Raw genomic sequence first — 72089 nt, 5'->3', positions numbered from 1 at the left:
TCTGGCAGTTCCTAGAGTTAATTCAGGCTCTATGTCCGTGACTCTTTGACTTTCTGTGACCTACAGTACACGGAGGGGAGAAGTGGCTAAGTCAAAGCCTCTTACACAACTGAGAGTAAAAGTCGATGAAACAGCTTTAAACCAAAAAGCTGTAAAGTTTCAGAGAATTTTTTTTTTTGGCAAACAAAGCAAAAGAACCCCGTCCAATTTCATTGCACGCCGATTTCAAAAGATGAGGAAAATTATGCACAGGCAGGTAGGAGGGACTCTGTTTTACTGTAGTGTCAATGCTTTCCTCTGACGTATGCAAAGAACAATCAGAGTTTAGCATAACTACTAAGAAAACATTCAGTGAGCCAGACCTTATGCTGCTGCTGATGTTTAAGTGATATCAGATATCAAACAGATAATTGTATACACTGAATCTGGTGGCTGAGTTTGATTGGATGAATAAAACAGGCCCAACTGAAAAGTCTGGGAAAGTTATAGCGATTCATCTCGAGGGGAGCATCGATATCTGCGCTAAACACCATGGCGATTCATCTAATATTTGTTCAGACGTTTCACATTAAGCCACAAATGTCAAAATCACTGTAGTGCGAGAGAACAAATCAGAGGATTTTCAACAATGAACAATGAACTGATCAATGAACTGACAGACCAGTGTCGGCACCCCTTGAAATATGCACCTATTGAATTGCCATTATCAACTGTAATTGCTCCCACAGATAATCCTTGATTGCACTCTGTTGCAGACACAGACACGGACAGGTGGAAACACCAAGGCCGAGCAGTCATTCCTGATATACTTCTTTGAAGTTTGCTGTCTTCAAAGGACCCTTGCACTCACCATACAATAACGTCACTGACCCAGGTGGACTCAAGGCTGCAGATGCCCTGCTCTAACTAGTCATAAAAAGTGCATTAGCATCCATTCTAAACAGATATTCACTAGCTGGGCCCATGTCCTTATTTTAGGTTTGACAGTGTTTTATTGGTAAAGGTGATGGCTTGGCAATGAATTGAGCTGCGGTTTGGGAAAGGCCAAACCGCAGCTTGGGAAAGGCCTCAAAGAGGACTGGTGGCGGCTCCTGGGCCTGCCAGATCCCCACGTACTAAATAAGTCAATAAAGTTTAAGAATTGAAAAGGGGAGGGAGGGGAACGTAAACGAGCATGAACAGCTTGTAGAACTGGGGGAACCTATATAGATGAGAACCGGAAAGAGCTTGTTTTGAGGTGTGGTCCCGATCCTGAAATTCCAATGTTTAATCTCCAATAACTGAAGCAAAGCAGATTGCGTAGGGTGAAGTTAAGAATAACTGTATGTGTGACTAAGTCAATCAAGAGGCGGAAGGTTAGGAGACCGGCAAAACCATCTTGCAAAAAAAGCACCAGGAAAATACTACCTTAAGCCTACCCTGAGAATCTATGTTTTACTGCAACTAATAAGAGAGACATGTTTTCAAAGTAAGCAAAATATTTGAATGAAATAACTGCGTAAATCAGTTGGTAAGGGGTTTGCAACTGCTGGGAAGAGAAGCAAAACAAAAACTACAAATACCAACAGGTGAATTATTGATAGTATGATAGTAAAACCGGTAGCCCCTGAAGTACATTTAAATATGGAGTGCCCACTCATCTCACCTCACCTTATTTCACCTCAGGTGCAACACTGTTATCCTTCCAACAAACAGAGTGCAGCAATCTAAACTCGTTTCTCAGTGAGTTTAAACACATAACACAAAAAATGTGTGGAGACCATACCAACGATGTTCAAGCTCCCAACAGTACGGCACTCCGTCTCACTGAATAAAAGAGATAAACAGAACAAAAGAATTACAAATAAAAAAGCCAGTTGGTTAAACTATAAGGCGAAATAATGAGAAGATGAGCAAACAAGCCGGAAGGCCAAACAAAACAATAAAGAGCAAAGCAGCAGCGGCAAACACACTTGCAGGTGAATCTACAAAAGAGAAAACAGGCATTAACTGGACCCACCATACTGCATACTAAAATTGTACATTTTGATATTGGAAAGCTACACACTGCCTCTGGTGTTGGGCACTAATGCACACAATCACTGAAACTGGGCAGGACAACAGTGGAGTTCCACAAACAATATGCTGAGCCAGAACAGCAGATCAATGCCAAAATGTAAGGCAGTCAACCACGGTACGCAATAAAAACAACACAAACTTGTGCATGTTAAACCATCTCTTTCAACTACATACCCTGAACATCAGACAATACCCGCGACACAAAGGTAAAGACCAGAAGGCACAAAGTATTAAGATAACACTGGCCACAGGTTGCTTGTATAATTCAGTCTTGATTAGGTAAATAGATGAGATTTCCTTTTAAAATGTTTAGTGCAAGCCACACCGTGTCACATGGAATTGATAAACTTGTATGTAGCCTGTACAGTGATAATACCTGCTGATTTGTATGATACAATCCCTCTGCGGTTTCTTTTCATGCTGCATCCTCAGTGCTGCTGGAGGACACATCATACAAACAAGGCTTCTGCAGCCGCAACTCAATTGGACTTTCTTCTTTGTCAGAATACCAAAGATTTTGTTTTCCATATTTACCTCCATCCATGTTGTTGTGTTGTCTCACTGCTGGATGGTTATGTTCAGTTTACAACACTCTTTTATCCCTGCCTGTCTTTGGTTGCAAGATCATTACAATAGCCAAATCTGAACCTTTTTTACCGTACAACACAGAGCCATTGTTGTGAAGTCATGGCCGAACGTGTTCTCACAGTTCTTTCCACATGGGTCATTGTTCAACTTGGACAGTCCAAAAATTGCAGTTTGTGCCTGGCATGGTACAAGTCATGTTTGTGTATTTTACCTGCTCCAGGGGAGTTCCTACATGTTGGAAAGGATTTTTAAAATATAAACAAAGTTACCAAGCAGCACAGAGAAACAGAAGTAAAGAGAGAGTCCATATTAAACTCAATTCCAAATGACAGTTCTCTAGCATAACCACCCATTCTACATACAGTGGGGCAAAAAAGTATTTAGTCAGCCACCAATTGTGCAAGTTCCCCCACTTAAAATGATGACAGAGGTCAGTAATTTGCACCAGAGGTACACTTCAACTGTGAGAGACAGAATGTGAAAAAAAAATCCATGAATTCACATGGTAGGATTTGTAAAGAATTTATTCGTAAATCAGGGTGGAAAATAAGTATTTGGTCACCTCAAACAAGGAAAATCTCTGGCTCTCACAGACCTGTAACGTCTTCTGTAAGAAGCTTTTCTGTCCCCCACTCGTTACCTGTATGAATGGCACCTGTTTGAACTCATCATCTGTATAAAAGACACCTGTCCACAGCCTCAAACAGTCAGACTCCAAACTCCGCCATGGCCAAGACCAAAGAGCTTTCGAAGGACACCAGGAAAAGTATTGTAGACCTGCACCAGACTGGGAAGAGTGAATCTACAATAGGCAAGCAGCTTGGTGTGAAAAAATCAACTGTGGGAGCAATCATCAGAAAATGGAAGACATACAAGACCACTGATAATCTCCCTCGATCTGGGGCTCCACGCAAGATCTCATCCCGTGGGATCAAAATGATCATGAGAACGGTGAGCAAAGATCCCAGAACCACACGGGGGGACCTGGTGAATGACCTGCAGAGAGCTGGGACCAAAGTAACAAAGGTCACCATCAGTAACACACTACAACGGCAGGGAATCAAATCCCGCAGTGCCAGACGTGTTCCGCTGCTGAAGCCAGTGCATGTCCAGGCCCGTCTGAAGTTTGCCAGAGAGCACATGGATGATACAGCAGAGGATTGGGAGAATGTCATGTGGTCAGATGAAACCAAAGTAGAACTTTTTGGTATGAACTCAACTCGTCGTGTTTGGAGGAAGAAGAATACTGAGTTGCATCCCAAGAACACCATACCTACTGTGAAGCATGGGGGTGGAAACATCATGCTATGGGGCTGTTTTTCTGCCAAGGGGACAGGACGACTGATCCGTGTTAAGGACAGAATGAATGGGGCCATGTATCGTGAGATTTTGAGCCAAAACCTCCTTCCATCAGTGAGAACTTTGAAGATGAAACGAGGCTGGGTCTTCCAACATGACAATGATCCAAAACACACCGCCCGGGCAACAAAGGAGTGGCTCTGTAAGAAGCATTTGAAAGTCCTGGAGTGGCCTAGCCAGTCTCCAGACCTCAACCCCATAGAAAATCTGTGGCGGGAGTTGAAAGTCCGTGTTGCTCGGCGACAGCCCCAAAACATCACTGCTCTCGAGAAGATCTGCATGGAGGAATGGGCCAAAATACCAGCTACTGTGTGTGCAAACCTGGTAAAGACCTATAGTAAACGTTTGACCTCTGTTATTGCCAACAAAGGTTATGTTACAAAGTATTGAGTTGTATTTTTGTTATTGACCAAATACTTATTTTCCACCCTGATTTACGAATAAATTCTTTACAAATCCTACCATGTGGATTCATGGATTTTTTTTTTCACATTCTGTCTCTCACAGTTGAAGTGTACCTCTGGTGCAAATTACTGACCTCTGTCATCATTTTAAGTGGGGGAACTTGCACAATCGGTGGCTGACTAAATACTTTTTTGCCACACTGTACTTAAGTGAACTCATTATTAAATAGGTTATTTTTTTAGTGCAAGTCACAAGAACACATCAAATTAATCAAATTAATATTCAGCAAGGCATGCTGCTTGTGCAAAAAGACCAACCCCTCATTTTTTCCAGGCTTTCTAAAGGTAAAGATTGTTCTGGCTGCTTTTTCACTCATTTTTCAGTCCAGTCCTTATATCTGAATATATTCAGAGGAATGGTTTTTGTTTGTGTGTTGAGCTACTTAAAACTGTCATATGAATTATTGAAGCTTAGAAAAAGGACCTAATCTAACAAAATGCCTGCATCTTCAGGTGTTTTGTTGGTAGCAGCCTGTCACAATAAGATAATTTGTTCCCTTTCATTTAATTGAATCTTTGGAAAATGCCAAAGATAATACAGTTTGACAGATGCAAAGCAATATTTTTTGCTGCAACAAGGTGATCCCCAAACAGCTATTAGAAAAAAAAGGCATGCAATATCTCAGTGCGGTGTGCAGTATGTCCTTAAAAAAAACCTGAGGAAGCTGGACAAGTGGGGGACAAAATAAAAAGTGGCAGTCACTGCAGAAAGAGGGATTCCTGAGGGAAACAGGAAGCAAAGGCTGATATATACCAAATTACACAGGACCAGTCAGTGGAAACAGGTCTTGTGGAGTGATGATCCAACCTTGAAATTTTTTGGCTCAAATCAGTTTGTTTTGAGGCATCTTTTTTCTATTTTTCATTTTTGTCGATTTCGCAGATACAAAAACAACCAGAAAGCATCTGATTGGCTCTGACTGGTTTATTTTAAGCATGAAAATGATCCCAAACACACTGCCAATGCAATAAAAACATACCCGTATAACACAGGAACACTATCAGTCATGGGTTGGCCTTCCCAGAGCAACCCATGACCCAATTTCCTTCGGGGTCAACCTTCAGGATCAATAAAGTTTTATTGAACTGAATTGAATTGAATTGAACATTGTCGAATCGGTGTTGGATCATCTTGACAGCCAACATTCAAAGAAGAGCTTTGAAAGTCCTTCAAGAAGCCTGGAGAAGTATTCCTGAAGACTACTTAAAGAAATTACATGGAAACTGCCTAAGAGAGTTCAGCTTGTATTGAAGAATAAAGGTGGTTATGCCAAATATTTGCCTGCAAGGTCATTCAAATTGTACAAACGCTGTTTTTGCCTTATATACTGTTTTTCTTTTAATGTATGTTTGCACACACTTCAGTAAATCGCTGCATCTATTGGGCATTTTCCTAGCAATATTTAACACTTAATCCCCCGCGGAGTAGTGGGGAATAAGATATTGTGGGGAATAAGATAAGTAGTGGGGAATAAGATAAGAATAAGATATAAGGCAGGGCTGCCCAATCCCAGTCCTCGAGAGCTACTATCCTGCAGCTTTTAGATGCATCCCTACTCCAACACAGCTGAATCAAATGGTTTGATTGCCAAACATGATGGCATGCTGAAGAGGTAAAGGCCTGATAACAAGCCATTCATTTGATTCGGGTGTGTGGGAACAAGGATGCACCTAAAAGCTGCAGGACGGTAGCTCTCGAGGACCGGGATTGGGCACCCCTGATATAAGGGGTGGACCAAGACTTTTGCACAGTACCATGTGAAAGGGGTTTTGAGCCGACACAGTCGGAGACAAAAGTTAATTTACTAGTGCTAGTTATTATAAAGCGCTGACATTCTCTGCTACTTCAAACCCATTTAAGTTGGGTGAAAGGATCGCCAAATGTTCTGCCTCTTCAGCTTCCTCCATTTAGCTCCTCATCCTCCCCCTCCTCCCTCATTATTTTCTCCCATAAGAACTGCAGCTGAGACAGCCCTGTAATTATGCGTTTTAATGGCCCTTAGACCTGCTGCCTTTCACACAGGTCTCTATATGCAGTGCTGCCAGCTCCTTCTGATGCCTTCACGCTGCCTTTGTGACAGCTTCATACAGAGTGATGGGAAAGGAAGAAGAGACAGACATGGGCCAAAGAAACAGACAAACAAGAAACCGCATGTCGTTATAAGAAAGAAAGTGAAACTGTTTCATGTGAATAAGAGTGTGGCCTATCTGTGTTTCTAAAATTGTTTTAGTTTTTTTTTTTTTTTTTTTTTTTTGCACTGGGATAAAAAATCGAGGGAGGTGAGGAGGTGCAAACACAGACTTGATGACTTGTGTGTTTTTAGGCATGGTCAATAAGAGAAAGGTTTGCAGTTTTATTGGCATTGATTAGAGCGTTATACCATACATTGTTGCAAGATAATTACATTAACTGGTCTCGCTTAATCGCATTAGGAATGCGAGAGAAGGGAATGGAGTATGTCATATCCTCGCAGATACACACGTCATAGCCTCGGCCGTTCTGCTTAGTTGGTTTATCTGGCAGGAGGCCAAGCACCTATAAGAGCTGTAGGAAATTTGCTGACTTCACTGACAACTGTGCTTTTTATTTTTTGAAAGGGTAAGGCAACATTTTTAGGGTGATGATTTATGTTGTTTCTCTGTCCTCAATGACTGTGGAGACAACGCCAACCCAGAGATTCTAGTTTCAGCCTATTGTTTGGATCGCTTGGCAGTGACATGCCTTTGTTCCCCAAAAGCCAAAATTGTACCACCTCTTAACTTCGTTCAGAAGTTGTCACAACACCTGACCTCTGGGAAAGAATAATCCCTGAGAGAAAGTGACATACCGCGCCAAAGTAAGGAGCAGTTTTAGTTGAAATGCCTCCTACGCCTCATTGCCCTGTGACCCATTTTATGCAAGCACCTTCGCAGTTTGTGTCCTGTCAGTATCTATAAAAGCCAGTGTTCCTTAGAGGCCAGCTCAGGCTGCTCTTGAGGTTAATTGACCCCAGGCAGTCTACCTCCCTTCACCCAAGTCATGGGGGGACCACTCGGTGTGTGTACAGAAACTAACAAAGCTGCCCTCTGTGAGAGCTTGTGCCTTTTCCATTCTCCTCTTAACCAGAGGCTTTTAACTCTAAATATACTCCCATCCCTGTACCTCTCTCAGTTTATCACTGTATACCCCTCAATGCATAATGAGACATTTCACACCTCAGAGAGACACATTGAGGTCTGCTGCCAAGACCACACCTGTTCACCAGGGGCTCCTGCACCTCCTAGCTGCCCTCATTAGTGCCTGAGTGAACGCTGCTGGTCTGCTTCCATGTTTAGCACACCAGGCAGCAATTAAGGTTGCGTACAGTTAATGAAAATCTGACTCAGTCTGTTACTAGATAAATGATGGGCAGACCGTGCAACGAGCTTGAACGTATTCAAGAAACGCAACAGCTGGAATCAGCAAATTCACATTTTAGCTTCCTGTGCAGAAGGAAAAGCTCCATGAAAGATATTTAAAAAAACAAAACACTCAAAGCACAAAGCTTCTAAAACACTCTAAAGGCTTGGTAAGCAACACAATCGACCATTACAAAACCCATTGCTTTCCCAAACTGATAAATATACGCTCTCAAACACACCGACGACTCGTGGTTTTCTCTTCAGCAGTTAGAGAATTTCAAAAAGACTCATTCTCGCTGTGATAATTACCCAAGCTGCTCTCTGATGGCACATTTGCATAATCATCATCAGCCATTCACAGAGGACACACAAAGGATTATAATGAGGCAACAGAGAAACAAGAAGCATTTCAGGGGGCCATTGAAGACTCACACTGAGAGGGCAGTCGTCGCCTGGTTTTTGCACACAGAACGCCACAAAACAGGAAGAGGATCATCTGTTTAGAGCAGAAATGCTTTGGCCAACGTGCCCCTGACTATTCACGTTGCATAAATGAGAATTTAAGCTGAGGTGAGCCAGAGAGTGGAAAATGGAGAAGAAAAAGCTCCTATCCTTAACAAACTTGCTTTTGCAACAACCACAGTAGGAAGACACAGGAGGAGCTGTCAGTTATTCCTGTCTTTAAATCCACAGTTATTTCTTTACACTTTGTTCTACCTTGCTACAGCTTGAGCGCATTTGCAAAGCAGCAGATGTCACATAAACTTTATTTTATCCTACAATGTAGATTAGCATAAGGTCTGCAGAAGATATTGCTTACACAAACACACACACCTTACCTCAGATACACTGAGACTTTTTGACCTGAATGCTGGGTTTTATAACAAAAGTTCTGAAGCAGCAAAAACAAAAGTATATGATATTGTGGTAGACCTAAATGCCAGAAATAAACCATATTAGCAGCAAAAACACTACGATTAGAACAGACGCTGATGCTGATGCATCTTTATAAGGATGGTGCTTTGTCTACATCAACAGCTGTGTGCAGTGGCTCAGGTGTGTTTTGATCTCTCCCGAGGCTCTCAGATCTTATATAGCCTTTTAATGAAAGGGTTGTAAACAAAAAAAGGGCTGAAAAAATTCCTCTTGCAACTAAATAAAAGAAATGGCAGCAATACTGGCTAGTTTATTAGTATTTTGGTATTTAGGCAGCAATTTGAGAACCCATAGGCTAGTCTGCTGACTTTGCCCCTGGGAGCAGTGGCTTGTTCTTAGGGCTTTGTTGTGTATGAATCCAAATACATTTTTTAAAAGGTTAATAAAAAGCTAAACTGCCATAACACAATTGCCAGTGGTTTAGAGATTGGTTTCGACACCTACATTTTACTTTTTTGCACGCAATCAAAAATCGCTCAAACATAGTTAATATCACTTATTACAAAAGGACAACAAACAGTAACCAGAAAGTTTCTAGCTTAAGAATCTTGTTCCTTGGCTACAGAATTTACATATTTATGTGCTGATATCCACATTAGATGCTGTATTAGTAAAATATGCCATAAATTCACTTCTACCCATTTAAATATTTCTAGGTTAACTTGTGTTTTTTCTGTATTTATTAATTAGTTGACAAAGAAATTTAGAGGCCATTTGTAACAAGAGAGCTTAATGTCAAAGGTTCAGACATAGCAACAATAATCAGGTAGGCTGCGGTCTTTAAACTCAGTTACTCACTTGGTACTACAAATCCCAAAGTCTGTCAAAAAAACCCCAAAACAACTCCTCACCAGTCTGAGGAAAAGGCAGGGTGGATCAATGCTTTCATATTGTTTAGACATGATACATTTGTACCATTCAAATGGCCCATCAGAAATTGAGACGCATAAAACCAAGCAATGCTTTTCCAATTTTCTGTTGTCCAATTCTGAGCTCTGTGCAAACTGTAGCTTCAGTTTCCTGTTTTAAATTGACAGGATTGATTTTCTGCTTCTTCTTTGTCGTCGTCTGCTCTGTGTTTCCAGAGATGCTCTTCTGCATACTTGGTTATAACAATTGGTTATTTGAGTTACCTTTACCTCCCTCTCAGCTCAAAACAGTCCAGATATTCAAGGCATTTAAAAAGGCATCTTTGCCCAGACAACTGCCCCTCACTGGACAGTTTCTCTTTTTCTGGTCATTTTCTGTAAACCCTACAAAGGTTGTGTGGGAAAATCCCAGTAGATCAGCAGTGTTTGAAATAATCTGGTTTTTGGTGTCAGGCCATGTTCAAAGTCACTTTAATCAACTTTCTTCCCCATTCTGATGCTCTGTTTGAACTTCAGCAGATTATATTCTGTATTAATCCTACAATATGAATGCGGTATTTGATGACCTTAGAGCACATTTTTAGCCATTTTCCATCTAACATTGTATAACCTGATCAGACCAGCAATACTGGATGATTAGATTATTAATTAATCTTCTCAAGATCAATTTTTCTCTATTACTTCCCCCCCCTCTTTCTGTTAAATCCATGCGTAGTAATTAAAATAGTGCTAAAGTTTAAGTTAATAGATAAAGTTTAAAAGTTTCCAGTAAAATACTCGGGAAGGCATACCTTACTTTTTAAATATTGATGTTTAATTAAGACCCTCCAAGGGTTAACTGAGAACAGACCATTATGAATCAATAATTCAGGTAAAGTCAAGAAACAGTGTATGCCTACTGCGTTTGAAGTACCAAAACATTAGCCTTACAGACTATAGCACACAAACTCACTGAAGAACAAACCACGAGTTGTGAAGCAAATGCACACGTCTCAGCAGAAGCCGCCCTTGTCTCTCTTTGACTTGATAAACCCGTGTAGCATGAAGCTGCATGCCCTTCAACTGACGGGTGAGATTTCGTTTATGTAAACAACAAGCAAATTATGCATTCTGCTATCGAGCTGGATGTGAGCAACATCTGCCCACTGCGCTGTGCAGTCAGCAAGCTTATTCGGGACGCGCTCACAGAACAGCAAACCTGTGAGGAGAAGTGAATGAGTTCCATCCCTGAGCTGTTTCTCCTCAAAAAACATCCTGCATGCCTGCTGGTGTCCCTTTCCCCTCCTTCCCGTCTCTCTCTTTCTCTCTCCCCCTCTTTTCCCCCTCTCTGCAGCTCTCTCACTTCACAAAACTCCCCAGTGAAGGGACTTGTCATCTATACACCTCCTCCGTGTCATGTTTTTCCTACCCCTCCTCTTCTCCTCCTCTTCTCATCTCTGTAACTTTCACTTGCTCTTCCTTGGAGCCTGTCCATAGTGACAGTGCTGCCTCTTCCCCTGGATGCTGCCAGGCTGACAGGGAGAGGAGGTGCCCAGAAATGTTCTTGCAAAGATGGGCAGGAAAGAGGCGGGAAAAAGAACAGAAAAGGACACATGAATAGGGAAAGTAGGAAGTGGAGGGAAGTTAAAAGAATTAGAGGTGGGGAGAGAAGGGGACTGCAGAAGGAGACGAGAGAGGTAATTCTTTGAGAGGCAAAGTGGGAGGGAAAGGGGAGAGATACAGGAAGATAAAGCGAAAAGATGACTGATTAAGAAAACAAGATGAAGAAGGTTGCAAGGAGCAGAGATTGTGCAGTCAGGGCTGTGGGGATATGAAACATCCTCGGGCAGTTTTCCTCTGCCTCAGCTCTCTCACGGTGAAAAGACAAAAACTTAGCTTTTATGCCGTAAACTTTGCTGCGTTGTAGACAGGGCTTAGGAGTAAGTGCAGCAGGGTAGGGATGATGAGGAATACAAATGTTAGCTTTTCTGTTACTGCAAAACATGCTCATTATGGTGGGGCATTAAGCTGTTACTTCTGGTTCATGATCTTTCTGATGAGGGAAAACTAGACAACCACTGAGGGTTGTCAGAGAGGCTGAGAGGAATCAGCTTGTGGCTGAGTTGAACCGTTGACATGGACACTATCATTATATCTGCTGCTGTACAGCTAGCCAGCCTGCTCAAGAACTGTCTGCCACGTTAGATGTGATACAACCTGTTGACAGGACCTTTGACAATGTCACAATGCCTTTATTGTGGTTGTGGGCCTGTGTAACTGGGCCTGTGTAACTGGGCCTTTATCAAATGATTACACGGTGTTACTTGTCCAAAATAGCAACCAAGTTAACATTATGTGGTTAGCAGTCATTTGACTGCAAAACTTGAATTGATTTTTATGTTCCACTCCCCCAAAACAGCTACTGTCCTTATCAAAGCTTATCAATTCTAAGTAGCCAGTCTACTTGTTAGGTATGACATAATTAACCACTTCTACTAAAATTCCTAAAAGCAAAAAAATGCTGACGCCTTCCTGAGTGTTTAAAATGAGTCAGATTTATTCGGCTAAAAAAAAAAAAAGAAGAAATCTGCGTGGCTGTTCTCACAGGTGTTAAACATCCTGGTATCTACAGAATAAAGGATTGATGAAGTCTAGCCTAATTATAATACTGCAGTACGTTAGCTAGCCAGCTGACATCTAAAGGTTCTGGCTCAAGTATTTCTTAAGAAAAGATCTGACATAGCTGTGGATATAAATTCACACAGAAATGTTTTTTGGAAGGTTAGTTAAGTTGGGCTATTTATATATAATAATTGTTAACTTGTGACTAGCTAGAAAGTTATATTTAGGTTAACATAATGTAGAATCAGGGTCAGAATGTTCTCAGTAAAAGTACACGTTGAGGGTTACCAAATATGCAGTCAAATTACATCACAGGGAATGAAGAAGACACAAAAAAGAAACAAACTAATGAACAAATAAATAAATAAATAAAAATAATACAATACTTATATAAAATTACTTGCAAGCCCTTGGCTATAGTGTAAACTGTTCTAGTTAAAACCTGTATAAGTGAAAAAGAAGACTAGGCATATATAATTGTTATAATGGCAAGAGCATCAGGTATTTAAGTACTTTAGAAGCTTGGACTACAAAACTGGATCATTACATCATCACATCATTCACTTAATAAGTGAATATAGACAGAGTGTAATTAAGTTCTGCCCACTATGTAGGGGAAAACAAGTTATGGCTCTCTATCTACTTTATATAACATAAAGATATCTATCTGTCAACTCCACCTGTCAAAAAAAACCCCAAAAACAGTGAGGTGGGTTTGCACTTTTTCAAGCTGCCAATCTGAAACAAACAAAACAAAACAAAAACAAACAAAAACTGAAGACTGACAAGTGAGCAAATGGACAGACTATTCAGTTTGACTAAACCCCAGTCACAGAGACCTAAACATTAGCTAGCAACACTCCGAATCCACCAGCATTTAGGTGTATGTTCTGTGGTTGCTTGAGATTGCTTGTTGCTGCTAGGTAAACTTGATCAAAAGACTTATTTGGTACCTTTCGATTGCTTTGGTCGATAGTAGATTACTGCAAACAGCCACTGTTTATGCAGAAGATGCTGACTTGTCTGCAAACATTCATTAACTACTTACTAAGTGGTAGTGAAACTGAAGAGTGTGATACAAAACAGAACAATTTTGGCTATAGCGGTAAGACAGTGGTTCCCAAACTTTTTTGCTAGGCCCCCCTTTGTTTTACAAGAAAACCAGGGGGACACACTGTGGCAGGATCAGCCTGATATTATTTGTATCCCACCGCAACTTAATTGTATAAAGAGCTAACATCGCCAAAATTTCATTATAAGTAGTGTTTGTGGACTAAAAATCAAGAATATGGGATACTGTTTTTGATTTGGACAGCCCAGCGTCTGCTCCTGACACAGGGGAAACAAATTCTGTCGGGGATACCTACCTTGGCACCGCCATTGTGCAGGTGAAGCCAAAGGCAAGATATGCTTCATCATTTTTTCTATTCTTTGGCTTGGAAGGAAGTTGGTTTGGAAGCATATTTGGTGATGGTTCATCTTCTGCTTTGCGTTTGTGTGGGAGCCCCGTCAAAAACCTGTCCATTATGCTAGCAGTGTCCAAGCGTTCTTTTTTTTTTTTTTTTTTACTCATAGTAATTAGATTACATTAGAAATTCTGTTTGGCTAATGCTATAAGCTGTGCGTGTTGCATTATTTTATTTAAAGAAGCTATCCCAGTCAAGTATAGAGATAACTTTCCAAACAAAGTCATATTACATGGTAACACAACAAAACCTATTATCAGTTTTCAACTGCAACTAAAGGTCTCCTTTGTAGATGCACCTTTAATTCTCTCAGTAGCATCACACTGGCAAAAAAGCTTTTACCACCACTCATACTAAAAAAGAGCCATTGTAACATAGTAACTAAAGTTTTCTGAGCATTAATCAGCATGATCAGAACTTGATTTAATCTACTGAAACATGAAATAAGAGACGTATATTTACTTTTATTTAAACCCACTCAAACCCTGATGCTAATCGGACTATCTATGGACCCACATTTGCAGAAGCCTGCAGAACATCCTGAATGAAATTTGAACCACTGAACAACGAGAATGAAAATCGCAACTGACAGAGCAATGGCAGGCGGGGCTTAGCAAACAGTCAATTAGCAGACAAACAGGCCCTCACAAAAAGAGTTTTTGAAGCCATTTCACTTCAATTTCAAAATCTCCTGCATATTGATTGTCTCTTGAAGTACACTCTAGGCTTTTTTTTCTGACCATGTTGGGTAATGGTGCTTTAGGGCTGTGAAGTGTGTTTGTTTCTGTGCGCTTCTGTAGGAGGTTCAGAGAGATGTGTGGGTGCAACTGAAGCATTTTGACTGCTTCAGAAGAACAAGGTCTGTACAGCTAAAATGGCACATCTCTCACTGTCTCACTCATTCTTTTGCTCCTTGTCACTCTTTCTTCTTCTGTCATCATTATAATATAAATTGGCCTGCTGCACAACGATCAGATAGTCTTTTAATGTGAAGTAGGTCATCACATACTGAGGTGTGAGTCATTCAAAATGCTGCATACTGATTCCAGGTCGGTTTTATCAATAGATAGGCCTACTTGCATTTACTATGACCATAAAGCAAACTGATCAGCACTGTCCAAAAGCTTGTTTACTATAATCCATTACATACACAGGTATATCTGATTGATCCTAAATTAGGTCTGCAGCATGAGAGTGACCCCAAACAACCTTCCTGCCAAGTACTTTTAAAAGGCATATTACTCTTAGTTTTTAAGTAGTATTGTATGAAATTATTTTTTTCTGGCTTTTAACCAAAGCACAGCATGCCTGCACTGTCACAGGCAGATGCATTGAGCACAAACCTGCACTGGGGTCTTTACTCTTATTTAAAGAAACACTCATGGGGGCTATTGTTTGATGTCACCATTGTTGTAGTTGGTGTCTAACTATACCTGGAATCAGAGCTAAAGGTGGCTTGAAGAGAATATGATTAGGGCGTCCCTAACAGGCACTTTATCACTGGAGAATACAGATACATTTAAAAAGTTACAATTCTATGTTGCTATATTTGACATCAGATTTCAATTTTCCTAGTTTTCACGGCCGATTGTAATAACACTGTAGAGAGAAATAACTCAGTCTATACCAATCTTTTATACTTACTCTCATAAACAATACGTGTCTGATAAAGTCCCCTTTTAATCTAAATTAAATTGTAGCACAGTGTTTTAAATCTAGGGAGGTTTAAAGGTGCTTCTGTGGGTTGTTGAGTTGTCCCCAAATTGGGTTTACACTAGACCATGTTTCAGCTAAAAACCACAACTTCAGACTTGATGGTGCAAATTTTCATTTCTGCCACTTAATGCTCGGTTGCAAACCCCTCCAGTGCAATCTGGAGGTCATTGCTTCATGAAGATAAGTCACACATCACCTTAATCCTCAGGCCATCAAACACAGACACAGACGACAAACACCCTTTGCCACTTGGCTACACTGAGAAATTTTGTCCACAAAAGTTTATTAAGTGAATCAGTAACTCAGTCCTGTCAGAGTTCAATTTACACCTGGAACAAGTTTGTGGTTTATGTTTATTGTTGTGTGGGGAACAAATAACCCATATCAGCAAACCAGATACCCTATACTCCTGTAACACCCCTCTACAGGACACCTCAAGGAATGCAGCTAAATGCCTTCTCCAAGTCTGCAAAACATGCAAATTGGTTAGGCAAATGCCCAGGCACCCTCAAATATCCTTAAGAGGATAAAGAGCTGGCCAATTATTTGACAGCCAGTATGGACTGGTGCTCCTGAATCTGAAATTCAACAAACATATAGACTTTTCTTTTCAGTACAAGAGTCAAGAGTCAAAACCTGTTTCCTGATCCCAAGGCTCAGAGAAACAAGCCACTCATCCACTGGGGACCATCTCAACATCCAGGCATTCAACCAAAGGGATGCGACTATTCGAACCCCTGTTGTAGCTTGAGGCTGTAGCTCAAGTATTAGAGCAGGTTGTCTACCAGTCAGAAATTAAGTGGACTGACCCCCAGCTCCTCCTGCTATTAAGGTATCCTTCGACACATAGATAGGATTGGGTGAAAGGAACTTGAAAGAAAAGTGATTTATGAGTACCAGTGCATTTAATTTTGCCACCTGCCACTGACTGGGGCAACTCCGAAGTGAAACGGAGTCCAGTGCCTCTTTAGGAGACTGATCCTAGACTCTTTGTGCAATAAAGTGATCCCAACTATATTTAGTTGGTATCTCATAACCTCATGCACTAGTTCAGAGTGAGATGGCTTTCCATGTCCCTGTAGCTTGTTTTAAAAACCACAAATTGGACCATTTTCTGAATTGCTCTTAGTTTGGCCCATGACTAATTTGACTTAGGGCAAATTTCCCCTGACAACATAGCTCCTTGAATCACTCAGGCACATAGATCCATCCACCATGATTAGGCATGATTGGCCTCATGCAGGGGGACATAAAACATTATTTTATAACTATAATTGCTCAGTCTGAATTGACTTTCATTAGATACAATATGAAAGTCACTGAAAGACAATGTCACTTCAGGCTCTGAAGTTGTTTAATGTGCTCTCCAAGTCTGTAGAAAAGTAACATTTTAAAACTTCATTCCAGGGAAAATTGCGAATTAACTGTATTTTTCAACCCGTAGCAGACTAAGGAAAGACATTAGTGCCTTGGGGTGGTTTTGTCAGGGATATGAGTTTTTGCAGCAAAGACAAGGATGTCTTTATGAGTGGCTTTTCTCCAGAGACCATTATTTTTCTGGATGTCTCCCCATAGAGTGTCTTAAGTTGTGAATGGAATCAAAGGTTTTTGCAAAACGTATCAAACAATGATAGTGAGCTCAACTGTACGCTATACAGTTATGCAAATATATGTTGTTCAAACTGTGCCTAAGGAGATTTAACATTGTGCTTGGAGACAGATCACAAATAACTGCTTGGGTTTTCCGTGCAAGAACTTTTTCAGGTGCTTTCACTACTTCATCTTCATCTTCGGTTCCATGCGCAATATTTACTTGAATCAAAAGTAAAGTCTATTTGATAAAACTTCGTCCAGTACAAGTGACGGCTGCCATTACTGTTGGCAGTACACAGAACAAGTTTACAGATCTCTACCACCTCAGCAGAGAACAGATCATTTTCTTTATGTCACTTGTAAACGACCCATTTATAACTGTGAAATTCAGTCAATAAATTCTACTGCCCTCTGCAGCCTTTTCTCCCTCCGTGGAACACATCACAAAATGTCACCGCAAAACGCCTTTGGAATGTTCCCCAAACTCTGCAATAAACAAGAATGAGCCAGAGCATTACTCACATTGTAAACACCTCGGGCTTTATTTTTTCCAGGAGGCAGCTCCCCTTCTCAAAATAATATTTTATAATATTAAATTTGATTCACATTTTACACAGGGGCGTGATATTCTGTGTCTTGCCTATGAAAATTCTTGCTTCCTCCTTGACACTGCCAAACTCTTTTGGATGGGGGTTTATGATGTGCTGAGTGCACTCTTGACTGGTTTCATGAGGTGTGAAGTCACCTCAGTCAGCTTCTAGAGGAAAGGTCCAACATAAAGGATTAATAGAAGCCTAAAATGCAGAATCAGCTCGAGGTGTAGTACCTTCAGTGCCCCTTTTTTTTTTTTTTTTTTTATTATGGACATCCAAGAAAGTATAGCTTAATTTAGAGGGTATCTTCACGCTGTTTAAAAACATGTTTTTTCAAATTTTCAATTAATGGAAGTTTTATTACTGCAGCTACATATTGTCACAGACAATAAATGTCACTTCCACAATTACATTAACCAAGGTTTTTGATATTTTAAAGGTTTCATAATTTATCCCTTTTATTTATTTTTCAGGAAGCAGCCTGTGAGTGATAGAGAAGAGCAACAAGTGCAAACAGCACATTTAGTTCATAGCACAGTGGTCAATACAGACCAAAGTGAGACATTCTGTTGCCTTTTTCTGTCAGCGATTAATTTGCACCTAAACACAACATTTATGAGAAAAAATCCTAAAACTGTGAAATGTAAAGAAAGAAAAAAAAATGAACACAACAGAAATAAATGAATAAACTATCATACTCAAAAATTAGAGCTGGAAGATATATTCCACCTCTGTGCTTTGACGGCATCTGAGCAGAGAAAATTACTACTGTCTGTACAGCTCCTCATTCATTCTCTTGCTTCTGTCAGCAGTGAAATTATTAATAAATGCCAGTGTGCCAGTTCCAGTAACAGTCTTACATATTCAAGCCATAACAAAAGCACTACTGTGTTTGGCAGAAGAGAAGGAGCTTTGGGTGAAGAGCTGTTCCTTTTCTTTTTCTTCTTTCCATTATTTTGAAAGGACTTGATTTTTATCTCCTCAGTTCACAGAACTTTGTGCAGGTTTTGCTTATAAAAGCTTCACTTGATTGTTGACAATAAAACATCCCTACATGTCTACATCCTGGATTGCATTTGTGACTGTGCAGACATAAAGGGCTGGATCCCTTCATTCATGCCATTTCTCTAACACTCCTGACAGTGGAGGTTTTTGATACGGGCAACACGGGCGGTTGCCCGGGGCGGCATCGTGGTTGGCATCATGGGCATCGGCAAAAAAAAAAAAGAAAAAAAGAAAGAAATGCTCGTACTCATGCAGCCCAGACGTCGTGCCAGTGCATATTGGGAATGGCATAGGCACCGATCGGTTTTCTGCCGCACATTTGCTAGGACTAAGGGCGCCCTCCGTTTGCGAGGTGCTCCTGCTTGCTGCACAGGGAAGAGGGCAGGGTGGCGGGGGATTCTCTGGCTGGCTGGAGCAGCATCTAATAACCAACTCGTGAAATAAAACAAAATAAAAACAAACCAACAAACACGAAAACACCAGACATAATGATACAGTCTTAAAATTTGCACCGATGTTTTTTCGAAATTCTGTATGGGAAAAGTGAGCGCGAGAGCCCTCGGTGCGCCTGCTTGCTGCTGTGCTGAAGTCAAAGTAAACTTTATTGTCATCTCCGCTATATACAGTACAATATATAGAGACGAGATGACAATGCTCCAGTTACAGCAGTGCAAGTAAACAAACATCTACCCATCGGTACATCTACCCATCGGTATGAGAAGAGTAAGAAAATAAATATACACTTTAGGTCTAGGGGTAAAGGGACCAATAACAATTTAAAATTTATAATTTACAGTTTGATGATTTAAAGTCTCATACACATAACCCGTCGAAAGGGGAGGGGGCCAGCTGCTTCCAAATAGAGCGCATTTCATGTATAATGTTGTAAATCCAAGTCCATTATGTATTCATGATTTGAATCCTGGGTTGTGTGAAATCCCAGAAATAAACTCTAGACAAAGTGAATCTGTGAATTAAGGTGTAGGTCTATTACGTTATGTTGTGGTGATCCTCGAGTTGGGGGATTTGTGTTCATACTGGAGTGCAAAATCAAAACCAATGAAAGATGGACAAGAAAGGTTCAAAGTCATCAGGTGCTCAGTTTAGAAAAAAGAGAAAAGTAGAGGAGGAGAAACGAGCAAAAGATACAGGTAAGAAGATGTGTCATTGGAAAATGGCAGGTCATCCTGAAACAATCAGAATACTTTATTAATCCCTAAGGAAATCATGTGGGTTACAGTTGCTCCAAGGAGACATGGTAAAACTAGTAACAGTAACAGACTAAACTCCGAACAACACATTATGTTACAGCTTTTAATATTGTGGTGGCGCGAATGAGGGATAACCGGGGACGATAAATAAGATGTTGACAACGCCACCGGGGGGAGGGAGTTACACTCCAGGAAAGATTTCTCTAGCTAATGTAAGTGTTACACTGGCTACCAAAGCCCACAGACTCGTTATTAACAGCAGAGGTGAGACAGATAAATTTTACAAATCAAAATTGATTAAGAAGAACTACTAAAAGCATAGAATTGTAAAATCAGAAAGGTACCTAAGGTAGCAGGGTTGAGACGGCAAGATAGTTAATTAAAACACTTTATTAACAACCAATGATTAAAATGACCAGACTCCCTACCACGATGGTACCCTAAAATGATGAATTTTTATGAATTATTATGTCAATTTTTTTATGTTTAAGGACAACAGATGGAAATTTGCCTTTGGCTATAATCTGGCATGTTTACATTCATGTAATTTTTTTTTTTTTTTACATTTATGTTCATTAACATGCACTGTCCTAAATAAATAAATAAATAAAACAATCACAGCTTGATTAAAAGAAAAAAACTAACTAAACAAAATAGTGGAGACCGGCCACTTGAGGAGGCAACCTACAGGGAGGAGTGCCCAAGGGTGCCACCAATTACTCACCCGTGTAATTCCACTGCAGACCTCACTGTCACTCACACTGAACTCTAAATGGTGCAACCTACCTATGGCCGGTGTGTACACTCGCTTGCATCGGGGAGGGGATTCCACCTCACGTGCCTAGCCCCTCAACAGGCGGCCGCACCTCCACTAAAGCAATAAAACAAAGCATAAAACGTTAAATTCAGTGTGGTTCCGACAACAGTTTTATGTTAATGTACAATCCTTAATATGTTTTTGTGTGTGTGTGTGTGTGTGTGGGGGGGGGGGCAGACAAGGGCCAGAGGGAGTGTTCGCCCAGGGTGCCAAATAGGCTAGGACCGCCACTGACTCCTGAACAAGGCTTGTCATTTTCCCCTTTTCAGTTTCTTTTAGAATAAAGTCAACATTTGATACCAGCTCCCACTGATAGATCTGTTTAATTCTTCATTAGATTAATATAAGGAATAAAGAGTCAGACGTGTAATTGATGAAGATAACGACCACCAACTTCAACTAATTGGAACCTCCAGGTCTATGCTTAGTTTTTTTTGTGTTTTTTTTTTTATATTCGCAAATGATCTGAGAACACATTGATCTTCACACCAAATATATAAAAAGAATAACTTAGTAATACATTTATTTATTCACTTTTCAAATTAAAGTTTCAAAGTGCTTTAGAGGACAACGTAGGAAGTAAACAACAAATAAAACATTCAAGAAGACAAAAGTGAAAACATATAAAGGATAAGGTGTACTGGAAGCAGAAGGAGACAAAAAGGGAGGGGGCAATTACAAATGAAAAACAGACAAAATTAAAATCAAATAATAAAAAGAAGGAAATAAATTAAAAATAATTTCTAGTGGAAGATGATAAAACAGTAATGAAGGGCAACACTGAAATAATTCAAAGTGGAGAAGAAGAAAAAGCCTGCTTATAAAAACATGTCTTTAAGAGACATTTAAAAGATGATAATGAGCTAGTCTGTCTTGTCTACTCGATTCCAAAGACTATGTGGCCTGAAAGAAAAAGTCAGATTGCCATTGATTCTCAGCTGAGATTTTGGGATGGCCAAAAGAGCCTTGGCTTAGGACCTCAAGTTATGACCATAAGCATACATTAACAGATAATCTAAAATACACTTTGGAGCCCCGTCTTAAAATCAAATATAATATGAATAGATAACAAAGGAAGGGAGGCTAAAGAGGGAGCGATATGCTCCTTTGTGAGGAAAAAAACCATGTATAACAATCTCCAGATTTTTTTTCTATTTTTAATATAATTGAGCTGAGTTTACTGAATCTCCGTAGCTACATAAAACAAGACTGAACAGCTGAACTCACATGCTTATTTAAACTGAGGTGGTTGTTAAAAGTGACACAGAGGCTTTTACAATATTGGCCCAACTTTATAGATGAGGAGCTCAGGTGTGTTGCACTGAGTGTGCTAGATGCATCAAAACTAATAACAATCACTTCTGTTCAGTTTTGTGCTGTCCAGCATATAAAATTTTATTAGCTGTGCAATTTTTTGAGCAAAACTCAGTTGTGAAAATATACTTGTCAGCTTAAATAACCTAAAATGGAAACACAATATATAAGGCAAAGAACAAGCTTGTGGGATGACCACCTTTATTCTAACTCAACACAGTCTGAATTGTCTTTCTTGTAATTCCTTTAAGTAGTCATCAGGAATACTTCTCCAGGTTTCTTGAAGGACATTCAAGGCTCTTCTTTGGATGTTGGCTGCCTTTTGTTTTGTTTTCTGTCATAATCCCACATTGCTTCAATAACATTGAGGTCCGGGCTCTGGGGAGGCCAATCCAATAATGTTACATTATGTGCTTTTCTATCCAGGTATACTTTTACTAGACTGACAATATGTTTGGCATCACTACCATGCTGTAAAATGAAGCCTTTGGTAATGAGATGATTGCATGGTGGATCAAAATCTGATGGTAATTTTCAGTGTTCATCATTTTTGAAAAGATCCCCAACCCACTGGGTGAATTGCAGCCCTAAACCATGACAGAGCCTCCACCATTTATTACAGATTGCTGTAGACACTCACTGTTGTATCTCTCTCCTGACCACAATGCCAAATGTCAAATCTGGATTCATCACTACAATGCTACAACTTGTCACTGATTTTCATTCCAGTTCTTGTGTACTTTGATATATCTCAGCCTTTTCTCCGAGTTTCCTTTACTGAAGAATGGCTTCTTGACAGCCTTCCTCCACTGAAACTATTTCTGATGAGACTTCAACGAACAGTGGATGGATCAACTGAAGGGCCAGATGCATGTGTCAGGTCTTAACTGGATTTCCTATTTCCTAGCGACATTTCAGACTTTCAGATGCTATTCATTGGGTGTAGATAGCTTTGTGGGTCTCCCACTTCCTCTTTTGTGCTCCACTTGTCCAGTTTTCATCAAATTTTTGAAGGACACGGTGCACACCATGCCGAAATATGCCAAGTTTTTCAGCTAATAGCTCTTAGGAAATTACCTTGTTATAGCAAAAATACTATTTTCTGCCTGTCAGACTGTTTTATCTTTGGCATTTTGTAGATACAGCTAAAGAAATTGGAACAAATGTGTTTTTGGACAGACTGCTTCTTACATAGGAGTCTAAAAAACTGGTTCTTTGCTTAGTCTTCACTTGTGCGTAGACACAACACAGGTTCCTCTCATTCCTCTGAGTATGGCATGCGGAATGAATCAAGAATGAGTGAAAAAGCAGCCAGTGCCCAAAATACACTTTGAAAGGCCTTCAGAAACCTTGAAAACCACTGTTGAAGACCAAAAATGACAAGAAGGCCTAGCTCCTTGGGAGCAAAAATAAAGAAATCAGGGGTCGCTCATTTGCACAGTATCATAGATATTGATCATATAAGCTATATCACTCTGTGCTGTGAGGCAAGTCGAAGCATCCCTTGGGATTTTCTGTCAATCATATATTATGATTGTGATACAAAATCAAACAAAAGGTAATGACTGAATTTTTAATGTACTATATTAGTATGTTGAAGGCCCTCATTTACCAACACAGTCGCAACATACGCTACATTACAAAAAAACATAAAACCTTCTGTCAAAGAAAACCCGAGTCTGTTTTCATAGTTACCAGATGGTGGAAATTATTACAGAGTGACACATCAAAGGCCCTGGATTGATAGCAAGGAGGATAACAAAATTTGTAAAGGGGTGGATCACTTTTTTGTGTGGAGTAAACAACTAATCAGCAATATGAGTCACCACCCGAGGAAAACAGGGAAAAATGTTGGTAGAAACTATTGGGAAAGCTCCATGTCTTATGGCTTCAGCTGGACTGAGGATGTCCACAGGCCTCAGCATGAATGCGCCATCTGTCAGGAGATGTTGGCTAATGCTAACATGATGGCAAGCAAGCTAAGAAAGCACTAGAAAATCAAACATCCCTTCCGAGAGAAACTAGGCCTACTTCAAAAGAGGACTGCAACTGAACTGAAGGGAGCAGGGCTTTTTGTTGGACTGTGTAAAAGTGTCTGATAAGGTTATGGAAGTGAAGTATTTACTAGTGGAGCTTAGTGGAAGGAAGGAACTGTACACTGAAAAAAATATGTTGTTGGATTTACTTAATTCAATGGTGGACATTTGTTGCACACAGATGTTTTGCTTTGGCAGCAACTTAAACAATTGAGTTAAATTAACACAATTTATTCATGTTCAATAAACCTGTGCAATTTGTGTTGATAAAATGTGACTTAAACATGTTTTGATGAAGTAATTTGAGCTCTTGAAATATTTTAATCCTTCACAATTTTCTCACTTTATCCCAACACCATTCAATAACTTTTACCCAATACTACTTGGTCACTTAAATACTACATGTTATCTTCAAATTACATTTTGCTATTATATTCTAGTATCAAATACACAATTTTCAAATGGAGGCCTTATAACAGATTATATTGTCCTCTTCCAAGATGGTTGCTGGCATCCACCAGTAACCTTTCAAAACAAAATGTCTAATTTCACTGCATTGACAGTAGGTAAAGAATTAAACTGACATTACTCCACTACTGAATCTATATAAACCAACAGTTAAATAATGTCAGTTCTTCCGTGTTCTCTGGAATCAATCACAGCAAAGAAATTAGACTCTTTCTTTTGAAAAATGTTGGGAAAGAACAAATCAAAACATTCTATTTAAGGCCTCTGACGTCAAGATTCAGTTAAACAACAATTATAACTAAACAATTTGAGGTAATGTTAGTTTCCATTAACATTAAATTAGGTTACTGAATTGGCAAACACCTTCCTATTAACATTACCCATTTTACCCCAATAACTAAAGAAATTAGCACTTGCAGGTCAAAACCTTTATTCAAGAGATGCAAAAATAACATTGATACAGTGACTGTCAAAAATTACAGCACTGATCATACTGTGACATCTTGGTTCAAAACAGCACACTTAGAAATATTCAACGTTCTTTACTTCAACTGAATGAAACTGAAAATACCATTTCACACGGCCCATATGGGATATTTAGACTGCATAACTGTTCATGCTACATCTCTTCACTAGTAAAAGAAAGAAACAATACAAAGAGAAATTTAAAAATGCTGCCAAACAGAGAACTTGTACAGAGTAAAAGGAAAAACAAACAACAACAAAAAAACAGCTCGTCCTCATGGCAGTTGCAGTGTATATAAAAATGAACCCTGCGATCTGTTCCTGGAATTGAGCTTCAAAAATGCAGCAGAACAAGTGTGAGATTTAAATGTCTTCTCACCTAGAGCTGGTCACCTCACATGCATAACAGTGAGCTTTCATTGCAGGAGCAGTTTTGTCTTAGTTGTGAACTTTTCTTGAGAGCTGAGTTGCTTCCAACTCCATTACCACCCTTTGAATCACCTCAAAAGTGTAGCAGAGTTGTGATGGGTAACTCATATTGAAGGAATAAAAAAGGTTCAAACAGCATGGCTACTGCAAAGGTCACGTTATCCAGATCTTGAAGAACTACTATACCCTCGATGATGATGCCAACATCAGAAAAGTCATTGCCTGGTGCATCCTCTGGAGACAGATGTTCATTGTGGTTTTCTCAATCTGTGCAGTGGCCTCAGTCAAGTCCTGGTTAAACACAAAACATTTTTTTAAGATTCCCTTTTAAACTCATCTCTTTTGAATCTACCAGTTCTAATGTTAGAGTAATTTAAACCAATGCAAGCAACATAGTAAATAGCTATAGCCAAAGAGTGGCCTGCCATGCTGCCATTCATGGTCTAACAGAGTTTCTAAGAGAGGGTGAAAAACATAATTTTACATTCGTTTTTGTTAGAAAGACACCGGCCCATCAGAAATCCAGGTTTTGTCACTCAGAAGATGTTAGAATTTAGACTTTCAGCCCCACAATTTGGTTAGCTGTTGGTCTTTTTTTTTTTTTTTCCAACAAAAGCTAATGTAAATATTGGTGGGATTTTCCTTTGTTCACTAGAATGACAAATTTAAAGTTTTTTCACACTGATGTGACCCCTAATACAGGGGTGGGGCCTCAAGGGCCGGCGGCCGAGTTCACTACCAGGCCTCATGTGAACTTCAAATTATTAAAGAGGACTACTGGTCCTAACCAGTCCAATGAGGATCAAGTGGATAACTAAATGCATTTTTAAATGTTGCAAAGCCACAATCTACTCATAAAACACTCACCATGAACTCCTGCACCAAGATGTTGCAATTGTCTTTCACACAGATGCGGAGCACTTTGATGAGGGACTCCCTTCGAGCATTAATGTCATCCTAAAGTATTATAACAAAGAAAACAGAGATTTGTGAACTTTTCAGTAGCACAGAAGAAAATGATCCCAGACAAAAACTTAAACCAGTCAACATGCAACACCAGCATCTACAAAGCAATATCAAAAGTTCCTGTTTGACATCAACTTTATGGATATATAGTTTCCAGAACATTTTATTTTTTTAAAAAGATCAATTTTTCTCAGTGGGCCAGTAAATGCATGACGAAAATTATGGCATCCTTTCGGTGGAATCAGTACTCACAGGTAATAGTTGACTGTTTCAATGGATGCAGCATAAAAATCTTTTACTGACCTAATGCAATACATATACACTTTGTAGTTAAAGAATTTTAAAGTTCTTACTGTCATTATGGCAGCTACATCCTTTAGCTTTGTGCCCTGTTCCCCCGATCACTTTGCAAACACTTTCAGCAGACTGTCAGAGAGAAACTCAGCTCCGTCAGAAACCTTGACTGTAAAGGCATGGTTGGGATGCACTGGAATGCTGCATTTCATCTGAAATGACATAAAATTATTTTGAAATAACAGCAGGCACTGTGCTTGGTTAATAATCAGTAATGTTTTGTTGAATAAAAACTGTGCTTCCAGATCTTATGGGATTAAAAAAATCCAAAGATGTTTATTTCTGATTTGCAACCCAAGAACCCACAAGTTACAACCTCATTTTAGTTCAAGTGTGCATTAATGTGAGTCCAGTAATCACCTTTCTGACAATACATACAGGTATAAGTTAAACCTATGGCAGATTTTGGATTTCTCAGTTGTATTAATAGGGTGGTCTATTTGAGTATGCATGCACCTAATAATTATAAAAAACCTATTATAATTAAGTTACAGAAACCTTAAGCGAAAATAGAATATACTTTCTTACCATAACACCTTGAACCCACAATCCATCAGCTGACTCCTGGTGAAATGCAGAATAGATGTGGTCTCTCAATGTGCATCAACAAAAACAAAAACAAAAACAAAAGGACAGCAGGTGAGGGCAGGAGGGGTAGGGATGTAAGCTAGCATAATACCGCTGATGATATTAGCTAAAGCTGTTCAATGTCCAAAATCTCACTAACACCACGGTGCAGTAAATACACAATGTAACTGAAGAGTCAGTTGACAAATCTATTCACACAGAAAACCAAATTATGTTATGAGTGCCTCGCAATTAGGTTTAATGTGATATTACGGCTCTTGTGCCAAAGACAAATTCAAATGAAAAAGCGCCAATTCTTTGACAACAGATAAAACAGCAAATAAGCTAACGGCTCTTTTTTAGCATGTTACATGGCGGCACTTTAGACGTTTAACTACATTTGGCTGAAATATGGTAAATATTAATTCAAAAAATCAAGACATACCAAAAAACGTAGAGTTGGCTGCTCGACTTGACTGAGATGGATGCATTTTTTAAACCACGATCCAAAGCCCGCGAGATGAAATCACGCGTGGTTTCACGAGATTTAACGTTGCTATCTTATTGACTTACTTCACCTGAACATGATATGAACAATTTAATACACCCTTTCTGCATATCATGTCGTTTTTACACTATATAGTTACATTTATCTTTAAAACATGAGGCAATTGTGTTAAATACATGCAAGATGCTTACATAAATCCAAGAGATGGCCAGTCCCTTTTTTTCAGTGTAGGTGTCATGCAAAGTAAAATCAAATGGGCCTTCATCTAGAAAAAAAATCAATCAAAAGAAGAACCGATGACATGTCAGACGACAAAGAGGCTGTTTCACATAGATATGAATACACCTGAGCCTTGAAAATTTGGTTTGCCCTTGGGCGTAAACTTTGCATTATATATTAATGGTTGTTTACTATTCGTCAGAGGCTTTGAGGCTTCACAACACTACGCCCCCAATTAAATCCGTATAGGAGTTGTATGGTGTATAGATGAGTGTTCTCTTATCTGCTAGATTTTTTTGCTTCATCACTCATCCCGCTGAACAGCAGGGTGTGCACATTTTTGTTTTCTCGTTTTTAAAGTGGAAATGCCACACAGCTGCCCAGGTAACACTTGGTAGCTAGTGTTCAATTACTTTTGAACACTTGTAATCTGGGTACTTTGTGTTAAGAGGGCTCCATCTCATGCACAGTTCTTTAAATATTGGCATAAGCCTGCTTAAATTAAAGCCGAGACCTTGCATTTTAATGTAGTTTTAGCTTGCTTCCAATTAAATGTGCTGAAAGCCAGAAGAAGGCTCGAAGAACAAAAGGTATAATTTTCCAATTTAGTGTGAGTGTGTGTGTGTGTGTGTGTGTGTGTGTGTGTGTGTGTGTGTGTGTGTGTGTGTGTGTGTGTGTGTGTGTGTGATTTTTTTTTTCCCCCCCATCTATTACATAAATTAATAAAGTCAAAAACAGATCTTCAGAGAGAGGGTCGTTATTAAGTGTGGACACTTATGATTAGCCATGAAAAGTGATCTGTTCTGTCTCTAAAACATAATTACAGACAAGCACAGTCTGATTAGCTAATAACACTTGTGCAGTTGTGGTTTTACATCTTGACTAAATACTGAATAATTCCTAAAAGTGCAGGCTGGAAAAAAGTGAACTCTTGAGTCAGTAACGTGTAAACCTTCTTTCAGTGAGCATGAGGGGAGATTTGGGATTTGGGTTGTCGGTATAACAGCCCTCTTAGAGTCACAATATCTATCAGGAGTCCAAAGCATGCATACCCCCCCCCCAATCCTTCTTTTACTGATTCACTTGTGTGCTTTAAATTATTGTCTTGCTATGTTATGCTATGTGTTGATGAAGCATGATGCTTCCTCCACTGTGCTTCAGACTGGGGTTTTGAGGCAGTATCTTTTTTCCCCCTCAAAAATAGTGTTGAGCATTTTTCTGAGAATTTTTTTTTCTCCCCTGACTATTTTCTGGTCTCTTCAAAGAACATCCAACTGTTCTTTGCAAACTGGAGTGGTGCTGCAATACTTTTCTTTCTTTTTTTGTTTTCCTTTTCCTTAATCTTATTCCATTTTTTTTTCTTTAAAGTGGATGTGTGAAAAAAGATTTCACAACTTCTTAAAAATCTGCAACTTCTTTGCTGTTACCTTGGGTTATTTTTTTTTAAACATATTTTCAGGATTGCATATTTAGCTCTTGGTGTTGTTATCTTTGCAGGACATCCACTCCTGGTGAGAGCAGCAACAGTTCGAACTCCTTTCAGTTTGTAAACAGTATTGCTTTATTGTGGACTGATGAACATCCAGATCTTAAGAAATACTTTGTAACCATTGCCAGCTTTGTGAATCTCTGCAACACTTCCTCTAAGGTCCTGTCAAACTTGTGATCAAGGCAAGAGCCGTTAGTCGTCAGTTACCAGACTTTGTATGCATTTATTTGTAGGGAGGGGCCTTCTACAAACCACACTTCCCACGCCTGACTCCAGACACCTTTTGGAGAAGTCAGAGGTGACTTTTTCCAGCCTGCACTGTGAGTAAATAATTAGCAAGTACGACTGCATGAGTGTTATTTATGTACTTAGGTAGTGTTTGCCGATCATTTTGACTTTGATGAAGATGAGAGAACATTGTGAAGAAGAAATGTAGAAATTCCAAACAGTTTACCATCCAGTGACAACACTTTTATGCTTCATAATTGTAGAGATGAATATGTTAACAAAACAATGTCTGATCCCATCAATGAACATGAGAAAAATACAAACAAATAAGAACATAAGAAACTAGCTTCTCTCAAGGTTCACCATTGTTACTTGTTGTAAATTAAAATGAGTCTGGTGTTGTTTTCCTCCTATCATTATACATGCTAATGTTTCTTGAAAAGGGGATTTGTACCATTATCGCAGGTGGTGGGTGGTTTCCAAATTCAAAAGGTGCAGATTTCTCAACTACTATCATTACAAATGCTGAATTAACAGTAAACGGAGAAATGGGGGATAAAAATGCACAATTACTCGAGTTTGAGTAAGCCGCACCTTTGGCACAATGGGATCTTCTGCATTCTGTTAAATTAAAAACCGTCTAAATAGTCCCATGGCATAATATTTATTCATAAAGGTTATGCATTTGTAAGTAAACTTTCGTAATAAATTATTTTGTGCAATTTGCATTAAATTTGAATATTTTTACTTAAAATTTAAAAGAGAATATTGGGGATATTGACCCAGCAAAACCTCCTCCAAGCAAAAGTCCCTGAGGCTTTACAGAAATGTAATTGACACGCCAACGGATATAAGAACACCATAATGTGCAGCACAGTTGTATATATAAGGATGTAGACCCAGTGAAACCAGGCACAGCTGTTGTGAAAACATCCTCCAGTAGTACGGTTTCTTGGATCAGAACCCTTTCGGCTGACAGATGAAGTGTGTCTCTTTCTCAGAGTCTGTGGATAACCCTGTCCGACCTCCAGGAACATCAGTTTGTAGAACATTGTGTTAGAAAATCCTCCTGGGATGTGAGTCGGGGAGCTCTGGAGCTAATAGGTACAGATATCCATTTTCTTCCCTGCCTGCACTTTCTTCTTCATTCGGCTGCACTGCAAAAAATGTCCATCTCAAACGTACTTGCACAAATAAAGTGGCAGCTGCTGGCCAGGGCTGAAATGGTTTGAAATGAATGGCACTGTACTGCAGCCAAAATAAATTAATGGCTCACTCACACTGCAGTAACAACAGGACGGCAACTTCCTTGCAACTACAAAAAAATGAGTATTTGCCCGGTGATTATTTTAATTTAATTTAATTTTTTTGCTGTGGGACACAGATTGCAAGCAGTTTTAGTGACTAACTGGTCACCCTGTGTTTAAGTGTTCAGCATCTTCAACCTCCGCATGACCACTTTGGATCATATGGCAACACAATTTTTTTAAAATTTAAAACTTGTGTATATGTAAAAATTGTGTATGTTTCTGTTCTGTGTCTTGTGTACTGTTTGTTTGTATATGTGTCTTTCTTGCTGCTGTTACACCCAAATTTCCCCTTGTGGGACAATTAAAGGATTATTCTATTCTATTCTAACTGCACATGTCACCTGGTGAAATGCTACATGTCTCCAAAACAACTGACTGACTGCAGTCACTCTCAGACAGACTGGCAAAGGTTGGCAAATAACGGCCACCTAATTTATAAATGCGACCAGGTTTCCAACATGTTGCAATCAACGTGTTGAATCAAGCTGCATCTCATCTGCAACATATCTCTTTGCAATATGGGTCTTCAATCCTTTGGTTGCCAGTGATTGTATACGTGTTATATTCCTATACAAAAGTAACATTGCCAAGTGCCTATTTCATTTTGCAGTTAACTCGCTGTGCCACAGCTTCATTATTTTTTGGAGGAAATTCTGTTTTAAGTCTGTGGATTTCTGGCTGGACTCTGGATGAAGGTAGTTAATTCTGTAGTTAAGTAGTTAAGTTCTGTTTAATGTGACTTTCTGTGTCTGTAGACAGCAACAGATTTTCAACAGACGGCAAAGGATTTGTGATTTTTTTACAGACTTATTGCAGTTTTATTGGCATACTATTACAGACAGATTGCATATAATTGCTAACTTTGCCCCATTCAGTCACAAACGGATAACAGACTGACTCTGTCTTATTGCAGTTTATCAAGTTGCTTGGAAGACAGCAGCAACTGTGAGTCGTTGCACATCTGGTGCCTGTCTTTGAGGAGGCTTTTTCAAATGCAGTGAGATCACAAGTCCACTGCACACAGTTGCACGGTCAATTTTGGTTGTAACACAGTCTCCAACCATTTTTCCCTGGTCTGACATTGGTATATGGGGAGTTGCTGTAATATATGACTTTATGAATACACACACAAAAACAGACTAGCATGTGGCAGTGACTTACGGAATGCCAAGGAAATTCAGCAAGCTATAGTGATGACACATGCAAAGCAGGTCAAAGCTCGTCAATTTTGAGGTGAGCCATTAACAAGACTACCAGTAAGAGCTAAGAAAACTCCTGACTTGAATGTAATTTTAAGATATCCACAATGATGGTGATGAGCTAATTTTGAGAACAGTTCACCAAATGATTGGAAGCCAGTTGTGGCTGAGCAAAAACTTTAAATGAATCCATATTCATGGATTCTAAGTCTTCAGCAAAGGAGAGACAGCGTGTGCATTTTGTTTTAGTATTATATATGCGTATTTGTATATATGTGTGTGTGTATTTTGCCATAGTTTAAATTTTCTTCTATGTAATTGAAAATATAAACTAAAAGTGCTCATAGAGTGACAGAATTAGTTTGTGTGTCAAAGATGGTGTTTTTTGGCTGATTATTGTAAATTACTGTCCGTTACTTTTTATGTTACCACAGGAAATAACACACATGTACAAATCTTTGACATAAAAGGAACCAAAAATGCCTGTTAGCAGTTACAAATTAATGAATCTTTATGAAAGCTACTCTTTTGAGTTTAGCAAGTCTGAGGAGGAATGTTGCAAAGTATATAAATTTAGTGGTTGAGGTACAAAGACTGATGAAATTTCTGCTCTTGGTACTCTATAAATGGCGCACACTACAATTCAGTGAGAAGTTTCTTACTGCAGTTACCTTTGTTATACATCAGTGAATGCTTTTTGATATGATTGCACATTTAGGTTTCTAAACATTACCAATTCATTCAAATATTCTCTCAGATTTAAAATGGAAACGTGGTTCTGCATTTGTGCTCTATTGCGGATAGAGGGAATCAACCAGTGTGGTAAATGGTAAATGGCCTGTATTTGTATAGCGCTTTTACTAGTCCCCCCTAGGGACCCCAAAGCGCTTTACACACCCAGTCATCCACCCATTCACACACACATTCAAACACTGGTGGAGGCAAGCTACAGTTGTAGCCACAGCTGCCCTGGGGCAGACTGACAGAAGCGAGGCTGCCATTTCGCGCCATCGGCCCTTCTGGCCAACACCAGTAGGCGGTAGGTGAAGTGTCTTGCCCAAGGACACAACGACCGAGACTGTCCCGGCTCGGACAGACACAACAACGGAAGGTTTGACAGGCATTCCGATTACAAGGCGAACTCCTAACTCTTGAGCCACGATCGCCCTGTGGTGGCTACAGAGACACAATCCCAGTCAGTTGGCTTGTAAAAGAAAGAAGGACAAAAATGGTGGGAAAAGGGGTCAAAGATTAAATAAAGAATTGATGAGAAGCACAAACAGCAGCTTCTGATCCTGCATGACGTCTGTCTTCTCTGAGCATCAGGAGCTGAGCAAAAGGACCAACAACAGCACAAAAATGAACCTCACAACAACACAAGACCAGCTCTTGCACATATTTCCCCCCACATAGCTACAACATATAGACACAGATCTCTTGAGTTCTCTGTGGCACCTGTGAGCTCCCAGAGCAGCACCTTGCCCAGACCTTAAGTGGTGTTTACTACCAGACACAAAAATAAAGTAGCTATAACTTCAAAAATTATTGCCATTAAATTTGAGTTGTCATTGGAGGATAGTTATGAGTGTAGGGGACCTCATGTACTTGATCAGTCACAGCACAATCATGAGATTTTCCTCTGTTTTGAGGGATCTTTGCAAGGACTACAAACTATCTTAAACGGATGCCGGTAGGTGGCCTTATTTTGAAATAATGAGCCTTTGCTGTTTTAGACAGCACTTCAGCTCTCATCGCTGGCCTGCGTGACTCGTTAATTTGGATATTTTTTGCAGCGCGCTTCACCTCTAACAGAAAAAGACAGAGACGAGAACAGGCTTCTGGGAGATGACTGACGGCTGCTCTCGGCCAACCAGAGCAGGGATGCTGCGCGCACCTCGCCTGCTTCTCTGACGCTATTGGCTCCTCTCTGGAGAGTCGGGGGTTTGTTCTAATATTAATGACTGCCGAGGAGACGGCGGCGCATCTATGTGGTCCGCCTGACACTTGATCGAGAGGGAGAGATGCGTTCGTAACAGCCGCTGTTAAGACGAAGGGAAGGGAAGGAAGGGAAGGGCACGAGGATCACACGAATCTTTCTCCGTTCCTTCGCCACACTGCTTTTGGACTTTGCCGTTTCGCCTCATGCAGAAACCCGTGCGTTTTCCCGGGGAATAGAGACCACAACTGATTCCTCATCAGCTGCGTGAGAACAAGAAGACCACACATTGTTGACTGGCTTTATGTTGCGCGCTGGGGCTCTCTCCCGTCATCGGAGGGGCGCACTTGATGGGAATACAGACACAAAACTGCTTTGTATCCGAGGGTGATGAAACCCGGTAAGTTTACTCTGTTTGCTGCTCTAATTTATATTTGTCGTTTTCGTCCGTGTCGCGCGATTGCGTCTGCGCAACGGCTCACAAGTTCACATAAAAAAAAAAAACCCGAACGAAATTGAGCGATTCCTGTGTTTTTTGTCGCACACACAGAGGAAAAAATACACATCAGGTTGCTTCCTAAATGTCAGTCACTCATGTGCCGATTGCAGAAATTAGGGACAAATACTACTGGATAACGAATCTTGTGACTGGCCTCGAATCTCCCTGTTTGGATGTAGGGACGCGCTTTTGCGCAACTATGCAGGATGCGCCTTTTAACCGGACCGGATTTTGGCTGTGTTTGGATTAAGAAGGAAAATCAGTTAAAGACAAGAAAAAGACAAGCCCCCGTGGTTGTGTGTGTGTGCGTGCGGGTACGCTTCTATGTTTGTGTGTTGGTGGATGGAGTGATTGGCTGGCAGCTTCATGTCCTCGGGTGCTGCTTAGTGAGCACACACCAGACACGTCTCTAAGAAACCCACAGAATGTCCCCCCCCCCCCCCCCCCCTCCTCCCCTCACTCTCCCCCTCTTTGTTAAACCTTCCTGTTGCAAACACAGAAGTCGATACCCACACATGCCACGAGAGTACACGTCCACTGGCTTTATTTTTCAAACCCCACGCTCCTCAAATTGCTTCCTCCGCGGCTGTGCCATACACCGGATCCAGGGCTTTTACTTTGTGATTAACGCATCTACCGGAAAGCACCTTCTTGCGCATTCACCATCACCATCATCATCCCTTCACCTGCTCGTGCCTGTACACCCACACATCCAGGGATCCGGCTGGAGAAAGAGAGGGTGGCATTCAGTAATCCCTTAACTGCATTGGGGCGTCTTTCTCTAACCCCCCCCCCCCCTCAAAATTCTGCCCCTCACAGCCTCTCCCCTCTGTCCAAAATGTATTCCACTCAGCAGATTTATTATTCCTGAATAATTTGGATAAACAGATAATGGCCGATAATGACGAATGTGGATTTTCACCAAAGCAGGCTATCCAATTCTGATTGCTGTAATCTTCTGTTCAAATGTGTTCTGTGTGCGCACACACGTGTGTGTTTGTGTGTCCGCTTGCTTGTTCCAAGTGATGGATACAATAGATTTTGGCCTCCACAGTGCGAATGACTCACCCAAAACAGTTGCTCCATGTGAACCACACAATGAAATGCCACACGAGAGCCATCGTGCCCTCACATCCGACACCATGCCACACTGAGAAAACCTTAGCCCTTCACATGTGAAGTATGTGGCTGGCTACCCGCAAAGCAATGTATTATAGCATTCGACCACCAGTGTTTGACAAGCAATCCCCGCAACATATTTATCAAGTGAGCGAGCAGTGGCAGCTGAGATTTAATGTGATGCAAGATAGAGCCGCAAACTTTGTGAAGCTCAAAATCAAGTATAGACTCCTAACATGGCAGCCACTTTGCAGTTTCTCCCCCAAGTAGTAACAAAAGCAGTAAAACAAACCCGTATTGGTTTTCTTCATTAATTCAGGCACACTTGTTCAAAACAAATCAATATTACATGTCCACCAACAAGTCATACGCTTAAATTGTGTGGCTTTGTGAATTGCCTATTGATCTGCGTGAGAAGCAGAGGTGGGGTGGGAAAGGTACTGCGCCTGCAGTGGCCTTGTGGAGGCTTTGAGAGCATGATCGGCAGCACGGTGTGGGTGTTCCATATTAATTTTTCTCTATAGTCAGAGGGCAGCAGGTTGCAGCGAGGTGAGAATTATGTGTGGGTGCCAAATGCTACTATTGGTTTGAAATGGAGTTCAGAAAGCTCCAAGTGTAAGTGCCATCACAATCAAGTTCTTCCTTTTTTTTGTTTTTTCTTTGATGGCGATAACAAGATGCAGAAGTATCCATCAGGGGACTCCTCAGTGAAATCCATGTAAACATATTCACAAGACGGCTGCGGGGGATCAGCCCGTGCAGCCAAGCATAGGCTCTCTGGTAGCATCTCCATTCCCAAACAAACACAGGCACCCGTTAAAATGGAATAAGCAGAGGCAGAGGGAAAAAAGGAACAGTGGGGAAGAGAATGGTGTGCATGTTTGTTTCGGAGCTAGTGGGTGGACTTGAAAGAAACAAAGAAAAAAGAGCTGTGGATCAAAACATGCCACGATGGAAACATCCATGACATTTTACAATTTTTCAGTCCGTATCAAAGGTCAAAACAGGATGTGACACTTCCTTTGTATCCACTGACATTTACTTCTTGGATTTGGACTTTTTGGTACTTAACTTGGGCACATTTCTGGTGGGAGTGGATTTAAGGATTTAGGAGTGCCAGAGCACGGCTTTACCAAAAAAAAAGGTGCACTCAAAACCAGACCGTGTGTTAACAGCAAAATGCCAGGCCTGTGAGAATCTAGGACTGATGCTCACAATAAAAATCAAAGCTGCTAACCGCTAATTAAGCTGCTCTTCGGCAGACTCACATCAGAGCGGTACACGTTAGCGACATATGCCCATATTGCAGTTTAAAACGCGAGCAGAGACGAAGGAGGACATCTGAAGGGCCACTGCTGTGCGGTCCATCTGCTCTGCATTCTGACTGATACGTATAGGCCCTTAGTGTGCTGACGGAAATGGTAGTGATGCTGCATCCCTAGAACAAACCCAGCTGAACTGTTGTTGAGCTGCCCTGACCGATGCACAAGCACACATGCTCAGTTGAACGTATGTGCCAAAATGAGCATGTATACAGAGAATATCTGCCCGCAGACACAGAGCATTTTGAAAGAACCCCGTCTTTGGTCTTTTTGGGCGAAGAAAGAGTAGCTGGGAATGAAAACAGAAAAGAGAAAGCCCATATCAAACCCCATGAAATCATAATAAAGAGGCCCAAGCCAGCGATAAATGCATTTCAGTGGCATATAATGATTGATTCCATCTTCTGTGGGAACCTATTTTCTGCAGGCTTGTGGCCCCTTGACCAGCCATATATTATTCATATAAATATAGATAGGTGCGCATCTTAGAGGGAGCTCGCATGCCACATTTGCACCTGCAGATTCAATTTGGCTCTGACTTTGAGGGATATGCCGCTGGCTCCATTTCCCCTGCCTTCCCCCTCCACCCCACCCCACACCTTCCTCTTTCATTCTAGCTAGCAGCTATACATGGAACATTATGCAGATTTTTGTCAAGAGTGAGTGCGATTATGTTTGGGGAGAAATGAGTGTTGGAATGTTCGCTACGCCTTTGACCTTATCAGCGGCAGCCTTAAGCTGGATACCTTGGCTTAATTTTAATAGATGCAGCACTATGCGAATTAGACAAGGGGACCTAGCTGTGCTTTTTCACCGTGTGGCGCATTCTGCATGCATTATGCGAATGAGCCCCTGCGTGTTTGGGTTCTATTTTTTTTTTTCTGCGAGGACGCAGTCTGCTACGTTACATGCCGGCAAATGCACAGATCTCTTTTTCTCATGTATTTGCATGTGTTCCTGTCTGCTGTGTGCATGCGCGAGGCAGGTGGGTGCGTTATATAGTGTTCAATAGTCCACCTTGTGTGTGTGTGTTCTCCCTCACTCAGCCCAAGGGCATGTCTTGTCCAGAAAAGAGCTGAAAAACCAGAGATAGGGGGTCCTGTGGTTAATTTGGAACATTGATTCTACATTAAGAGTCGACTTGCCACTGATTCATGGCTATTCAAGTGCAGATGTAAGGGGAAAGGTTTCCATCTGCTCCCCCATGGATGCACACACGTACACATACATATAAGTACAGGAAGCTTCATTATGCATACACACATAGAAGGTTCTCTTTAATGGACTCTCTCTTGCCTTGGAGAAAGTATAATAGTAAATCAATGAGGTGAAGGGCAGAAGGAGGGACAGTTAAGCCTTCTGAAGGCCTCCACCCAATATGAGGCTTAACCAGAATGTATAAAGGACTCGTTGTGATTGCAACATGACCGTGCTGCATGTTCACCACAGGTCCAAGTGCTGCATCTCTGAAAAGAAACACATCTTGAAAAGTTGTGTTTATACAGTAGAGCAGCAGCAGATAAACTATAGCTTTCCAATAATGCAAAGTGGCTGCATGTATTAAGTACATAAAACCACAATCTTAGTCTTAACACATCGCTAATATATTTATTACTCGTGTGGGTGACACTTGAGAAATACTGCCGTCAGTAAATAATAAAATTACAGTTAATGAAACTTTAGTAGTCATCTTACACAAAGTCAAGCTATTTAATCATCATTGGTAATTTTCTAACTTATTATTTATGCCATTAAGTTCTGTGATAAAAGATATTTAGGAATTCGGTAGTATCTCATTCCCCTGGAGTCAAATGCTGCCATTCAGTTGCTGGCATACCAGAAATGTGTACAAGGTCTTTTATTGGTGGCTCCAAAATGCACTTTGAGAGTGCTCTCACATACATCTTGTCATATTTTAACTCAAATCATGATCATTTCGTAAACCTAATCCAGTCGTTTGATTGGATTTAGCTGATGGCTAGTAAGAACAACAGTGGACACAGCAGGACACGAACCGTGTCTCTGTTATTTGAAACACAAGTAACACTTGATTACTTAAAACAAGCACTTAAATTTTTTATAACAATCATCTAAATACGGTTTGTAGGAACACTGCATAGCATTTGTGATCATCTCAGAGCTGTTTTAAAAAGATCAGTCGCAGCTTTCCACGAAAGCATCCACTAAATTTTCATAGATATTTTACAAACCAAATTTACAAAATGTACAACATTTTACAAAAGTTCAATCAAGTGTTACCCCTCACATTACAGTTGGTAATTAGAAAATAGGAGCCATATGGTAAGACATGTATGCACAAGACATAGCATGGCAGGGGTGAAGAGTCTTGGGAAGGCAATTAGGCCAAAAGCAGACACTATGCAGGATAGGCATAGAAATATATAGTGAGACACGATGACATGCTGTCATTCTCCACAGCCCAATGGCTGGGCAGATGATGATGCAAACAGACAACATAAGGAGAAAAATTTCTCAATAAGGACGAGCAGAGAAAAATGTGAGAAGAGCAGGTTTATAAAAAGAGATATTTGGCTTGTATTATCATGAGAAAAAGGGAATGACAGAGTGAATAGAGAAAGAAAAGAGCCCGAGCTAGGGAGAGGGTGATGGGTGAAGAAAGCCTTGCAAGGCTTATTACCAGTGGATCAAAATTCCCAGTGAACCGTTTCTACAATACACAGGCTATTCTCCTGAAAGAGGAGGCAATTCGACTGCGCCCTACTTTCCACTTACGTCTGACCTTTATGTCTTCCACCCAGTTTTACCACAGTAAGTTTAATGTCTACCTCTCAGCAGATGCAATACTGCCTTGTTACCACTTAAACCATGCAGGCCTCATAATCATCTCCCCGAGGGCCAATATGCTTCCCACAAAAAGAAAAAAACTTACGTCTTGATCTCGCAAATTTTTCTCCGCCATTCCTGCCGTTGCATGCAGAACTTGTGTTTTGTATAATAAATGATTGCATTTTCTTTCTTAGGTCAACTTGTCTCCACACAGGGCACTGATGAGCACCCAACCTGTGACAAAGCAATCACCTCTCTTTCCCCGCTTCGCTAAATCCCATCCAAGCCCTGTGAAGCGAGCGGGAGGATTTATAATAACTCATTTCAATAAACAGAATAAAACAAACAGTTCTGCCCGGCTGTTTGGCCGCCCGACGACTTGAGTCAGGGTTTCCTGAATTAGCGCCGCAGAGCCACTTGGACCACCGCTTTCTGGCCCTCCTGTGCATACTCATTAATTTCAAGTGGTCATATCTCACTGGTCTCTAATCAAACTGTATTTGTGCCATTACTATCCTGTGCAGCCACAGTGTTAGGATAATGTAGATGGTCTGGTGGGAAAGTAAGCGAGGTGTTGCCAAGATGTGAATGAAAAAGCTTTTCACCTTGACAGCGCGTGAACCTCTTAACCGAAGCCTTGTCCTAATTCGCCCGGTGCCATTTGCAGATTACAGGAAATCTCTAAACACTATGAAACATATAAAATAATCTATAAATTACAGAATCAGATTCATATTTAAAAAACAAAAAGCAAAAAAAAAAAACAGGGCAGCAACATGTCAGCGTAAATATGCAGCATTTTAATGAGGAGAGATTCGAAGGCTTTCAGTTGTGTCAAAGGTCATTCTAATTAAGAGTGAAATGTGCGGCTAACAAGGTCTAAAGCCATAGCGGTTCATAAAGGTGACGCAATCACGCTGTCATTTCTGAACAGCATCTTTATTGGAATATGTCAATAACTACAGAAGCTCCTTACTCTAAGTGATGATGCAATAACTCTGCTAAATAAAAGCATCTTAGGCGCCTACACAGAATTTGTGTTCTTGTCAAACATGTGCAAATGAGACGCAGAGGTGAAAAAGTGCACATTGCAAAAAACATTTACACTGAGGTGATGTGGAAACCAGTGATAAAATATATATATATATAAATAAACCATGATGTACCTGAAGCATGAAGCATGTTTGGGAGCAACCTGCCTGAGGAGATAAGGCTGATTCATTGACGTCCTTTGAAAGGATTCTAAAAACACATTTTTTTAGAGCTGTATGTATGTTTGTGTGAAGTCTTTTTTAAATCACTGTTTGTGTGTCTTGCTTGTTTTTATCATATTCTGTACTTATTATGTCATTATGTTAAGTTTTTATTAGAGGCTGACCAATATATCAGCGGGTCTGATGTATTGACTGATAATAGTTCCCTGTGATGGATACACGGACACATTATTTGCAGATATTGCTGGTACTTGTAAGGATTCAGTACACATAATAAATGTTAGGGAAATCTGTTTATGTTTCAAGTGTCTGAAAGAAAAAATATCACCCGATACATTGGATCTTTAAAATCACCAACTATCAGTATATGGATCAGTCTTATAAATCCTATATAAGTCTAATTTTTTCTTTTACTTAATTCTTACTAAATTACACAACATTAATCAAATTTGTTTTTGTGTAACCTCACAGTTTGGCTTACCAGTCTTATATCTGTTCATATTATTATTATTAACTATTAACTACAAATTTATGTGGTACACAGTTTCTAAAAGTACTGCATTCATTAATTTGCAGATATATCGAAACCTTTGGCTACTAAGAAGCATCAACTGAATGGCTGTGTTAAATTTCAAGACGATCTCGTGTAGTGACAAACCCACAAATAACAAACCACCTGACTCTGCAGCTGTCTTTAGCGCAGCAGAGCTGTATAGCATCTTTCAGGTCATAGCGTATATTTCAGCTGCAGCAGGCAGCTGTTTCCTGCAGCACGCTATCAGCCCAGCATCAAACAGCAGACAGTCAAAGTTCTGCCTGGTGAATATATCGTAGGATTTTGTTTCTCTTGATTTTTGTGCTTGAACGCAAAAGAGCTAAACAGAGACTGAATTTTGGACTTGCGTACCTCAGACGGATTGAAGTAAAACCCCAAATTGGGCGATAATGTTTAACCACACAAGCTCAGCCTGTTAATAGGTATCAGATCTTTCATTTAACTGTTATAAGATTATAATGTGTCAGTGTCTCTTCAGGCTTTCACCTAGGAGATGGAGAGCAGTGTTGGTAATGAAACCCAGTGGTGGTAAACAAACCCGTATTTCACCCAGCTAAGGCAGTCTTGAAACGAGGCAGATACAAGCAGCTTGTTTTGCTGCGATACTCCCAGCCAGGATTAACACTGCTGAAAGTGGAAAGCCCATGGGCTACACTGCCAGCCTCCCACTGTAATGGAGCTGCTTGCCCACCACTCTCTTTCTCCTCTGACACCTTGGAACTTGTGCTCCATGAGTGAACACCTTAGCCTGACCTATAAAAGGTCCCCTGAACAAATGTCAAAGCTTTGGCTTAATGCGTTAGCGCAGGTAGACATTAGGTTGCTGGAGATCCCATTACAAGCTTTCCGTGTTCTGTTCTAAGGTGTTGATTTTGTACCTCAGTACTCAGGATTTAGTAAAGCTTTTCCACACACAGATTACCAGCATCCATCTTTGAATTCAATTTACCCCAGCCATATTAAGCACATTTCTCTATGTCCAGCAGTTACGTAATGTTTTTTCTTGTTTCTTTCTTTTTTCGACTTTGACTAGAATTTGACTGGATCAAGCTAAGATTAATATTTCTTGCAACGACAGCATTACAAGGGTCAGTAGAGGTTAATAGCTCAATGCCACAACAGAAACGAAGACGTTTCTCCTCTGGCAAGTCACTTTGTCCTCCAGATCTCTTCTTTCCCTTCTCCCTCCACTCACGCTCTGCCTCAATTACCAGCAACTGAGCAGTGGACTGTGGGAATTAGCTCTGTATAGTAGCTGTGTGTGTGTGTCTGTGTGTGTGGGGGGGGGGGATGTGGTTCGGTAACTTGACTGGATTTTTACTAATAGGTTTGTACAAGTGGTAGTCATGGTGCAAGGCCTTCAGAATATAGACTGCCTGTTCAGTGGGCTCCGCATTATTCAGTCGCACGATACCAATTTATGTGATCAACTGCCTGTAGATGATTAGGATAGTGCACTTAAAATAATGCAAGTATGGGACAATATTCCAACCTTAAGCGTATTGAAACTCTATTAGGGATGGGCATTTCAAGCAAAAGTACTGCTTGTATTCACTGGGAGGTATTTGGATATCCCTCAAAGAGCATTTCAATTGAGGCTCTGTCGTTAAAAGCTTTACTGTTGTAACATCTTCCGTTTGTCCGTTTTCTGCAAGACACACACTGTTGGCCACAACCATATCTAAGATCTGCATTTTTATGAACCACATGTTGGATTATCATTAATAGAATTTCATCCTCATTAATCAGCAGGGAAATATGTTCTTCTTGCTGGCCTCATCATCATGCACATTGTCCTGTAAAGCCTTCCTAATCCAGTCCCTGATTTTTGATGGAAAAGCAAGCATTAGCGTCCGCCAAACCAAAAGAAATCCCTCTCTCAATCTGTCCCTATTTCCAAAACCTCTTTAGTGTCCACGATGTCATCCTCACATCCATCCTCGCCAGAATCTAATGGAGAAGCAGTGTGCTGTGAAAATAGGGCAGTGCTGTGTCTTACAGCACACCAATTCCCTTAGCAGGAAATATTGATTGAAACATTAATTAGTCCGAGAGTGTTCCCTCTGACGTAACTAGCTGGTAAAACAAATAACAGCAGCCCGTATTGGAACCACCTGCAGCGAATTCACAGTAAAGCTAAGCCATAACAGTTAACCTGACCACATTATGCTGCTGGTAATTGTGATTACTAAGGAGAAAAAGCCAGGGTGAGCAGAGGTGAGAACTAAATGCGGTAGGCTGTATTACAAAGTCTGTCCTGTGCTTCCAGGATATGGATCAACTGCATAGCCCACGATGGAGAGCCGGTGCTGAGGGAGAGAGGCTAAGTCCTGTTTATCAGAATTCTCTGGGTGTAGAAGCTTATTAAAGTGCCAGGTGCTTTTGAAAAATAATACCCCCCCTTTCCCCCCACACACACCACCATCCCCACCTTCTCCCTCTTTCACAACCTTACTGTCTGCCGTCCCGAACCAAACCACGCTCTAGCCAGTGATGGCACACAGGTTGAGGAATGAACCCTCGGCTTGGCTCCACCAGCGGGCAAACTCCAGCATTTCTGCTTCCTTCAGAAGTTCTTATTCATTTAGTTATTTATTTATTTCACCCACCACCACCACCACCACATCTCCCCCGTGGTGGAAACAGCGAAGGTGATGAAATGAAATCATTTCTCTTCCCTTGTTTTCACTTTCCAGCCACCGTCACAGTTCTCCTCTTGATTCTTTCTATTTCATCCGCTGTCTCTTCTGACTTTTCTCATGATGTGGCGCCTGATCTCATAGGCCCCAAAATATCACAAGCACCATCAAACCCATCTGTTCAGTAAGAGGCAGTCACATATGACAAATTACATACACTTCAACTGTGGAGCTTCTGCCACGTCAGGATGTGATGGAGACACTAATCATACAACGGTGCGAGAGACAGTAAATAGAAAAGATGTGTGAGTTACATGAAGGAGGAAGCATCTAAGCTATACCCATATGGAAAAGAAATAGAAAAAACTTATAAAAGACTTGCATCAGCTTTAGCTTGCTTCATATAGTGAATCATATAAGGCTTATATGATTCACTCATGAAAGTGGCCACTTTCTCATTACTTTCATATATTGTTTTACGGAGTATCAAAAACATACAAGTTTCATTTATATAATTTTTCAAGGGATCTTATATCTGTTTTCACTCTTGTATGCTTTTCATACAAGTTTCACACAAGACAGATACAAACTTTATAAGATTTATATATATTTTTTCCATATGGGTAGTTATATATCTACAATGCTTATAAATGGAAATAATCATACAATAGTCTTTGTTACATAAGAATATTGAACAAACTTACAAAGGCCAAATATTGTTACAGGTGAAATTGTTTGCCTTTTACTTTGAAACGACCGAAATCTGCCTACATTTCCCAGAATTCCATTTTAGGAACATCTGTAAATACCGTATCACTCTTTAGAAATAGTCAGCGGCACAAACATATGCGTTTTTAACAGTTAAAAAAGACCCTGAGAGCAAATATGTTGACCTACAAATGAAGTAAAATATGCACAATAGCCTTGAGCTTTCACTCAAATCAGACTGTCTAAAATCAGTGCAATGGATTTTACCCATTGCCTTTAATTTAAATGTCTCAGAGAAATTAATGGATAATTTACTAGCCTAAAAAAATCCCAGAATAAAATGGAAATGTCAGAGAAGTGTGCAACACTTTCTGCTAACAGCACTGTACTGCATTTTATAGTTCCTGTTGAGCCCATGAGAGTACATGACCTTAAACTGTCTTGTATGAAGTGTAATGAAAGGGTGAACAAAGGCAGACAATTCAGACAAATACTAACTGCACTGGGTAGATAATTGAATTTTAATTTATAGTATTTGCTTCAATTTATTATTCAGACAGGATCATCAAAATGAAAACACTTATTGTGCCATGCCGTGTTTGGTAATGATGTTTTTGTTTTACTTTTCAGTGCACCCATTTCCTTTATTACAACCCTGTTCATTTATGTACTTATAGATGCAGCCGAATGACAATGAAACGTCAATGAAATGCATTTTTTCAGTTCAGTAAGACCACAGATATTACATAAAACTACTAAACAATCGTGACACTAATCACCGACCTAAATGACTGTGATCATTCTCAAATTTTAAATGAAAAAGAACATAGATTTAGCTGATGATCTTCGATCTGTGACTATTTTATCTATTATTCAAATATCCATGTTCAAGACAATACCATAATAATCACTTATTTTCTTCACTTCAGGCACCTTTTAGTAATCTGTGTCCATTGGTAAACTGCATGACCTGTTTTTCCAGAAATGCTAAATCCTATTAGCATACAGATGTGCTGATTGCTAAAAAGATTAATTACGTCAACACGTTAATGCATTTTAATTTTCATGGCAGTCGGTTGTTTCGTCTCCTAACAAACAGGTGCAAACTGCATCTAGGTCAACTGTTTAGTTTGCATTTACAGCCTAACCGTCTCACTCCATTGTGTATTACTGGCTGCCCATTTACTTGTTGCTATAGTGACTGACATATTCTAGCGTCTTTGAGTAGCTTGCCCTAAAGCGTAACGCTTAAGCCCTAGGATGTCTGCCATTTAAGAATCTTAATGAAGCCTTCTCTTTAACCAATAATAGACTCATACTGCTAGCATCAAGATTTAGTGCTATATAGTAGTGGTACATATGGTACATCCTCAGAGTGAAGTCTAGAAGGTCAAGCAGATATAAATCCATTGTTCTACGTCTTGAAGGGAACGTGTATAAATGTCAACATGCATCAGTGTGCCTATAACAAATGTCAATATGTCCAAATCCTTTTCTTATGACATTCTCTGACCATGCCCATTATCTGGTAATACTCACATGTTTCTCTCTGTCTTGTTTGTTTTACGCAGGTAGGAATGGACTGGGCTGTGGATTCTGGAAGCTAGTAAAGACAATCAGTGAGGACGGTTATCTTTAAAGAAAGAAGTTGTTTTATGGATACCTATAAAGGTTCTTAATATAAGTCTTTTGAGGTGTAATATTGGTCCAGGCTTTTTTCTTTTTTCCACCTCCCACCTATTTTTGGCTCGCCTGATTGCACCCTTGGCCTCAAACCCTGACACCAGCATTGAGTGAATCAAGGGCATCTACATAGGAAGACAATAAAACACTAGGAAGCCCTGTGGCAGTTGCGGCAGGGCTGATGAGTCAGTTGCCACAGCGGCTGCAACAAATGAGTAATTATTTGTAAAGTTAATAGCTGAGACCAATCAATCTACAAGGACCAATTTCTGACTGGAGGAAATCGGTCCAATATGAAGGACTTGTCATTTGTGGATCATCTCTTTGTTGGCTTGGCCATGGCCTCTTTTGTTGTGGCCACTGAGCTGAGGCCTGATTGCCCAAAGCTTTGTGTGTGTGAGATTAGACCCTGGTTTTCCCCTACTTCTGTCTACATGGAGGCGCAGACAGTTGACTGCAATGATTTGGGACTCTTTAGCCTGCCAGAAAAATTACCAGTGGGCACGCAAGTACTGTTACTGCAAACAAACAACGTCGAGAGGATTGACAGACCTTTGGATTACATGCCCAATATTACAGAGATTGATTTATCGCAAAACAACTTATCCTCAATCAGCAACGTCCACCTTGGGAATCTTACTCAGCTGCTCTCCCTTCACTTAGAAGAGAACTGGATACGAGAGCTTCCTGAGCAATGCCTGTCAGAAGTGGCGAACCTTCAGGAGCTCTACATGAATCACAATCTCATCTCTTCTATCGCTCCGCTGGCTTTCCAGGGTCTAAGCAACCTTGTGCGACTCCATCTCAATTCTAACAAGCTGAGTGTCATTAAAAGAGAGTGGTTTGAACCTTTGCCAAATCTGGAGATCCTAATGATTGGTGAAAATCCAGTTCTTTCTATTGATAACATGAACTTCAAACCTCTAAGTAACCTCCGCAGTCTTGTTCTTACCAGAATGAACCTGTCCCAGCTTCCTGATGATTCACTGGCTGGTCTTGATAACTTGGAGAGCATCTCTTTCTATGATAATATTTTTCCCGAGGTTCCTCACTCTGCCCTGAGAAATGTCAAGAATCTTAAGTTTTTGGATCTAAATAAAAACCCCATTACTAGAATACAAAGAGGGGACTTTGTGGATATGCTTCATTTGAAAGAACTAGGGATTAACAGCATGCCAGAGCTAGTTTCCATTGACAGCTTTGCCCTCAATAACCTCCCTGAGCTGACCAAAATCGAAGCAACCAACAATCCTAAACTCTCTTATATCCATCCTAATGCTTTCTACAAACTCCCACGGCTGGAAACCCTTATGTTAAACGGCAATGCTCTCAGTGCCCTCCACAGGATTACTGTCGAATCTCTTCCAAATCTGAGGGAGGTAAGCATGCACAGTAACCCAATCCGCTGTGACTGCGTAGTCCGCTGGATGAACATGAACAAGACCAACATCCGTTTCATGGAGCCTGACTCATTATACTGCGTAGAGCCTCCGGAGTATGAGGGCCAGCATGTCCGGCAGGTGCACTTCAGGGAGATGATGGAGATTTGCCTGCCACTGATATCACCCGAAAGCATGCCAGGGCACATTAAAGCACAGAGCGGGTGCTCAGTGTCACTTCATTGTCGGGCTTTTGCCGAACCAGAGCCGGACATCTACTGGATCACCCCATCTGGCACAAGGGTTCTGCCTAACACTGTATCTGACAAGTTCTACATGCACCCAGAGGGAACCTTTGACATCTACGATATAACAGAAAATGAAGCCGGTGTTTACACCTGTGTTGCCCATAATTTGGTCGGTGCTGATCTTAAATCCGTCTCTGTAGAGGTAAACGGATATTTTCCTCAACCTGTCAATGGTTCTCTGAATGTTGAAGTCAAATCAGTGGAGACACACTCCATTCTGGTCTCATGGAAGGCTGGCCCTGGCACTTTGGCTCCCAACATTAAATGGTACACTGTTTCAGATGCCAACCATCCCACCATGGCTTTTACCACCAGGGTTCCCTCAGATGTCCAGGTGTACAACCTTACCCATCTCAGCCCCGCCACTCACTACAAAGTCTGTGTGGATATCCGCAACATCCACTACAACCATGACACCAAATGTGTCACTGTCACCACTAAGGGATTAGAGTTGGCAGCCAAGGACACAGAAAAATGGGATGCAGCAGTAATCACTGTCTTTGGTGTGCTCCTGGCTGTGATTTCAGTGGCCTGCCTGTTTATTTATGTGTCTCTGAGGAACCACCACCTTTATGGGGATATAAGGAAATGGGACTCTAAAGCTTCACTGATACCAGTGGAAGCTCCCGGTATGCACTCATCTTTCTTTACAAAGCTGTGGGTTACGGGTAAGGGACTGCCAAGTGGAGTGGAAGTGAAAGCCACAGTCATAAATGTATCTGACAATGCCTTTTAAGAACCACAGCTTTGTAGAGCACCACACACCTACAGCAAATGGACAAGGCCACTGGGCAGGGGTGGACGATGATATACTGTTTTCAAAGGCATACCCATTGCCCGTTCCCAGCTCAGATACACTGGGAGAACTATTAATGGAAGGGGATGGAACGGTTTAAATTGACTACATGCTATCCCAGTTTCAACCCTAGTTGAAGTGGTGGCTTTGTAACCATCAAACCAAGCTAACATCAACAGGAAGGGGTATTTACTGCAAAAAAAATTCGATTACAGTACCATTCATACAGAAATGCAGGCAGAGAAAAGAAAGTGGACGTGTTGAAGGTCAGCTCTCTTGTAATTGACTGTTAAATGTGTTCAGAGTTGTGGAACTGTCCGTGTGGTCCCAAGCAATACCGTCTGTGCTTTGTCAAACATCCATAGACGAGTTAGAGATACAGTAATAACACCTGTCTATTATGGGAAGGGAGATTTATTAGAGTAGACAAAAAACAGTGACTATGGTGTAAGCCTTTTGATGAAATATACCCCCCCTTTTCTATTTAAAAACGGATTCTTGATTTTTCATGGAAATATTGTTATATATTCTATTATGTTGATGTAATGACAAATCCTCTGTATGTGAACAATTTAAATGGGTTTTAAATGAAGGCAAGGAGCAGACTACTTTTGATTACAACATCACATTAAGCTTAATGAAATTCAGCGACAAAATGGGTATCTAGAGAGGATATTTGCCAAATGGCTGTTTATGCTTTGTAGTTCTCATTGCAATGGTGACTGGCAAAAACACTGGACTCAAACAAATATATCGAGTTGTTTAAAACTAAAACGAGTGATGTTTTATCTCCTCAAGAGGTGGTTTGTTAATGCCCTGGTAAGTGCCTACAACAAGAGCTACGTGAGGTAAACGGAGAGGAAACTGAAGAAATTCATCAGCCACAGCAAAACACAGTCATGTCATCATTGCAGTCACAAGCTATTCTCCAGTACTTTTAGTGGAAATACTTTCTCAGTATTTTTAGCATACATATTTTAAGAAAACATTTTGTTGTTGCTTTGGGTGTCAAGTTAAAAAGCCATTTTTATATTACCTGTATTATATGTGATCAATGGGCACAACAGACTAATTAAGAAAAGCGCTAAGAAAAAAAAATAAATGTCATTGTTTCTTTTACAAACAATTGCCTACTTTCTCTCATTTTATTCTCATATTTATAACAACAGCAAAAGGGACCTGTTATTTTCATTTTCATCTCTTTTTTTGGGCTCTACTTGAATAACTTTGCACGAGTTACGGTCCTAAATAACGATTATTTGTGTATAAATAACCCCTAATTTATACATTGGGCCTTGGTGCAACCTCTGCTGCCTGAAACAAGCCCTTATAGAGCCCTTCCTCCCCCTTGAAGCCAACTTTCCTCTTATTGGCTGCCCCTAATAAACCATATTCAGAATATCCTCTGTCAGTGAGATCATACAGAGGCAAAGGCAGAAAATATTGTCCGAGTATAAAAGCAGTCTGATGGCTGAACTTTTGGCTGTGATTTATTGCCAGGACGATGTTATCGGCCCATATTAACTATTTCCGATTTATTGGTATCGACATTTGTAATTTGACCATAAACAAACATTAAACAGAAATAGATAAAGTCTGGGAGAAACACCCTTCAACCATGTTACAGCTATTGATGTTGCACAGTGTGGTCCACCACAACTTTACCCTTGGCAACTGTTTTTGAATGTGCTTTGAACACCACAAACTCAACAAGCAGCTGATCCAAGCAGAGTCGGACTAATCTACTACATGTTTGACAATAAAACAAGTTTATATTTAAAACTCATTATCATAATATCTTAGTGCTGACTCACACATAACTACACATAACAAATGTTAGGGAAATCTTTTTATGTTTGTCTGAAAGATACTAAATATTGGCTGATATATCAGATTTCCCCCCAAATATCAGTATTGATATCGGAAGCCATTTTGCTTATATTTTATTGTTATTTGTCATGCATAATGACATTCTCACATTTACATTTTTGCTTTTTAACCTTACTGTTGTTTTAAGTCTTAGTTAATTTGCCTTTGTTTATATGCATCAGAATATCGGAATCTTTACTCTATCAGTTTTAAAAATTCCTAAATCGGGATCTAATTACCTGGACATACATTAACCTCTTTGTTCTAAACTTTGGTCTTGTTTAAAAGGCACACCCATGATTGTACAACAGTAGAAAGATGACAAACAATAACAAAAAGCATAGTAAATCCCCTTTAGTAAATATACTCATGTCATCATCTTGTAATGGTGTACAGTGAAATGTGCCTTGACTTTTATATGACATTTCAACTGCAAGAATGTAAAACAGAGTATTGATAATGAGCAAATGGTACAGAAGAAAAAAAGTCTTTTGAATCAGACCACAGGGGATGAGTCAAGGGACTTCAGCTGAATGGCTGAGTGGTCGTCCTGACCCTGGGAAGAAAAAGAAGAAGAAAAAAAACAGCAACAAAGAGCAGAACTCATTAGTCGCCTCATTAAGAACATGTTCGTCCTTCAGCTGGTCTGAATATAGTCACTGTGTTGCAGCTACAGCTGCTGCTGCTCGTGCTCAGACGGGAACACAACGTCCCTACGACACCGAGATAAAGTACAGTATACCAAAAAGTCATGTGGAGTGGCACGGAGCCGAGTCGAAACTTCACATTTTATTTGTCTTACTGAATTATCCAGCACATAGAACATTTCACATGAGAAAGCCAAGCATGATGAATGGCTGTCAGAGGCAGAGTGGCATGGTGGATTTATCAAACAGGGCCTAACACTCATACATCAGGCCAGCCTTCAGCACCACGGACAGAAGCTTTTAGAGCTGAGCCATCTGTCAAAGACAAAGGGAGTTAAAATATGACATGCCGTGCTCCTCAGGTATCGCTCAGGTCAGACTAGGCCTGCCTCTTTGCAAGCACAGATGCACAAATGAAGCTTGGCAGAGCTCAATGCCACATGCTTATGTTCTTACATAGATAAAGAAAAGCAATTCAAGGTCACTCGCTGACACAGAGGGACTCCAGAAGAAAACAAAAACACTTATAGGCACAAACAGTTAAGCTCTGAATCATCCAGTCACTCATACCTGAAGTGCTGCAGTTCAGTCCTGACAGTCAGAGGCAATACTAAATGAGTTCACTGACCAAACATGTTCTTTGAGATTAAAGTAGCCCAGAGACATTAGCCTTATTGCCTTTAAAAATATTTCATTATAGTTTTTACACCTTCTGATGTGATTACATATGTTGTAGTTGAGTGAATACACTGAATGTAACCAGGAAACTCATCTCTCCTGCTGTCGCTCCCAATTTCATGCATTTCCACGATCTCTTTGTTTTATCCCCCTCCGCTAGCCGCTGACAGTTTGGGAGATAGCTTCCCCCCCCCCCCTTCCTCTTTCCTTTTGTATGAATTTGTACATTCAAAGGAAGCCATATTAGAAAAAAAACTGTGGCTTTAACTTAAATCCCACACGAAAAGAACTAGTGAGCTGTCACCATTTAATCCGCAGTGAGGACGAAAAAATTATGTTTCTCGCTGAATCTTCAAATATTTCAAATATTAAAACCCACCTTGTTCTATTCAAAGAAAGCCATCTGCGCCATGGCAGATATTAAAGCATTCTCTGTGAAGGCTTATGGATGGGTGTTCCTACTGGTTACATATTCATTTTAATTTTGTAAGGATCATTGTCAGCCTGTCTGAGATTTGATGCAGCAAACCACCAATGGGAGGTACAAGTTCAATAGTGTATTTATTTATTCTACTTTTAAGTCAGTGGCTAGAAGGTAATTTTCCTTATATGTTATCAGATTACATTTTATAGTGTTAGTCTGTTGATCCTCACTTACTACTACAACAGTGTACGTATAGAAGCATCACCAAAATGAGAATGTAGGAAGGTGCTATTTAAACACTTTTTAGTCCATAATTCTCCAAATAGGTTGTATTCATAACAGTTTTATCCATACAACAGCCTGAATAAATGCTTTTTTTCTATACTGAAAGCTACAATTAAATATTGAATTCCCTCGCTGTCCGAGATAAAATTAAAGAAAAAACTATAACACAGCAAAAGGCTGCAGAAAGCAAACAATGTTCACAGCGCTACAGGCATTTTTATACGTTTGAATTATCAGCTTATTAAAGTTACAAACTTCCACATAGGTCAGTCAGTGTAGCTACGGGCAACCACGTTCCAATGAAAAGTGAAATGTCAACATGCATTTACAATCCTGCTGCTAACACTATATTTAATGCCACTGCTTGCTTTTAAGAGGCCTTTATAGGCAGCCATTGGAGAAACAACCAGATGACCTATGGACTGCAATAACAACGCACTGATTGCTTGTAAGTCTGAATAAAAAGGGATTTGCCTTTGGAGGCAGGTAAAGTGCTTCTATATCATGAGCGGAGGGAGGTCTTTGTTAATGGATTTTTTAAATTATTATTATTATTTTCTTTTAAGTAGCGTGAATTGTTTAACTCTTCACAGGCTTTTTGATGGGTTTTACATGTGTATCTTCAGTGAGCCTAGATTTGTCCAATGCATCGTCCTTCTGATCATGCACTGCTGTATATTTCCTGAAGAGTAGATGCACAGTGTCAAAGCAGATTTGGTACGACTCGTCGACGGGTGAGCAGTCAAAAGCTATTTGTGTGAGTGCATTTCGGCTCTGCCTGGCCTCTTCCTGTCGACGTTTCCATAACTGTCCATCACTCACAGCGTGTCCCACCGAACAAATGTTGTGCTTTTTTTAATCCTCTGGTTGTTTGCACACATTTACACTTGCATGAATACTAAGAAACGCAGACCCAACAACACAGTAATTATTAAGTACTTCAATTTTAGATGTTTCCTGGCTCACAGGAAAGAATTCACAAGGCCATGCAAATTGGAGGTTTCTTAACATAAGTGAAGTGTCATATTGATAAATACACAACCATAAGTCTTCCTGGGGCTACTGTTAAGAATCAGCCTGAGCTGAATGTAGGAATGACACGACTCCACAGAGAGCTTTCTAACTAATTGGATGACCCATTTTCAAACAGTTGATTAGTTTCCTGGGCTCCTGATTGATCACTGCCTCTCTTTGTCTCACTGTTCACCTCCATGACGTGGACACAGAACCTGTGCCTGTCAGATCGATACAGGGTCTAATAAGTTACTCGCATGCATTTGCTCACATTAATAATGTATTGCAAATTAGGGGAGGAAGGAAAAAAATGGGAGGCCCAAAGTACCTAACAAGCAAACATGTCAGGAGATGCAGGGGCACTTTTCTTCTGGTTTTAAACAAGCACGGTCAGCCTCGTGGCACAGATGCACCACCGCTCCCATTAGATTAGTGCTGCAGACGCATCGATATTCCAGTTAGACCACATTAATCATTACTGAACATCAGGGTGAAGTTGTGAAATGGTGGGAAAGCCAGCTACAGTTAAAGACCTCGTAAAAAAGAAATGTTTGTTCCGGAAGCCTATTAATGTAAGGCTTCCATCTGCAGACAGGTCTGCTGCAGATTTTGTTTCCCACTGGTAGGTTTGAAGACGAGTTGGATAATGACTGGTTACAGTTGAGGTTGAGTAGACCAATTTCTATTACTTTTGTGGCTTAATAATAATGAATACCCCAAAAAGCTTTTTTATTTTTTCAGGATAAATACCAGTTCACTCTCTGATAATATGCATCCACGAAACAGATAAAGCATGTGGGATAAGTGTCACCATTTTTCACTTAACCATGGGAAGCATCCAAGAGGTGGAAATAATGGGGAGTTATAAAATCTCATTGGTTCAGCTTTTGTGTGTGTCATATATCCGTTAATTTTTAAAAAATAATAATAAGAATAAAATAAATAAATTAAAAAACACAACAATTTTTCTGTGAATAAAGTCAGAGCTGTGCTTTGGATAAAGCATCCTTTTCTGTGTCAGCGTTGGTGTTTTTCTGAGCTCCCGTGGTCTGCTGGCGACAGGTCTGCCAGTGAAGGACTGTGCAGGTTCAAACAGAAATATACAGGACTCAGCAGAAATTGAAGTGCAGCGCAAAGTGCAAATTTGGAACAATAACCATATATTCAGCCACAGCCTCAGCCATCACGGCCAGGCGGAGCAGCAGCAGCTGCGCTCACATCTAGTAACCAAACCCTGTCACAATTCAGCCTGTTAAAATGAGTAATAAGTGCTAAATGCATCATAAAGTTTCACACCTCTTTTCGGCAGTGTCTGCAGGGTTTTTCCCTTAACAAGCGGTGTGTAATTGGACTGGACCGACACAACCTCAGCTGTTTATACGGAGATAGAATGTATAGTATAATAAGGGAAATAAAGATTTTGTTGCCCACTGTATTATATTGTACAAGAATGTGAAGGAAAGAAGTAATCCTTGAATCCTGCACTATTATAATATTAAAAGGACTGGACTACTAATAATTACTGATACTACCCAACCTGCTCATCTCATCAGTAAATACCATTATTTTTATGCATTATTATGAATTGTGAGTGTGGTCAGAGGTCAGATAGGAGGACCAAGGATGTCAAGAGGAGATCAGACTATTTCTTAAAATGAAAACATATAGACTTACAATACATGTGGTGCGCTTTCTTTCATGAATACAGTAAGGATAATGGCCCAAAACATTGAAAACATTCATTTTAATGGCAAACAGTATCATTTCCTTGGATCCACAGCACCATAAAACCTACTGAAAAGCTGGGGAAAGCAATACAATAGTGACAAAATGCTTAACGGGGGGAGGGGGGGCGGGGGTTGGGGAAGCAAGCATCGGTGATGCTTAGACACAATAACAGGATAAAAGTACAGTTTTGTTTTTAGATTGCTGGCTTTGTGATGTTGTGCTTGTGCTGACTTGTGTGAAGTGTCAACACTGGCTGACAGCAACAACTGCAAAAATAAGAAGCAAGTTGAGATTAAAAAACATTTAGAATCTACTGTGCTGGGCTGTAATGACTCAGACATGTAATTTAGTTCTTCTTGGCACAGCCCAAGGTTTAATGTTACATGGGTTCTACAACAGCTCTTATTTTGAAATGAAGTTAAGGTAGATAATTGGTCACTGGAAGATGCCCATGCGATAGTATTATTAGACGTTTTTTTGCTGATGGCTGACTAATTAAAATGATGCAACGCTTGATGACATGTTGACTTAGGCAACATGCCTCCATGCAACTAGGCAACATGATGATGTTATAATATATCTTGTATAAATCAGATTTTGTGCATATGGGAGATGCTATTTTGTGAAATTAAAATGATAGGATCCCTGCATAAAGTGTGTTAGGTGCACAAGGGCAAAAAAACTGGTAATTTTAGCCTGTTGCTAGGTGGTTACCAGGCAACCTGATAGTGTCCTAATATGTCATGCAAAACTGAAGTATTGTGGGTATAAATTAGATGTTATTGTTGTGAAGTCAAAAAAGATTAATTGGTGGCTGCTAGGCATCAAGATGACATCATAACATCAGATATAGATAAGAACCTTCAGGAGCAAAAGATGTCCCCTTGTGACAAGGTTGGTTGTTCAACTCCTGATAGTGTAGGAGGAGAAACAACAAAAACACAGACATACAGTTTGTGTATTATGAAGCACTGTAGATTGTATGCTTGGATTGAGCGGTCTGCTTTGTCATGCCGTAGACCCAAAACACTGCTATATTCTAATAAGGCCATTAATTTAAACCTAATAATTGCTTTCATGTAATGAATTTAAGGCAGTTTTAAAAGACCTGGATGCATTTACAGATGTTTTTCTTCAATATTATCACCTGTATTTCTACCATTAATTACTCCTTTTGAGGTATTCATTCTTTATTGACACGGAACTTGAGAAATTGTGGTTGTTTCTGTGTTTTATTTTATTATTATTGCCTGTACTTAACTGGTGTATTGATTTTGGTGTGTGTGTGTGTGTCTCTGTGTGTGTATGAGCTACTAATTTATGCAACTCATGATTATACTGCTGTCTTTCTTGGCCAGAACACTCTTGTAAAATAGATTTTTAATCTCAAGAGTCTTATTTTTTGGGTTAAATAAAAGTTAAATAAAAGCAAAACTAAAAATTCATATTTGTATTTGCTGATCAGTAAAACGTGCAAATACATTTCGGTGAAGCTAGTAAAAACAAAATCATTATCAGACAATAGCCAAGGGTTATCAGCTTTTCTGCACATGCCAAAACTCTTTTTTGCTTTCCAAACAGACAGTTTACCTGCATGGAAACACCTGCCTGATTGGTCGACAGCACTCAGACTACAAGTGGACCACAAACAGAAAACATTAAGCTTCCAGCCTCTTTCCCATATATTATCAAATTCATACAGAAAGTGGTTGTAGAGCTTCTGATCCAGCTAACTTGATCATAAATGTGAACATACCAGGTGTTGTAATCTAATCGAGCTAGTAAGAATGGGTGTATTTTCTTAATCTCCAAAAACTGCAAATAAAATATCCCAAATGGGTTTTAAAAAAAGTTAGATTAATTACTATATTACAAACCTCCCATAAGGGGGAAACATCTTATTCTCACCATGTAATCATACTAGTATTACTTATATCCCTTATATGTCTTTAATCTTGCTGTCTGTAATCGAAAATTGATTAAACTATTGCACCACAGGGCTTTGATAAGCTCCAAATAAATGTTATGTTGTTTGGGCCTATGGCCTAAATAAAGTGATTCTGTTTGTGTGTGTGTCTTCCATCATAACTGGTGGCCTTATTCTTTGATGTAATGACGGCAGTGTTGGGTGGATTTTATTAGATGGGGGTCGAGGCTCATGAGAACCATTGAGCCGAAGAACACCTGCAGCTGAAGCACTGTGCGGTGCTTCTCAACCACGTGCGCCTCAAATTATACCTGACTGCACAACAAGCATATTTCTACACAAGATACTCATCTGTTTTGTTCCTTGCTCGAGTTTTAATACTAATCAAGCATCCCTGCTCCCTGCTGTCTGTCAGGAGTGTTTACACCATTTTTTTTTTTTTTTTTTTTTTTTAAACTAACTCCCAAAATGAACACAGAAGTGGCTGCAGTCCGCCATCAATCACTCTCCCGGCCCACCGGGGTGTGTGGATGGCAGCTCAGTGTGATTCCGTACACTGTGCGGCTGCATGTGGCTCGCAGTAAGGTTATACAAAATAACCATATTCCTTCAGTTCATTACACGCTTCCCTGGAAACTAGAACAACAATAACCAAGGCCGTGTCTTTGATCTTCATTATCTTTTTGATAAATTCTCCTTTACTCGCTCTGTCCTTGCTTGCTGTTGATATTTATACTGTTCTCTTCTCTCCAATGTGTTCCCCCTCATCTACAGATAAGACAAATCCACTACTTTAGACTGTGTCATGGCAAAACCGAGTGACCGTTTCATATTGATGATAATTGTGTTGCACATAAATTTCCCGTCCAGATTATTTGCAATTGAAATGAAGGGAACGGAGGTAGTTAACAGTCTGGCAATCTGCTCTCCTCCATAATGTACGCAACCCGAATGATGTCTCTACTGACTGAAAGCTGTTCATCTATGAAATAAAAGAAACCGAGTGACCTATTAAATTGCATTATGTTAATGGCGGAATTAGCAGCAGACTGTGGAAAACCATCACATTTATTATTGTCCCAATAACAAATTGTTCTCTCTGGAGGGCATGTTAAAACATTTGCCTCTCACTAGGGAATGAAGAGCACTTGCATAGTTTGGCGAGGGGGCTCGCTGCTGAATTTTTTGCCATCGCTAAAGAAAAAAAAATGTGTCAAGAAAAGCTCTAAAAAATGAATGAACGTGACTAAAAGCCCTTTATTTATGTGCTCTCTGTGCGACGAGCTGTAGAGATTTCTGCCATTTGTAAACTCTGTGTCAGTTCTGTCAAAAGAGAAAGCTTTCCTCGGTCCTCTGAAGTGCATCCAAAAGAACAAGGGTGATAACGAGGGCCTGGCTTCTCTCTCTCTTCGTCCAGCAAGCCATTAGTGGGAAAGGCCTTTTTTTCTGGATCTCGATTCTAAGAAACAACTATTTCTGTCTCTGCTGGCTTTTCTTTTACGTCGGTAGGGCCTTATTGCTGAGTCCTCCCCGCTGGCATCAAACAAGGGTGTAAAGATTGAGCAAGTGCCATCAATTGCAAACCTGGCACAGGATTAGCAAGGTGAGAAAATGTGAGAAGGGTTATTGAGCCTCATCAGAATCAAAGGGAAGCCAAGGTAATGAGGGGGATTCAATCAAAGAAATGGGACCGCTCTTAGAACACAGAGGTTTTAAGCCCACAGCAGTGAGGAGACAGATACTCTATATATAACTCGACCAAAGCCACATTAGCGTGGGATTCAGGTAGGCTGCCAAATCAATGGATACCATTTTATTGTGAAACACTGATGGGGATGTTCCCTGGTGGCCCGAGGGTCATTTTGGCCTGTCATGAACAGTCAACTTAAACAGCGGTAATACAATAACAAGCACTGAATGAACCGACAGACCTCTGAGAATCCGTGCCACAAGACGGACTTTCTTGCTTTTGTCATAGACTTGTGGGAGGGAGGGTCACACAGCGTGCAGCTGTGCACACTAAAGAGTCACGCAGTCTCTCTTGGCAAGCCATGCAACATCTACCTGCTTTTCTTCCAATAGCATTTAAGTTCCAAGGAAAGGACATTCTGACGAATGAACCAAATGAACACCTCGAAAAAGGATTAAATAGTACTAATATGTTAATTTGACACATAACACAAATGTTACTTCACGTATGGTTACAGGCTCTTTATACATTTTTACAATACAATTTTTAAGCACACGTGATTTTGCCAAAAAAATGAAAACATAAAATAACACATGAAAACACATTTTTATAGATATTGCAGTTCTGTTGTCTATTATTACCTGTAACAAGAAGGTTATATTTTTGTTAACGTTCGTCTATTTGCCATTCTGTATCTAAACACTATAGACTGAAATGATTTGAATGAATACTGTTTAAATGCACAATAACTTGAATACATGTACAATGTTCCTGAATTAATATTATTGTTTAACCAAAATGAGATTGTGATCGAAAACTTTTTCACTGGATATTTAATACAAATAAACAAAATCTTCATAAATTAAAAAATACAAGAATAATTACACTAAAAATTATGTCAAGCATGTTAAAATGGGTTACAGGCAAGTAACAAAAACCTGCACTCTCCACTTATTTCTTCTGCACTACAAACATTATGTTAAAAAAAAGTTAAAGAAAACTATAGAATACTGTTCCCTTAAGAGTACATACATACTGCTCAGAGAGTGAGCAGCCTTGGCGGACATTTTTATGCACTGAGAGTGCTTCTTGTTTTCCATCCTTTTTTTATTATGTTCACATAAAGCAGATTTTTCTTTCTCATTGTGATTTCTCTGATGGTGAAATTGATGTGTTTTTGTTTTGTGAGTCTTGTAGAAACAATTTTGAGAGGCCAGTTTTTTTCTTCACATTACACGCTTAGCAGTGGAGAATCTTTGCCAGGTGATTGTTCTGATTATTGAGAGTGAGGCCTGTGATCCTGGAGGGGCTGCAGTGCCGGTGCTCTTCCAGTGATTATCATAGAGAACGAGAGGTGTTTGGACAATAATATAGAGGAGCTTGGTGAGTTGATTAAGACTCAGAGGGAGCATCATGAGCTGAGTTTGATGTGCTTTGAGGAGCGTTAGAGTGACATGTTGACACACACGCACACTTCCTGGATGATTCTGACCGTACCTGGCTTGAGGACTTTTCAGGTAGACAGTGACTTTAATTTGAGACGAAAGGTGGACGGATTGCACTAGTTGCGATTGAAAAGTTGTGTAATCCTGGTCACATTACTGCAATTTAACTGTTTTTGGTTTTTTTTTGCATGTTTCTGAATATTAAAGGTGTTGGCTGTTGGAATGTACCCGTATTACTTGCAGAGGGAAATCATCATTGCTGTCTGAATCCCCTTTGAATCAACACACTGCTTAGATTACTCTGAAGCAGCTAATGCAAAGGTCATTCAAATGATCGTCACCGTGGTGAATGTCTATAGATAATTCATGGATCCTGACAACTTTGTGTGACACTTAGTGAACATGCAATTGATTTTCTTTTTTCTGTGGACACATACACAATATCTTTACCCCCTTATTGTATCATATAAAAATCTACACTATTTTCTTATATTGTGGAGGAATTTTGGCTCACTCTTCTTTACAACATTGCTTCAGTTCATTGAGGTTTGCAGGGTTATGCAACAGAATGCATTGCAATACCTTCATTCTGTCATTTTTCAACTCTCAGACAGATGGCTTCACATTTGACTCGAGAATACTTTGGTATAGAGAGGAGGCTACGTGGCTACGAAACAAGCTCAAATCATCAGCGCTTCTCCACTACACTTAACAGTTGGTAAGGCTGGTCTTTTTCTGTTCTGTCAGGAAATTTAACGTTTAACATGTTGAGGCCAGAGTCTGAGATGGTCTTGGAATTTTTCAAAATTTATCTGAGCTTTGCCTGCTCTGATCTTGGGGAGAATTGGGAATTTGGTTGGGATGTCCCCCCTGGTAACACTTTGTCATTGTGTTCACACACCCCTGTACAGGGAGTGCAGAATTATTAGGCAAGTTGTTCAATAATAAAATTATTCCTCAAAAATACAACAACCATGTTCTCAATGAACCCAAAAAACACATTAATATCAAAGCTGAATGTTTTTGGGAGTAGTTTGTAGTTTGTTTTTAGTTTTAGCTATTTTAGGGGGATATCTGTGTGTGCAGGTGACTATTACTGTGCATAATTATTAGGCAACTTAACAAAAAACAAATATATACCCATTTCAATTATTTATTTTTTACCAGTGAAACCAATATAACATCTCCACATTCACAAATATACATTTCTGACATTCAAAAACAAAACAAAAACAAATCAGCGACCAATATAGCCACCTTTCTTTGCAAGGACACTCAAAAGCCTGCCATCCATGGATTCTGTCAGTGTTTTGATCTGTTCACCATCAACATTGCGTGCAGCAGCAACCACAGCCTCCCAGACACTGTTCAGAGAGGTGTACTGTTTTCCCTCCTTGTAAATCTCACATTTGATGATGGACCACAGGTTCTCAATGGGGTTCAGATCAGGTGAACAAGGTGGCCATGTCATTAGTTTTTCTTCTTTTATACCCTTTCTTGCCAGCCACGCTGTGGAGTACTTGGACGCGTGTGATGGAGCATTGTCCTGCATGGAAATCATGTTTTTCTTGAAGGATGCAGACTTCTTCCTGTACCACTGCTTGAAGAAGGTGTCTTCCAGAAACTGGCAGTAGGACTGGGAGTTGAGCTTGACTCCATCCTCAACCCGAAAAGGCCCCACAAGCTCATCTTTGATGATACCAGCCCAAACCAGTACTCCACCTCCACCTTGCTGGTGTCTGAGTCGGACTGGAGCTCTCTGCCCTTTACCAATCCAGCCACGGGCCCATCCATCTGGCCCATCAAGACTCACTCTCATTTCATCAGTCCATAAAACCTTAGAAAAATCAGTCTTGAGATATTTCTTGGCCCAGTCTTGACGTTTCAGCTTGTGTGTCTTGTTCAGTGGTGGTCGTCTTTCAGCCTTTCTTACCTTGGCCATGTCTCTGAGTATTGCACACCTTGTGCTTTTGGGCACTCCAGTGATGTTGCAGCTCTGAAATATGGCCAAACTGGTGGCAAGTGGCATCTTGGCAGCTCATGGGCAGTTATTTTGCGCCTTGGTTTTTCCACACGCTTCTTGCGACCCTGTTGACTATTTTGAATGAAACGCTTGATTGTTCGATGATCACGCTTCAGAAGCTTTGCAATTTTGAGACTGCTGCATCCCTCTGCAAGATATCTCACTATTTTTGACTTTTCTGAGCCTGTCAAGTCCTTCTTTTGACCCATTTTGCCAAAGGAAAGGACGTTGCCTAATAATTATGCACACCTGATATAGGGTGTTGATGTCATTAGACCACACCCCTTCTCATTACAGAGATGCACATCACCTAATATGCTTAATTGGTAGTAGGCTTTCGAGCCTATACAGCTTGGAGTAAGACAACATGCATGAAGAGGATGATGTGGACAAAATACTCATTTGCCTAATAATTCTGCACTCCCTGTATGCTGTGGACCAGTGAACCACCAATAATTCTGCTTTTCTACAGAGATGCTTACACTTATTGATGAGTAGCTAACCAAGTGAATCTGATTATCAGCACATGGTAAAAACTCTCGTTTTTACATGACTGTATTGTTTTATATTTTTGTTTGTTGTAATTCACTAGTTTGTTAATATTTGTGATGGATAAAACATTTCATGTCTTCTTTTGAAGTTAATTATTAACTATATAATAAAAATGGGATATATTGTTAGCCATAATAAACAAATAGTTTAAGCTACAAAATCAGCAGTCTGGTGTTCTTGAACAGAGATGGAGTCCTGGCCTGAATTACTGTTTGGTCTGCCCCGGCTACTTATTTGTTTTCTTCAGATTGAAACATCCATGTTTTTTCCCTCTCATGAGAAGAAAAACCACACCCCAACATAAATTGTTTCACCCCAAACCAGTGCTTATGCTCATCACTCATACAGCTGGTTGCATTTCTTGTCATCCTCCTCCTCTTGCTTGTGCAGTGTATTTTCATAGTTCAGTAGTCCACATTGGATATTGTTTATGATGCATGATATTGAAAAGAGACAGACTCCGGAGGGACCGGCGACAGTCTCGTCAACTGACTGAACAAGCTAGCAAACAGATCCAAGTGATTTTTTTGTTGACGCTCGGAGACACACACCTCCCTGAGCACAACAAAGGTACATTCATTCTATATTTATGCCACCACTGAAGTGTCAGAAATATTGATGACCCTGGGCAGAAATTAGCCTGCTTGTCAAAACAGAATAGTGCAAATGCAGTTATTTTTTCTGCTTTTCATCCAGTGCGGCGCTCGCAGCCTCTCATCACGTAACCAGAAAATGTGACTGAACAAGCACAAAGCCCTGACACGCTGGATCATTGTCAGTCTAAATTTAAACTAACGCACATCTGTCACTTTGTCTCAATAAAGCACGAAAATGCTCCAAGGTTATGGAAGTTACTTGCTTAATTGAAGTGAGACAAGTTGTTTTCTGTTGTTGCCATTAGGGAATTTCAATATCAGCGTGAATCTGTCATTAAATGCAAATGTGGGAATAAGTAAGACTGAGTAGGTGCTTTAAAGATGACTATTGAGGAGGAACACGCCCTCTTTTGTTTACGTTTACTTTGCTAACTGAGTTAGGGAACTTTAATTCAAAAATCACTTTTCACACACACCCAGACTTGTAAGTAACAGATGAAAACATTGATTCCTGCCTTGGATCGATTCCTTTATTTCCTTGACTCAAAGTTCACCATCAAACTCTTAACCACAGAGAGCCATGCCAGGAAGAGAAAACAATCAAAAAATAACACCACAAAAAAACAACAACAACCAAAAAAAAAAGATCAGCACCCACAGAAGACAATTGATCAGGCATTCGGCGAGAGAGGAGGCATCTCTCCTATCAGATTCATTAGTTTTCCGGCCGCTCTGACATTTCCATTTGCACACTCCAATTGACAAAATAAAATACCCGTTTGGCTCTCATCCCTCAGCTCTGCGCCCGGTAATCACTCCTCAGCCGCACCATACATTCAACCCCCCCAAACCCCCCTCTCTTCTGCCATCTCTCCAGCGCAGCCTCGTCATGACAGCATATAAAACATAAACACAACGCATGCCCTTTTTTTTGGCTTGAGTTTAAGGAAGAGGCATGCCACTGAGCAATCTGAGGTCACTTGCGCAAATCACCTCGGGGAAGGGCACATTTCAGCTTTTCATTTTCCTCCCATCACCACCTCTTGTTTCTTGCTCCCTCTGTGCGCCTCCCTTGCTCTGCCTGCATACCTAAACAACTCCTCCGAAGTGCAGCCTTCTCCTGGAATCACCATCAGCGTCTCCCTGCCAGGCTATCGACTGGCAGCGCACACAGAGAGTCCCTCAGCCATCTATTTCATTTAGACGCAACTTTTTGAATCCACCACATGAGGGGTCAAACGGCCTCTTTTCAAAACAGACTCAGAACAGAGGTAAATTACACAAATTGAGTGGCAGGAGGGAAGGGAGCGTGGCTGAGCCTCGACAGCGCCGTGAACCCAGGCGACCTCGGGTTTTCTTAATTATGTCTTTGCCAACCCAGACGGAGACACATCGGATGATTATGCCGCAGATGGAGCAGAAATCTCTCAGTCTTTTCCTTTCTAAACCCCCTCCTCCTAAACCACCTCTACCCCATCCATCACGCTGATGCTTTCCTCTTTCCCCTCCATTCTCCCCTGCCTCCTCCTTTCCATCTTTCTCCATTCCACTATGCATCCATCCTTCTCCTCACTCCCTCCCCTCCACTATACATTTATCTTCCCACTCTGAGACTTTCTTAAGAACTCCACCCGTTTGGAGCAGTGGCAACATGCTGAGAGACTTTGGTCAAATCTGATGATGCTCTCTTCCACCAGTGGCATTTAATCAATTGAAATCTTATTTTGGGGATGAGCAGAGAGGAAGCTGTTTTTTTCATGAGCTGCACTATAATAGAATAACACAGCCAGAAGGCCAGGTCCCTCATCACTGGGGACTCCATAGATTAAGGTGATCGAGTTGTTCGAGGATGAATTTTGAATACTGCCTATGCCGGCTGGCAGGCTGTGCGCCACTGTAACTTGAAATTCAGTAATAGCATGTAAAAATGTCAATAGCAATTGTGAAAGGAAACACAAGGTCTTGTACTGCTGAAGAGCATCCACAAAACTCGGTTTGAAACATGCAAAAAAGACCATAATTAACAGTCACACTAACAATAACATCTTGGAAGCATGTTAAATTTTACTGCAAGGGCAGTCATCTCAGCACAGTTTTCGAAAACACAAAGGAAACCCTCTTAAGTTCTCTTGCAAAAGAGCAGCCTACAAAAGCCAAGAAGGTAGACTTAGTGGCCAGCAACAAACTCAAATGACCTCAAGTCTAAAGACAAATGTTTGGGCCCTAGTCACGCAGGCCTCGTGCCCAGTCAGTGACCCCACTGAATCCGGTCATTGCTAGAGAAAAGTGTATTTGGTGACGGGTTTGTGAGAGATTGCTGACAGGCACTACCTTGAAATTGGTTACAAAAAGGTATAGGGCACGGCAGACAAATCGGTATCTTCCATGCAAACTACAAAGATGCTAGCGACAGCACTACTTGCCAACTGGTGGGGGGGAAATACACATTTTTCTGTAGCAATTAGAAGTTGCCAGGGGATTGCCAACCAGTCTCTAGGCCTGTGTGACTAAAACGTAAGACACTAAAACTACGTAGAACTGTTTAGACAACAAAACAACGTTATTAGGATTAGTAACTAAGACTAGGTGACCACGTTTAGGTTAAAATATAAGCCTTCAAAACAAAAAAAAATATCATAAAAGGTCAATTTTCACTGTCTTCAACAAGTTACCATGGCATTTCTTTGCTTGCTTGTGTTTATTTTTGACATTGAGGGGCACCTTTTGAACTACTGGCCAAACCTGGACAACATTTACACTGCAGGGATACCCAGCGTATTACACCTACCTTATGAAGGCAACATACTACCAACATCTAATGTTTTCACTCTTGTGTCAGCTCTTCCTAGCTGTAACTCAGCTCTTTCCCAGTGCTCTAGAAACTCTGTGTGCCAGCCAGCCTCTTCCAACCTGCCAGCTTCTTGCCACAGCACGACAAATGTCTGCCTGCTTTCTACTGGCAACTCAGCGACTCTCTTCTATCAACCTCACCTCTTAGCCATCCTTGGGGGACATCATTATTTATCAGTGCCTTGCAAAATCGGTCGAAACCATCATTGCACACATAAAAACACACTCTGTCTGACATCTGTGTAGCTAGAAATGTCAAGATAATTTAAAAATTGCTTGTAATATAACAATTACTTCTATTGAAAATCAAAATATCAACTTGGCTATGGTGATGACTTTCCACTCTCTGAAAACTGATGCTGATATTTTTACTTGTCTCTCTATAGAACCAAGGATGATGCATTTTGAATTGAGTCTCACTTCATAATTTCATGTTGGTGATATTTTCATATAAAGAACTGTTTGCAGCACTAATTGGCTATTGATATAACACAGTATTGATTCCACCTACACACAGTTCATTAAAGCTTTGACATTTGCTGTTTTAAACCAGCAGAAACAAGTCAGTGTGCCTCCAGCCAGGAAGAGAAATAAGCAATGCCATGCAAGATTTGAAAGATTTCGATTGTGCATGTGCATCTTTAAAGGATGTGTTGCAAAGTGATATTTGATTTTATTCCAAAAATAGAAAAATCATTATGGAACAGATATGCCCTTTGCCCTTCGTACCTCAACTGTTCTTTTGAAAAAAAAAAGTTGCTACAGAAGAGGAAAAGTTTCCACAACTTCTCGCTGGCTCCACTCATGAGCATGCTGGAGCTGTGAGACTGCAGGATATGAGCCCTGCATCAGATCCGCCATCTGAGAGAAGACCGAGCCTGTGAAAGCTTCCACAACAGATGGAGCGATGAATGGTGGTCAGGTGTCATGCACACACAAACACAGGCCTCCTCACACACTCACAGACAAGCAGGTGATATGCCTTCGCTCACAAAGCATGCATCGTGCAAGTATGCATGTAAGGACTTATTTTTTTAAGCAGTTCTGATTGCATTTTGTATTATATATACATGTAGTCTGAGTTCCATTTACAAATCATATCCACACAGGTGAGGAGTGCATGTGGAGAGGGACTGGATTCACCAAAATGATGCCAAAAAATTATGACTTACCTTCTTATTAACGTTTCATAATTCACACGAAACTGATGGAAAGAACAGGAAGTCTTATGTAGAAATATCTGCTATCTACAACTAAACCCATTCAGAAATCCTATCTGATTGGTTCCCAGAATAGCAAAAGAAAAAAAGACAATGGGGTCAAAGGACAGAAATTGCAGCGCTCATTATTGCTCAGTGGCAATAGAGTAAAAATAAATGGCAACCTTGTTGCGATTGGTAAAAATCAGTGGTTGCCCAGTGATTGAATTGAATATTTTTTATTGTGACAGATTGCAAGTAGCTGCAATGATCACCTTCAATCACAAGGTGATTGCTCAGGTTGCCTGGTGGGAGGCAACCTGTCTCCAATCAGTTGCAGTCCATTTTGGGCTGACTGCAATCACCGTCAGACAAACTTACAAAAGTTTGCTAATAATTGGCATCTAATTTTAAAACACAGACAGACTGCTAACATGTCGCCTTCAATATGAGTCAGACTGCACCAATGTCTGTCTTCACAACACTTGACTCAACTGGTTGCAAACTGGTTGGATTGTTGTTGCAATCCTATATTAAAGCAAGGTTGCAGAGCACCTGTGTCAATTTGAGGTTAGAGTTACCATCCTGTTGCAACAATGTCACCATTTATGAAAGAATTTCTGAAAATTCTGTTTTAAATCTATCAGTTTCTGCCTTAATATGAATTTATATGAATGTTCACAGCAACAGATTTGCAATGCTGTCACCAGTGTTGGTCAAGTTACTTGAAAAAAGTAATCAGTAACTAATTACTGATTATTTCCCCAAAAAAGTAATCCCGTTACTTTACTGATTACTTATTTTCAAAAGTAATTAATTACTTAGTTACTTTTTAAAAACCCAATTTACAACCTGAATAGGTAATAAAGTGATAGATCTTTCAGCCCAATTCTACTTTTTCTGCATAATCCATCATACAAAATGTAATCAAATGGAAAAGTCTCTTTTTAAAACTTGTTTTGTTCGTTTTAATCTTTTAACTTTATGCATCAAGCAAAAATTTAATTATATGCAACATTCTCTGACTGGAAGACATTTGTTTAATATTTAAACCTATTTTCTGCACATTCCAGCACATAAAATAAAATATTTTTTTGTGTTTACACTCACTCTTTCAAATAGATGCAAGTAAAACACAGCAGAAAATAAATCAAATCAAAGACTCAGCGGTCCTGTTGCTCTATTTTCACCTGTAAAGCAGGAGTTGGGTAGGCGGAGGTTTGCCCTGGTGCAGGTGAGCCGCAGCGGTCAGTTGAAGAATCTGTGAGTTTCTCTGTGAAATTCCTCCTATGTCATAGCGCACTCGGTGCTTGCTTGGAAGTTTAGGGGTTTTTTTTCACGGTAAAAAGAAGTTTTCTTCCCACGCAGTGAACAGTGGACGCTAATGTTTTTGTCACTTTTTATGGAATCAAACTTAAAGTAAGGTCAGTACTTCCACGCTTTAAACACTGCACGCTCATACTCTCTCCTGCACTCGATATATTATCCATTCGTGATCTGCACACAGCTGTTGCCACGAATGTCGCACTCACTTACGTCACAGTCATGAGACATCCTCGCAAAAAAATCATGGTTTTAGTAACCCAGTAACGCAGTGTTCCTACGGGAAAGTAAGGATAATCTAATTACCCTTTTTGCAATAGTAATCCCTTACTTTACTCGTTACTTGAAAAAAGTAATTGGATTACAGTAACGCGTCACTGCCCATCTCTGGCTGTCAAGATGCAAAAAAGTCAATTTGAAAATGGCAACTGACAGCGAGAGGTTGCAGACCTGGCTTCTGTCTCCAAAAGATCTATGTCAGTGGTGAGAGATTGGAAGCTAATTGACCACAGTCACAATAACTTTGGTCATGATGCTGTCTCAAACCACTTTTTTCCCTGGTGGGACTGTGAATTTAGGTATAAGTGAATCCTGCTAGCACCCTTGAGCTCACAAAAGAGTCTATTCAGCTTTGCCACTGCTCCTAAATCGACCTCAAATCCTGCAACAACATAAACAAGGCACAGGAAACTTATGCCTGTTATCAGGAACACACACATACACAAACAGATTCACACAGAGGCTGATGCAAGTTTGAGTGATGGTGATGATGATGACATGACACTTGGCAGGTCACACACACAGATGGTGGACACCTAGCGATCTCACTGGCTCACTGCAGCGTGTTAGATTTGGAACTGAAGCCTGACATTCATGCTGTGTCCTCAGCAATCACAAGTTCAGAGTGAAAGGGAGAAAGCCTGGGCCCCTCGCATTAACAGAGCAGATGTTCTCACCTCCTCCATCACTGGAAAGATGGCCAACACTGACTGCAGAGAAAGGTTGGCTTAAGTTTGGACTTGAGTGACAGCAGCACAATGACTGCAGCTTGTCTGTGACTGTGTGAATCTTTATCTAGATGGAGCTCCTTTGAATTCTGGGTCTCAATTTAGTAGCACTCACTCTCAGAAGGGATCTTTCAGGCTGGCAGGAAGCCACCTAATAAACACCAAACCATTATACTCCTCTCACTTTTTACTGTATCTTTTAATGGATCAAAATAAGATAAGTAAACATGTGCATGACATTAGCGGCAACCCATCTGCACCCTCTTTTCAGTGATATGATTCCACAGAGGGAGAAGTTTATGTTGTGTGTATTTTGTCGGTACAGAGCACGTACAGTAAAAAGAGAGAATAGGCTTGGCTATGATTGGAATAGCAATGACCTTTGTTGTATTGATTTTGGCTAGTGTTGCTCTAGGACAAGCAAAGGCTTTGTATGCGTCTCTGAGTAACAGTGAAATTTGTAGCTTGGCATTTTCTTGGAATACAAACATTCCTTCATTATGTCCCAATTAGGGTCCTCACCGACTGACAACAAGAGCTGCTCAGGCTTCCACTCATGTTCCAAGATAGTACAGATAGTAGTAAACCCGAGGACACGATGTACCTACTGAATATGTAAACTATATGTTGTGCCTTAGACGCCACTTCTTAAAAAGACACAGGTGCTTCTATGAGAAGTGCCTTTTTCTAACTTTGCCCTTTGTCTGTCATTGATATTAACATCCATCCATCTATCCATCTTTCAATCTAACCAAATCATTTCTTTATCCAGTGGATAGCCCTATAAATATCTCTTAATATATAATTTAAAACCATGACCCAAATGGAGACACAACAATTGAAAGAGACAAGAAAAGCAAACAAAAGGTAAGTTGAATAAAGCGATGAATAACAGAAGGCACTGCAGGGTTAGGCTGGTGAAATCCACACCCTTTTGATTTCATCTTAAACCACAGACTATGTAGAAAAAGATGGATGCAATTATTATGATGTCACCTTTTTATTCTGGACTCCACATTATGAGACACCAACATTCGTATAGTTGGGGTTTTTGGAGCCAGAAGTGGTCATATTTTAAAGTGGGTGGAGTTAACTAATTCTACCAACCTTGGTTAGTAAACTTTCTCCATAACTGCTAATTAGTGCTATGTAACAGAATAAGAAAATGCTAGCAAGTAGCAAGTAACAGAAGAGCATACATTGTGTTAGATAATCCATTTTTTTAAAAAGGGTCCAAAAGCACAAACTTTGTCATGACTCCAGCTCAGTGATTCATAAAAATGGATGGCATGCCTAACAAACAGCTGTTGCCACATTTATTAAAATGGCCACACCTTAACAGATGAATAGGAAAAAAGACTGTTTTTCTTCTTGTTTAGATAGCTCTGTGCCCCAGGCATTCTCACCATTCATATAAAGTGTGTGACAAATTTTTCTTTCCTTTGTTATTTATTTATTTTTTTACCAAGGACATAATAAAAAATGAAATAAAAGATATAATAAAATAAAAACAATACAAGCAACCTCTTAAACTGATCACATGCATAACATTAAAGCATTATAATTCACCCTCTAAAAAAAGTTTGAAAAAGAAGTTAGATATATTAACATAGGAGTCTACAGGAATTCAGTCACTTTTGGAGCTAGCCTCAAGTG

At 40.2% G+C, this 72089-nt stretch overlaps 1 protein-coding gene and 1 long non-coding RNA gene across 2 annotated transcripts; one reads left to right on the top strand and one right to left on the bottom strand.

The window, feature by feature from the left end:
* Nucleotides 1–24888: 24888 nt before the first annotated feature.
* LOC143413277 (uncharacterized) lies at nucleotides 24889–27997 on the bottom strand. The gene is made up of 4 exons (XR_013093908.1): nucleotides 27218–27997; nucleotides 26689–26841; nucleotides 26237–26326; nucleotides 24889–25660 (listed from the first exon to the last, which is right to left on the bottom strand). It is a non-coding gene; the product is annotated as an uncharacterized LOC143413277 (long non-coding RNA).
* Nucleotides 27998–34170: 6173 nt separating this feature from the next.
* lrrn3b (leucine rich repeat neuronal 3b) lies at nucleotides 34171–50302 on the top strand. Its single transcript, XM_004560836.3, has 2 exons — nucleotides 34171–34545; nucleotides 46582–50302. The coding sequence occupies exon 2, from the start codon at nucleotides 46987–46989 to the stop codon at nucleotides 49114–49116; it is 2130 nt and encodes a 709-aa protein (XP_004560893.2). The 5' UTR covers nucleotides 34171–34545; nucleotides 46582–46986; the 3' UTR covers nucleotides 49117–50302.
* Nucleotides 50303–72089: the final 21787 nt, after the last annotated feature.

The sequence above is a fragment of the Maylandia zebra genome, linkage group LG17 (genome assembly GCF_041146795.1).
Source record: "Maylandia zebra isolate NMK-2024a linkage group LG17, Mzebra_GT3a, whole genome shotgun sequence".
Taxonomy (NCBI): domain Eukaryota; kingdom Metazoa; phylum Chordata; class Actinopteri; order Cichliformes; family Cichlidae; genus Maylandia; species Maylandia zebra.
The sequence above is the reverse complement of the archived record's forward strand: the minus strand, read 5'-3'. Positions and strand labels throughout refer to the sequence as shown.

What these genes read in the sequence shown, in the direction of transcription:
- lrrn3b (XM_004560836.3), top strand. Translation starts at nt 46,987, where the DNA reads ATGAAGGACTTGTCATTTGTGGATCATCTCTTTGTTGGCTTGGCCATG.